The following is a 71,680-nucleotide window of genomic DNA, read 5'->3' as shown; positions in this document are numbered from 1 at the left end:
TGATTTCAGATCTCATGATTTCAAGTGGCTCCGCACCTTTTTTAGGTTATCTTTTCTCAGATTGGAAAACATGTGCCCACGGTCTAAAGCAGAGAAAGGCGGCATATGTGTCGCTGCCGTTTAGTGTCCAGTTGACGGTAAGTTGGCACAGTTGGTGTAACAGAGTGGGCCAAGACCGGTCAGACCCTCTGTCTGCACGGTAGCCATCACCTGGACAACCAAGCATGCCAACCCTGTGGCTGCATCTGAGGGATCAAAATAATGGCATCAACTGGCAACAAGACAGGAGCATCTACTCTCTGTAACTGCTTCACAACTCCATCTTTCACTATATTCTAACCAGTGAAGATGCAACAACGCTGACTTCACCCATTGGTTTGTAAACCTCTCTTAGCCCTAACATTTTGCATTTGGGCCACCAATACTTGTGATTTTGCAAAGAAGGAAGAAGGTGGAGATCTAAGTTATTTATTAATGGTAGCAAGCTGCAGTAATAGACTGTGTTACTGTATCACATTGACACAAACATATGCATAATATTCATCCATCTGTTTTTTCTGCTTATCCTAATCAGAATTACAGGGGAGCTAGAGACTGGTACACCCTGCACTGGTCACCAGTCTGCCGCAGGGCTAACACAGACAGACAACCATTCATACCCTCACTCACACTAACAGCCCATTCAACTGTTAAACTAACCCCACTAACTGCATGGAGAACCCACGCAGACATGAAGAGAACAGGCTAAGATCTTCTTGCTATGAGGCCACAGTGCCAACCACTGCTCAACCTGCTAATTAGCTTACAACTAAAATACTAGAATGTCCCCTAACAAACCAGAGCACAGATTTCCTACTTTTAGTATTAGATTACCTAATACTTATAAAAATGTTTCCTAAGTAATCAAAATCTTAAAACATGGTCAACAGGTCTAGTTCAGGAAATAGCCAAGATAAAGATTAGCCAACAGGTAGCAGATACACCCACCTGTCAGTACAGCCTGCCATGCTAAGCCTTAATAAAATGCAGATAGGTGGGTCATGCTTTACATGCTTTATAGACCAAACTATTTGTGTAGCTGGCTGTAAATATGTTTATTTCTGCTGTAAAGTTGGCTACTGACATGTGCAGCCAGCCTCATGTGGTCAGTTGGGGAACTGCATTTCTTGCTCTTCCTTCTCTGGTTCATTTTTCAGCTCCCAAGGCTCCTGACTGATACCAACAGAAACAGAAAGGCAAAATGATGGTGCTCAACGTGATTTGTTCGGCGTCCATTCGTGTGCCTGTACTGCTCCTCCAAGGACCAGGCTCATACAGCAGGAATAATGAGCCACTATTCTGTTATATTGCAGTGTACCAAACAAGCATACACAAAAAGAGAGACTTCAGGGGTCAAGGCTTGGCACTGGCTTGCTTTCTCCCTGTCTCCCACAAGCTACACACACACACTTTCTTATTTCTTTCATACTGTACTTCCCAAGTGTGTAGGGGTCACCATGGAAACCTTGTCTTTTGCAGGAAACGGCCGAGATGTTGTGATGAGGTCTCGACAAAAGTTTATTGATCTACAAGATTTGGTGCCCGTTTAAAAGAAAAATCTTGCTCTGTGTTGTTGAGACTTGTAATCGATATGAAGAAATCCCTGGAAACAAACTTGACGAATTGATACTCTTGAGCTATTCAGAGTTTATGGGTCTGTGTTTATGGGTTATTTCTGGCCTGTAGTTTGTTCCAGTAGATCATTCTCACTGTATTTGGTTGTGCTTTGTATACCGAGTGGTGCATGTATATATGAGTGTGTGTGTTCCATGGGTACTTCCTGTGGTTAGCTCTCTGCAGCAGAGATGATTCATGACTTTCAGTGTTGTTTGAGAGAGTGAGAGAAAATTCACACTATAAATTTGCCTCTTTCCAACACTATGTCACACTCATAAATATACACACACAAACAACCACACACACACATATACTCCCGAGCTTACACTGTTCCAACTCCCACACAAACTGAAAAAAGTGCGCATCTTCATTTATGCTTTTTTAGGGTAACTGACACAAATGAACCAAAAATATCTTCGCATGCAGTCATTTCACATTTCCTCTGACTAGCTGCTCGTGGTCATGGATATAAATGTCATAATCACATAACAATAGGCAACATTTGCTCAGTGTTTTCTTATAAATTCACTCGTGTAAATAAGCACTTTATAGGAACGGGGTATTTTCAGAAGACTGCCTCCTAATATGAGACTCCACTATCATACATTATCAGGAAAAGCTGCAGCACGCTTGAGTCTATAGTACAAAGTCCCTTTATTGTGGTCCTGCAAAGGCTTTGTGCTGCGTTTGTAGCTCAGGTCACGGCAAAGAATAGCCCACAGGAAGTGAGAAGAGCTACAACGGCTCAAGAGTTCGAAAATATAAAGGAGAAATAAAAGGCCAGTATGCCTGTGTATATATGACTGTATATATGACTCTTCAGTCACGCACATTAGCAACAGCAATAATAGCAGCCCTATACTCAGGTCTATGCTCACCTTATCATTGTGTTATCTGAAAGGGGAAAGTCCGCACACAGGAAATTCACACAAGTTCACTTACAGTATCCATTTACAGTTCAGTCAACAATTTTCCTTTTTCAAATGAAGCCACAACTTCCTGATTACTGATTTTCCTCTCTTCTTTGTTGCTTTCTTTTTTTTTCTTTTGCTCGCTCTGTTTTTTTTTTTTTTGTTTTTTTTTCCGAACGTTGCGTCACTGGGTTGTGGTTTACTCACTACTCACAGTGCACAGGAAGTGTGTTGTGGCAAAACAGGTCCCTGTCACTGTTTCCACTCCTCACTGAGGACCACAGAGCTAAATTTAACGCCAATAACAAGATCACAGGTGCCCAAAATACTCACTTCCACATACATCGAAGTTTTATTTAGCCACCCGTAGCTATTTTTACTTAACCATGTTAATATACTTATGTCTGGGCTGAGGTTACGTTTACTTTGTGACGCAGTCTGCCACAAAGGAAACAGACTAAACCAATTAACAAGCTGTAGGATTAGAGAGGAGCTAGTGAAGTCAGGACAGTTAGCCACTAAGACACAACTGACCATGACGGTCACATGGCTGACGTCTAGCCAGAAAAGAGACTGACCGACCATAGTTTTGATGTAGATGTGATGTCACTGATCATTTTAACGGCTTAGCCATGAAAGTGTGCCAAAGACAGACAAAAACACAAGAAGTGAAGTCTGTTTGTATCAAAGACAACACATTCCATAGAAATGTACCATGACTGGGGTCAGGTCATGTGCCTAAGACCAGTTGATGAATTTAAGGAAGTGAAATGACAGCCACGTCAAAATCGGTCAAATCTGGCATCATAAGTCAGTGTAAAAATAGCATACGATGGGCTATTTTAACCTTGTGGCTCATGATTTGACACCACAGGAAAGGAGAACTAAGAAATGGGCAGTGAATGGAAAATGCAAAGTGAAAGACAAGAGCGACTAAATACAAATACATGACATGGAAAAAAAACAAAAAAAGAAGAAGGGGGAAAAAAACAAACTAAGGGGAAAAAATAACGTTAAAATTGCACCGGCGTGACACTGCTGAAGATATTCAGATCACTTCCTGGACTGTATCAGCAAAGAAAGAGCAGTATCAATATCAGCCCCATTATCTGGAGCAGCTCTCCTCTCCACCCTTTGTGTCAAGGGTATTGTGAGGCCTCGGCTTAACCCACCTCCGTGCGCTGGCATTCAGTTAGAATCAGTGCGGCTGTGATGAGGCGGGTTGAACAAACAGACCGGCGGACTTGGACCGCGGCCAGGGCCAGAGTGGGTTTCAGTCCAGCTAAAGTTACACTCCACTTCTGCTAGCTCAGTGTAGCTGGAAGCAGAAGCCAACTGTGGGGCAATTACCCAAATGCTGCCGAGTCATGTTGGTCAAAGTCTGGTCTGCGTTCATGTGGGTGTGTGTTTCGCTGCATACACACACACATAAATCCTCTCAGAGTACACTGCTGGTCTGTTCACATTGTAGAATCAAGATTGTTTGAAAGACTATATGAACACATAATAGTCTTAATAGTTTCAGTCTGCTAGTTTGCATCTATTGTCTTTCTCCCCCCCCCCCCCCCCTCCCATTATTACTTCCTGCCTTTGCTTCATTTTCTCATTTTCCCACATTCATCCCTAATTCACACCATGTGGATGTACATGGAACTTGGATAGCCTGATGTAAAGTAAACCGGACTTTGGAGAAAGTCTTATTGTCACCAGCACAAAAAAAAGTGAGCCAGCTAAAAATAGACAGATTTACTCCACCCTGTCCTCAGAACCCTGCAGGAGATCAGGCTCGGGAGTGCAACTGTAAGGCCGGGGTCACTGTGTTACTATGGTGACACGGCCACGGCAGCATATGTGTGTATCAAGGAGTAAGGGTTTTATGTGAATTTTGAATGTGTGTGTGTGGCTGCTCACTTTCTTTCTGGGCCTCGTGTTTCTCTACCAGCAGCAGCAGCAGCAGTCTCCCAGCCACTGTTGAGAGAGAATGTTGGGTAACAGAAGTCTGGAGTTCCCCTGGACTCACTCCAGACCTTCTTTCCCTCCTGCCTCTCTTCCCACAGTCCTCCCCTCCTTCTCCTCTCACTTCCACTTGCTTCCCCTTGTTCCTGCTGGCTCGTTCACTCATGAGTGATATCGTGCGTGTGTGTGTCCATGTGGACATTTTTCCCAACAGCCTGTACTGTAGAACTCCTGGTTTATTTTTTCTTCTCACAGTCGGTCATCTCCTTTTCTAATTTTTTTTTTTTAGCACTTTACACACCAATCTTCATCGGAACTCAAATCTTGGACCATTTTTTTCCCCATTTAACCCTGATAGACTCTGTTTCCCTATTAAACCATTTTGTAGAACTGATCCCAGATCAGCGTTTGCTGTCTCAGCAGCTCAACACATCTGCTCTGACTCATTTTTCTCTGGTTCGCCATTCCGAAAATGAGAAATGAAGGCAGCTTTTAAAAACAATTTGTGCCTATTTGTGGCTCTATCCAAGCCCAGTCAGACTACCATCATCATCGTCGCATAATCATCACCACCGTCATCATCATCATCATCAAAGCAACAAATAGATGATGAAACACTTCTGCTCAATCTAGAGAGAGGATTGTTCAGGTTTAAGTGGGCAGACACTTGCAAAAACTTACAGGATTCAGAGATTGAAAGGGAGTCATCCATGCCTTATCTGAAATTATTTAAAAGACCAAGTCTATTTATAATATGATCCGATTTATTACTCTTAGCTGTTTGTTTTTTTCCCCCCTTAGTAGAAGCTTAAATCCTTCAGCACAGAAAGATACGAGAAACTGATAAAGAGAAAAAACAGTAGGTGTGCAAACGTGATACATGTCAGCAAGGCAGGACAAACACTGACTTGGCTTGTCTTAGCATGTTCACCTGCACCCACTTCACTCAGCACTTAGCACTTCGTGCCAGAACAACAAGCCGCTGCACGCTTCTCCCACAACAGCACACAACAGTAACCTACCCTGGTTTGCACCCTGCGCTGACGAAGCACCGCGTCACAGTTTCCGAAACCTCTCCTTCCACCTTTGCATCACCATGCATGACAAAAAGAAAAAAGTAGAAGTATTAGTAAACTAACAGGTTCAGATTAAGAGTTACATTCAGTAGATTCAGAAGAGAATTTGGAAAACACACACTTCCATCCAAATTACTTCCACTTTCTGAAAAAACTTTGGTTTAAAAGTGTCAACTTCATAGTTAATTAAAGCAAATAGAGTTTGAGTTTGTGATAAAACAGAATGGCTGAGTTAGACGAGGGAAACACAGTGAGTTAAGGTCAGTAATTTATAAAACATGCAAGAAAGCAAGTACCAGAAATGAGCGAGTCACAGCTCAAGAAAGTCTTTCTCAGGAGATTTGAATGTTTATAAAAAATGTTATATGTGGCGTTTCAAGACCGCCATCTGAGAGTAAAAGGGAAACTTTATGTGACTGAGTAGATAAGTGACTTAAATTAGATATTTTTATTTGTCTGGCTGCCCTTAAACAAGACCACAGAGTCTGGGACGTCTGAGCCACAGCCACTGAATGAGAACGAAACACAGTCTACTTCCTCTTTCCACCCATCAGCCGCTTGCTCCACTCACGGAGCAACGGATGTGATGTCACTTCCTGTTTGGTTTTCAGCTGCACTGCAAGCAAGTAGAGAAGTAACAGCTTGGTGACAGCTGCGAGTGGAGCTGGAAACATGCAAATAAACAGGGTCAAAGGTTAAAGCTGGCTGATTGTAAGTGTTTGTAAGCTCTCACAGCTGCTTTTAAAGCCACATTAGAATCACTTAACTCTTTTTTTCTTTCTTTTTTTTTGCTTTAAACTTAAGCTTGTTGTTTTTGACTGCGTGGCTTTTACATAAGTGTTTCCAAATCAACTTTTGCAGCAGCAAAAGCTCAGAAATCACTGTGGGTGATATATTTGCATAACACAACAACCAGGAGCATACACATATCACACTTTCTTGCTTACTTCATAATCCGGTGGTTCTGTCTTCTGTTTTGTGGTCTGCAGATTTCTAAGTGAGTTTCTCTCTAAGCAGAACCAGTTTCGAACATATATTTAATGCTCTTTGTAGTTCTCATTGCCATTGCCAAAGCTATTTGCATTCATGGCATGAAATGATGTGACACTGCTGTATAAGATTTTTTGTGGAGCTAAACATAATGGATGCAGTACGCTCAAGTTGTTGCTATAAATTGGTCCACGTGTGTTTATCTGCACTTAATAACATCACAGCCCAATTTTATCATTTACACCAAATCGCTTTGCAGACCTCTGAGGGTCCCTGGCCCCTGCTTTGAGAACCGCTGGTCTAATATATATATCCTGTATTATCTCTTCTGCCAAAAAGAGCGGCAGTAAGAAAACTCCAACTCCTTTGCCTCATCATCTGTCGTTAGTTGAGAGTCTCTTGGTGACAGACAGGCAGGCACTGTGACACCCAGCCCTGGTAATAGAAGGCAATTATAAGCCCTGGCAAGAGCTGTGGCAATGGGGAAAACTTTTATACAGCCCCCCTCCTGGGGCGCTGACATGCAGACACACTGAAATTAATTGCTACAAAACATCAGACGAGCTTGACGCACACATGCGCGTAGTCAAACTCCTGGAAAGGAGAAGGATGAAACAATGCACATCATGCAACGTTACACTGATGCGCGTGAGGAGGAAGAAGAAGAAAGGGAAAGCAGCAAAGAGAAGCAGTGAAAAAACAAGTAGATCCCTTCCAACAAATCATGTTTTCATCTAAATAAAGAAGCCAAAGACAATAGACTCGGGTACCTTGGAGACCAGGAGGACTATTTCTCCATGGCAACCAGTGTAGTGTGTGACAATGCCGCAGTGCGAGGGTTTGAACTGCTAAAGCTGTCTGGGAATGCAGAGATAGATGGGGGAGAGAGAAACTCAGAGAGTGAGACCCACGGAGGGCTGTCGGTGTGCTCGTAATGAGAACACACACTGTCACAATCCCACTGCGAGAAAAATGGAAGTTCATGACTTTCCAGCTCACGTTATTTTCTTTTCTTTGACTCTTTAAGTCAATACAAAGACAACTCCTGTTCCTAACTAAATTATGACACTAAGCCTGTTTATGTTTCCGACAGTGCAAATCCAAATATATTCATAAGTAAACATTTCTCTGGTGTTGCTATGGAGTTGTTCCCTTGTTAGAAAAAAAAAAAGAAAGAAAGGCAGCACCATGTGGCCCTCGTACAAGATTTATTTTAATTGTGTGGTGTATTGTGGCCAGGAGAATGTCAGACTATATGCTGGGTGTGTGCTGTCGACACACTTGTGGATACATGTAGTCGTGTCGGCCCTTGGACACGATCACGCCTGTGTAAACGAGGTTGCGTTCGATGTGCCACGTGCGTTTGTGTGTTCGGATTGCAGGACAAATAACGGAGCGTGTTTGTCTTTGTCGCAGTTCTTGTGGCAATAAAACTATTTCAAACTTTTCACTTCCTGTTTGATCGCTCCTCTTTATGCACGTGCTAAAAGCCCAGGTTCAATGGAGGTCCATTGTTCCATGATGTTGTGGGTAAGTTTTTTTGTTTTGTTTTGTTTTTAAGATCTGGAGTTCAGTGTCAGGCTACTGGATGTTTTCTTTCCAGACTGTGCACCGCTGCAAGTTTCAACAGCGTCCTCACCCATTTCTCCTTGTCAGCATCGCCCGACAACCATCAACATGCAATCTCCTTTGTGTGTCTTTAGTTTTATTTGCAGTGCGCTTTATAGAAATTCATTACACTGTCTGCCGCCAGCGTAGGCAGAAAAATATTCCCTCGGCTCGGCTGAACTCTCACCCTCCTTTAATGTAAACACGGCTCACTAGTCACGTTTCTCCCATTAAGGTAAATGCTTGCATTATGTATGAATCTAGTCTCCTTAATCCAGTTGCGCCATTAACCCGCACTGCCAGTCTTTTTCAAGGCCTTTCGTAAAGAGAAGTGGAGACAACTCTGACCCTCTTAATTTGTAATGGATAATTTAAAGCATTAGTGTAAATTAGATTACCGGTAATTACGTATCACATAAGATGTGTTCTTCTCCGGCTGCAGCGGGGTTTGAGTTTACAAGATGTGCTGTTGAATCTTCAGTCTAAGTGACCCAAAGTGACATTTGGCCCTCGAGCAGAGACTCCTGAAAAAAACCATTGTCCCGTAAGCCAAATGCTTCTGACAGATATTCATTTATTCATTCGCCCCTCTTTCTATTTTCTCATTTGTTTTTCTCTTCAACGGCCGCTGCAGTTATTGTTGTTTGTCTGTCTGCCTCGTCAGCCGTCATGCCTGTTGACACACGGCACTCTGAGTTAAATGATTATTGTGTGATTGCAAAGGGTTGCGGGGCTTTCTGATGGAGACCTGTCTCCCCAGCCCTGTAGGCTATCCCACATCGGCAGTCTCCAGCTGGGGATAGATGGGAGGGGGGAGGGAGGGCTGGGGTTAAGGTGGGAAGGGGGAGGGAGAGGGGCTTTACCTGAATCAGCCCGTCGTGCCTGCCCTCAGGCTCACCTGTCAACAACCCACTAACAGTCGCTTTCACTCTCTGTCGCTTTCTGGCTCTTCTTTTCCATCACTTCCTCTGCTCCTGTATCTCTCTTCACTCATTTATCTCCCTGCCTCTCACCCTCTCCACTCATTCACTTCACTTCTGCTCCAACACAAAAAACAAATAACTCTCACCTGAGCGGATGTGTCTGCGTCTCCCTCACTCTCTCTCTTTCTCTCTCCGACTGTCATTTTCACTTCACAGCAAGTTATTGGAAACAGCTTTGGCCATCGGACTCAAGGAGACTATTTGTCTTGGCAACTTCTGATCTGACTCAAAAACTCAAATAAACTCTGGAGAATAACTTAAAGGTTTGTGTGTGTGCTTTAACTGTTTGCGTGACAATGGGTTTAGAGAGGTCATCCTTTGAGAGACGGGTGTGATTTCAGGTTAAGTTGACCAAATTTTCAGTAGCTCAGGCAATGTGTTTTTAGCTCTTGGTTCCGGAAAGGAGAAGATAAAAACCAAACCGTCTCCCCTTTCTTGCCATTTTCTCAATAAATGTGAAGGTCCAAGAAGTGAGCGGGATGACGGTGTGGCCGTCTGACGCAATATTAAACCCACACTGCATAAAGCGTCTCCTCCACAGAAACAGATGTGGCCGGGAAGAGCCCTGTCAGACTGCGGACTAAAGCAAAGTTTAGACTCCTGACAAAAAGCCGAAGACTTTTAGTGGAATGAAAACGACTCTGTTTTCTGTCTGCTGTGAGTACTTGTGCCACGAGTCACGCCCAAACATCTTCACTAAAGAAAACAAATCAGTTGCTTTTCAGTCTGGACGCTGAGGCCACATCTTTCTGCCTCCCTCACTCCCCGTCTCTTCCTGTCTGTCTCTCTGCCCATGTGAAGACGTCAGCACTGTGAGCAGGACTTCCAGCCAGCTCAGTTAATCAGCCAGAATGAGGAGTTTTAACCCAGTGTGTGATGTAAACTTGAAATAAATTTGGTTTCTGCCTGGTTTCTTTCTCTGCAAACTGCATGGCATAAAGTGACTGAAGAGGATGGGTGCATTTTAAACGTATTAACGAGCAAAAATTAATAAAGGTTTTGCCATTTTTTTTAAAATAGAGTGCATGGTAAAAAGTGCACTGTTTATACTGAAAACTTAACTTTGAAATCATATGTATTTACTTAATTTCCAACACTGGAAAGGAAAAAGAAATGTTGCCAGCAGATATTTGCAGTCTAGATGCTAACCTCAGCAACTACCTTCAGTTGTTATCTCAGGTACAGTTTGTGGTAAGGTTATTTGGATCAGATCTCACAACAGTCAGTAACAGCACAACGGGTGCCTTTTGTCAATTCAATATGACTTTGAATAGATTTTTTTCCTAGCAGTCGTATCAGAAGTCACTAACTATTATTATTTTGATCCGAAAAACTAATGTACACAAGCTTCTCGAGTCTATAACGTTTCATCAAACAGAACCTCTTCGCTGTGGATGATGAATACTGCGCTGACCTGTTTTTTTGTATCCATCGGTCCTGTCAGCATGCTGGGGTCACCCACGGATTATGGCACAAGAAAGCGTTTTGTAGCAACCTTTAAATGTTACCCGTTGCTGTGAATGCTGCACAGTGTGGGGAAGCCCCGACTTTCAGTGTGCTGCCGGTGACTCATCCGGAGCTGAAAGGTCAGGGGTCAGCTCTTTTGTCATAAGCATCAAACAAACAAGCTGGGTCCTCTGTGAGTCACACACAACCTCTGGGACACACGACAGGGTTGGGAGGGGGGGGTGTCTGTGTGATGTTTTTGGTAATTGTCGCTCTGTCACCTTCCACCTTCACGAGGCAGCAGCAGACGGATATGAAGATGGAGCAGCTATTGGATGCCGCAGCTCTCTTTCTCCGTGATACACCACAGCCATTCCTGTTCCACAGCCTGCGGGGTAATATGACAAGGAGGGATGCTTGCACTGACTGCTAGAGTGAGCAGATTGTTTTTCAAACATCACTGGGGCCTAAAGCTTTAGTAGGTCAGCTCCCATAGTAAAAGAAAACTTGTGATCTTAAAGTCTCGCCGCTAAACACAGAGCCTGCCTTCCACACTGGCATTCCTGAAATCCTCTCAAAAAGGGGGGGGCATAACTGTTTCAGAGTAGCAACAGGTGGTGTGCTGTAATCTTTTGCATTGTATTGTCATGGGCTGTGTTAGATTTCAGTAAGCGAGCCAAGGTTTATGATGACTGGAGCACAGAGTGACGGTGTCAAGTATTTAAACAGACACACGTTGCTGGATGTCTTCCCCAAAAAGGCAGTTTCCAGAATCCCATTAGATCCATTTGGCTTGTCACGCGTGTCAATTAGTCCAAATTCTCTCTACATGTTAAAAAAAAAAAAAGGTCAGGGAGGCACACTCTTGTTGATGTCACTTTAAAAAAAAACTTTGAGAGAAAAATGACATTTATCAAATAGCCTCCTATCATGTTCTCAGCTTCTCTCCCCATCACTGTGTGACTGTGGGCTAATATTCAGCCTGTCACTCTGCCCGAGACGATCAGGCCTCCGCTCCTCTCCCATTTAATTATCAACTCTGGCTGTGTATATAACACATCCAGGCCACATCTAATTTTTATCATAATAAAAAATTGCCCCCCTTCACACACACACACACACACACACACACACTTTCCCACATGCTCGAATAAAACTATGAAACTATGATCCTGTGCTCCAAAATAACCAGGACCCGCTTTTTTTTCTTCTCTGTGTCATTACACTACCCCTCCCACCCTCGTGTCTCCTCTGCCAGATTGTGTAACATCCAGGCTTCAGTAGCTGTCATCACCCACCTTCTAATCCTGGTCCGCCCATCAGGGGAGCACACCTGTATGCTAATGGGGAGGGATTGCACCACGGCTCGGTGTGGGCAGCCCAGGAGGTGAGGCGATGTGACGGAGGAGTGGGAGTGCCTGCCTCCCTGGCTGCCCTGTCTACCTGACTGACTGCCTGGCACTGGGTTCTGAAAAATGCCAACACAAAGCTTGATATTTGCTCCCACATAGATACCGTGGGTGAGAGGATTTTCTTTCATTTTCTATTTTTCTATCCTCCTACCCACCTTCTTCATCTCTTTTTCTCCACCTGCCTGGGATTCTTTCAATTTCACATATTTACTTATTGCGCTCACCTCCCTGTCAATCTATTGTTCCAACTCCTCTTCATGGATGCTCTTTCTATTGTTTTTTGTCACATCTACCTACTTCCTTGTGTTTTCCTTTCAAATCAGGGCATGGTTAAATATTAACCATTGCTCGTGCAGATTATGCTTGTGTGTGTGTGAGAGAGAGAGAGAGAAAACAGGGGCATGACTGTTGCGTGTAATGTTAGTTATCTTTTTTTTCCTCATAGGTCACCGGAGTTTGATCAGGTGAGGACTCCTCTGCCTGGTTTGTGTGGGCAGTTATTTTGAACTTACCGATGAGAAGAAACCGCTGACCTACATACACAAATACGCAAAAGTACACACAGATCCTGAGCATCTACACACGTAGACTAATTCTCCTTCTCCTGCCCTTACAGCATCTGGCTTCCACCCCCTCCATGCATCATAGTGAAGAGAGGCCCAAACAACCACTGTGAACTGTTTATCATCTTTATTACTTTATTACTTTTCTGAGAGTTTTCCCTAACCTGATTTTATTACATTGTCATCAGATGATGAGTTCTCTCATCTGCTGCTCTCTGCTCTTTTCTTCTTTGCTTTTCCACAAATTTATCGACCTTGGTAGCTGATGCATGACAGCGGTGGTGGATGCAGACAGGAGTTTAGATTTGGTATCATCACCTTGCCACATTTAAAATAATTTTGTGTAACTCACCATCATTGTAGGCTGTCTCCTGGTCTTTTATCGTCAAAGTAACAGGCCCATGGAGGAGGAGAATTCTTGTAGCTGAAAAGCAGAATGTAAATCCAAATGTTTACTGTGTGTGTGCACGGTGACAGGCTAGCATTTTTTTCTACGCATTGCCACATACCTTCAAAATGTATTAGATTTATACGTCCAGTATCTTGATGAATAAACAGAATTTTACATTCTCCAGCTGCGCCGTCTACTCCAGGCATATTTGGATTTTGTTAAGGAGCCTCTGCTCCAGATCATTCATAATATATGACAGAATTTTGCTATCACTCTAATAGGGGTAAACAGAGACATTTGCCAGAGGCTGAATGGAAAATGCCTGCAAGGGGATGCAATCCAGCAACGACCAAACGCCAGTTGTGCGTACCTGAATGATTGTTTTGCTACCACATCAATCGATCCATCGATCTATGTCAGTTTTTTCAATCAGTCCGATTGTGATAGCATGCTTGTGACAGCGGCATCTGGATGGGGCAGTTTAAACTTGGTTCAAAGGCCTTTTATTCCCTAAATCCTGAATGTAAATCAAATTATATTCACCGGCGGTATCTTTTCTCTCCCTCCCTCTCCTTCTCTTGGACCACCTCAAAGTTTCCTGCCCACGATATTTCCCAATAAGGTTGCTCACATATAGATCCAGTCAGCAGCAAGGGAAACACATCGATTTCCCGTCAGCTTCCACCGAGGAGTGCAGGAGCCCCAGCCGAAGCTGGAGCAGCCGGGGTAACATCGGTATCCCGCTGGCGTCCTGGCAGCTGTGCACAATGTTGTTAACGCGGCCCATTAGGCCGCTGAGTGGCAGAGAGATTCCCTGAATATTGAGCAGGGGACACCCCTCAATTAGATAGATCGCCCCGTACCTCGTCAGCAGCCGCACCCTATCTGTCCTCATTAATCAATGACACCGCCGAAAGAGATGGAAAGTTAATTTAGGAGAAGTTTGCTGCCATCCAGCAGTTTGCAGCCTCCTAATTCTCAGACTGCTGCTTGAGAATTGTCCACACACACACACACACACACACACACACGTATGTATGTATGTATGTATGTATGTATGTATATATATATATATATGTGTGTGTGTGTGTGTGGGTGTGTGTGTGTGTGTGTGTATGTATATATATATATATATACACATACATATGGAAGCCCACCGGAATAGGTCCTTAAGCAGAGGTTTTAGAGAAACGCTCGTCCATGCAACTCGTAAATATCAGTAGTTGTTGAAAAAAGGGCGTTAAAGTTGTGCGTGAGCTGGTGTTGCAGTTGGGTTTTGCGTGTTTTGGACCCAAATTGTTGTTGGGACTGTGTTTAAAAAGCGTTCGTCGTGTTTTTGGCTTGCTCTGTGCGTCTGTTTAAACACTAACTCGGTCCACGCAGCGCAGTTCGTCTGTTTCACAGAGTGGTTACAGGCGAACCGCGAGTTAAGCTGCGCTTTTAAACACAGGACCGTAATTCTGTCGCTGACATTAGTTATTGTGAGCGTTGGACATGATTTGCACTCCATTCTCTCATTCGCTGCTAAACAGCGATCGGCTTTGCCAAAGGAAGCTCCAAATAAGGACAGGGGAAATGGAAACCCACCGGAATAGGTCCTTATGTAGTCACGACCTTATAAGGCACGGCGGAGCAGGGCTTTCCGGCAGCAGCGCTGCCTGCTGCACAGATGGGAAATCCAAATCAAATCTATGGGACGACCGGGAGAGCGCAAGAATAATGCTGCTGTCTATGAAGATACATTGATTCGGGAGAGAGGAAGAGCGGCGTTGTCTTCACAATTTACTGTTAGAGCTTAATATAAAGTCTCTCCTCTCTGTTCCCCCCCCCCAGGCCAGCGTCATGTGTCCTCCACTGCAGTGCCTAAATATGGGCTTCCTATGCTCCAAATATGGACATCTACGTCACAAAGCACGTATAAAAGGAGCGGGGAAACCTCTCGGCTCATAGACAGCCCTGAGAGCCCACAAGAGCAACTGTTAGAGCCGAGATAGAGAGACAAACAAATAGATCTCACTGACAGAAAAATCACATTAAAAAGTAAAACGTCAACTCAAAACAACATCAATCCAAAAAGGTAAAAAGCCTGAATTGGAGAAGTAATTTATTACAAAAAGTCGAAATTAATCAACAGATTAATTTTGATGAATCTTAGGGAATGAGTATAAAGGAGACGTTTGATTTTTTCCGAAAAGACAAGTGGATCTTTACTCACCTCTAAGAGAAACACGGACAACGACAGGACCACGGGAGAGCAAGAGTCACGGACTAAAGACAGAAAAGCTGCATCTTCCTCGGCATCAGAAGAAGTGTGCAGCGCTCCCTGAACTGGGCTAAGTGATTCCTTCCACCTGCGAGGCACCGCTCTGCTAACGTGCGCCCAGCCTCCACGCACTCAACACCAGCCACCAGCGCAGTCTCAGCCCTGCAGCTTCAGCACCAGCAGAGGATGGCTGCAGCCAAGACTGAGATGATTCTCCCAGCCCTGCAGAACTCCGAGCCCCTGAGGTTCTCTCACTCCCCCATGGATAGCTACCCTAAGCTGGAGGAGGTGATGATGCTCAGCTCTGCAGGGACCCCATTCCTCTCTGCGTCTGCACCAGAAGGTGCCGGTTTTGGCTCCGGGGAGCCAGGAGACCAGTATGACCACCTCGCTGGAGGTAAGATCTGGAGATTTTTTTCTCTATTGCTTCTGGTTGTTTATGCTGCATTTAAAACCGAATTAAACGCATCTGTAGAGCTATAATGAACCAAGAAAGAGTTGACAGAAACAGCTATGCAACTTACAAAAATATTATTTATGTTTGCTGTTTATTGCTATTTCACTGGATTAAACAGTCATGCTTGATTTAAGTTGACATTTAAGATTTTTAGTTATAAGTCTGCTGCATGTAGTTTTGCAGTCTTCCCCTTTAGCTCACTGAACACTATTGTTTAATATTATAATTCTGTTAAAACTAAATACAGAGAAATAAAAACACCTTACTTAACACTAATTTATTGATAGCTCTATATCCTTGTCAGGTCTCTAAAGACTCAGACTCTGCTCTGCCACCGCATGCTTCTCAACACTCCTACAGCTCAATTCAAATTGCATTTCCAAAAACAGCTGAACTGCAGTTTCGATGATCAATCGCCTCTGGCTCTGTGATGGGTTTTAGGAATCCGAACGCTGTGCTTGTGTGTGTGCGTGCTCGAGCTTGTGAAAGACAGGAAGTAGGAAAATAAAAGAAAGATTGAGAGAGTTTGAGCCAATGTGTTTAGAAAGCATGCGGCTTCTGTTGCTGTTTAGATAGACAAAGTTCTAGGGTTGAGGGGGAAAGAGTTTAGTTTGAGGGTGTTTCTCTGTGTGGGCACCTGTCTGATCTGTGACAGGAGAGAGGGGTGACACACTGTCCACTGCTCTGGCAGGATTCCCTCTCCCTCCCTCTGGATATTGACAGTTTGATTTATGTCTCTGCTTTCTCTGTGCTCCCTGCAGATACGTTACCTGATATCCCCTTCAACTGTGAGAAGCCAGTGGTGGAGCAGACCTACCCAACCCAAAGGCTGCCCCCCATCTCCTATACAGGCAGCTTCACCCTTGAGCCCGCCACCACCTGCAGCAACAGCCTCTGGGCGGAGCCGATCTTGGGCCTGTTCTCTGGGCTGATAAGCAATGTTGCGCCCAGCTCTAGCTCTTCCCCCGCAGCCTCACAGACCATCTCATCCTCCTCCTCTTCAGTCCCATCTTCCTCTTCTTCCTCGTCTTCTTCTACCTCCTCGTCCTCATCTCAGAGCTCCAGCCTCAGTTCTTCGATTCACCACAGTGAACCCAACCCAATCTACTCAGCTGCCCCAACCTACTCCAGCTCCAACTCTGATATCTTCCCAGACCAGGGCCAGGCTTTTCCCACTTCAGCTGGAACAGTGCAGTACCCACCCCCTGCTTATCCCAATAGCAAGACCTGCAGCACAAGCTTCCCTGTGCCCATGATTCCTGACTACCTCTTCCCTCAGCAGCAGGGAGAGATCAGCCTGGTCCCTCCTGACCAAAAGCCCTTCCAGAATCAGTCAAGCCAGCCCTCGCTGACTCCTCTTTCTACCATCAAGGCTTTTGCAACCCAGACTGGTTCCCAGGACTTAAAAAGTGTCTACCAGTCCCAGCTAATCAAGCCTAGCCGCATGCGCAAGTACCCCACCCGGCCAAGCAAGACACCACCCCACGAAAGGCCGTACGCTTGCCCTGTGGAGACCTGCGATCGGCGCTTTTCACGGTCTGATGAGCTGACGCGTCACATCCGCATCCACACAGGTCAGAAACCTTTCCAGTGCCGCATCTGCATGCGTAACTTCAGCCGCAGCGACCACTTGACAACGCACATCCGTACTCACACCGGCGAGAAGCCTTTTGCCTGCGAGATTTGCGGACGCAAATTTGCCCGCAGCGACGAGAGGAAAAGACACACAAAGATCCACCTACGGCAGAAGGACAAGAAAGCAGAGAAGGTGGGAGCAGTGGTTGCAACAGCAGCCCCGGTCTCAGCAGCCTCACCTCCCTCCAGCTACCCCTCTTCCATCACTTCCTATCCTTCTCCAGTGTCTTCTTACCCCTCTCCAGTCACCTCCTGCTACTCCTCTCCCGTCCACACTTCCTACCCATCTCCATCCGTCGCCACCACCTACCCATCGGTGTCCATGTCAAGCACCTTTCAATCCCAGGTGGCCTCCTCCTTCCCCTCGTCAGTGGCATCCAACATCTACAGCTCCCCCATCCCCACCCCGCTCCCAGACATGCAGACCACCCTTTCCCCAAGGACAATTGAGATTTGCTAAGAACGAGCAAAGACAAGAACTTTTTTTAGTCTCTCCGTACTTCTCTTTCCTTAAGGTTTTTTGAGGGGAAAGAAATCAGCATCAAAAGGACTTTGTTTTTCCCCCTCCAAAAAGCACTTTTCTGCTCCCTGTGCAGTGTTAGGTGAATCTTGAGATTTACCTGAAAGAGAGAAAAAGACACATGTCAAGGACCGGGCAAAGACAATAGAAGATGAAAAGGGATTTTTTTTCTGTCTCTAAAACAAATGCAGCACTTCAAGTGCATATGGGACTCTGAAGACAGAGAAACTGGCAAGTCTCTGTTATAGGTACACAATAACCATGAGACAAACAGATCGCCTGCAGTTGAAGTACAGAGGCATGTTCGTCCTTGCAGGCGGTCATACAGTACTAAAGACAATGAATGATATACATAAGCTATCATATATGTATATTGTACATGTGCCATGTTTCGTTTTTATCATTCTTTGGTACCACTGATGTGAACAGTTGTTTGCATATTTGCATTGTATTATTTGAAGTGAGCAGGGCCATATTTTCTACATACTTTCTCTATTATGTAGTGATGATGCTGTGATACGTTTCGACATTGTTTGAAGAAAAAAAAAAAACGCACTTAAGTATTCAAGCATGAGTAAGAGTGATGTTCGTTTCTGTTTGTAAATATCATCCACTGGTACTATCTCTTTCTCTCTTTCTCACATGTGACATATCGCTCAGTTATATGGAAAAACAGAGAAAAGAAAAAAAAAACATTTTCTTTTTTTTTTTTTTTAGAAAAAAACTTAAACAAGACAAACGCTCCTGTTATTTGGTGCCTTTTGTGAAGCCTTGTTGATTGTGTGACATGGCTGAGCGCGAGAGACGATGCACAGCATCTCGCCTTAAGGGTTGAGGGACTATTTTTGTTACAGAATGTACACAGAGGGAGTGAAGGGACGAGCTCCGAGGGCACCGCTTCATTTTATCAGAATGTAAGCAAAAAAGGATAAAAATTATAAAGTCTATTTTTGTAAAACTGAAATGTAAATATCTACATCTTCAAGAGCTGGAATGTTGAAGTTACCTACTGAGTAGGCATGGGATTCTTTTGTATGTTATATACATGCAGTTCATTATTTTGTGGTTTATCTTTATTTTGTAATTGTGTTTGTTAAAACAAGTGACTGTTTCTGGCTTCTAAACACATTGAATGCGCTTAACTGCCAACGGGATATTTGGTGTACAAGATATCCTTCCAGAAATGAAATATAAATAAAAATCTGAATATATATGTATATTTGTTTTCATGTGCATTTTTGAACATTTTCACTGGTTCTTCAGGCCATCTTCGTTGCATCAAATCTCCACTCTTGATTTTGCCATGCATGATGCTCATGCTTAAATGGTATACATTTCATCAGCTTACATGTTAATTGCCGGCAGATTATCAGTGGATTTACATCATAGCTTTACATCACAGAAAGTTGCCCTTTAATTTAAGGGCAAATCTGCAAAGCATGATCTTGTGGAAAGTCTCCATTTCAAACCCTCTTATTAATGATAACGCTAACCCATGACTCCCATGCCTATAAACACTGAAGATGAGGAATTCTTATCTAGGTCCCACTTGCTCTTGAAGATACCCAGCTTATCTAAATTTCCATTTCTTTTTAGATTTTAGGATATATCGCCGGCCCTCACCGTTGACTAAACAGCCTACAAGCAATTTGATCTTTTAGCAAAAGACCAAAAAATAAGAAAAAATATTCCCGTCTGTACCATGATGGCGAAATGAGTTTTAGGTAGGGATGTCTGAAACCAGCTGTGCTTAGACATGCACGGGGTTATTTTCATGGGGTGCAGGTGAAATCCATCACAATATAATTACCTTCCTTTCCGTGGTTGGCGAGATGCTGTCACCTCGTAGTGAATGAGCTGTAACACACAATTGGGCAATATCCGTGTAGGTTAGTCTGAACTGTTGCATGGCAGCAGCTGAACAGAATGGCCCTGAAGGTTTAAATGCTGTTTCTTTGGGTTTTCAAGCAGAATATAATAACAGCTTACTCGCACCATCATTACTCATCTGCCACTGTTCCCTAGGCAAGGAACTCTTGCTACATGTTTGAGTATGGAAATAAAACAGCCCGGATTTTTTAGCCTATGTAGACACACACACTTACATGCACACACAATCCCTCCTCTCGCAGAGCTTTGGAGTAATTTTGTGTTGTGAAATGCACTAACCAAAATACTCACAAATGCAAACACAGCTAAAATAGAAAGCAGGAAAACAAGTAGAGGAGAATAATGGAGGGAAAGGGAAAATAATTAAGATAATTGGTCTCCTGATACCAAATTTCCAAATTTGGTCTGATGAGCGTGTCTGTATATCGGTGTGTGGGTATTTGTGCGTGAACAGTGCGCAGGCATCTCTGTGCAATATAGACATCTTTTAACGACTCAAACTACTGTAGTTACTTCACGCTGTGCGTCTGCATGCTGCTCATGTACAAGTGTGCAAAATATGCCAAGTTACCAGCTTTTGTTCTATTCTACTGTCTTTTTAAAGCTCGCCGTCCACCACCCTCACTTCTGCTGACACTATGCGTGTGTGTTTGTGTGTGTGTGTAAGCTGAATTATGTGTAAAATTAAAGGAGAGAAAAAAAATGCATTATAAAGTTACAATGGTCCATTTTCTTGGATATTGTCTGCACCGCTGCTACACTTTCATAAATATTTGAAAGTGCAGCAGAAAATCACACAAACACAAATCAGCATTGTGGTTGGTCTCTGTGCTGAGTTAAGACACCTTGATGTTTAAATTATGATGTTCCTCACTCAGAGCCATATCTAGCCTTTTTTTAGGCAGATCTTGAAACTCCTTGTGTGGCTTAAAATCCCAGAATCTGTCATTTCCTGTCATTGTTTACAGACTTATTTTGGTTCTTGGCTGCAAGAAAAAAAAAAGCCATTCAGCAGCTTTTGCATCACAACTTTCTCATATTACCCTGCTTTTAGGAAAGTCCTTCACTCAATGTGAAAACCACACGCGGCGCTTTTCTCTCAGTCCTTTCTCGTGTTAGGAGACAGTATTTCAACCAGTTTTGGTCAGACGGGGGAGGCTGTGCCGCGACTCTGTCACAGTCCAAAACCAAAATGCTAGAAAGAGAAACGGGCCAATATTGCTCAATGTATTAGGGAATTGTGTATCCCATCACATCCTTTGATTCAAGGCTCTTCCTCGCATATCAAAGCTCACGCACTGGGCCTGTTCTCTTTAGGGAGGTGAGAGAGGAGTGTAAGAGGATTTGGGAGTGCAGATGCGTTCACTCTGTTGTAACTCACAATGGAGCCACCTCACACCCCCAGCGGGCTTCCATTTCAAGAGCCCTGCCTTTGTTCAAAAATTTATTTGTTCTCTTATTCTTTTTGGGAACTGTGTAAAACAAAAAAGAATGAATGGCGAAGAGAACCATCCCTTCTCCCTCAGCCCTACAACCCCGTCCCACTGCCACCTTGTTGCCTCTCTCTCCCTCTCTGACTGTACCTCTCTCCCTCTCTCTGCTAGTGCATATTTTGCTGGAGATGCTAATGATCTCCCCCCGCTGTATTCTGATGCAAGGTCTGTCTACACTTTTCCCTTTCATCCACATACAAATGTGCTCTTATTGCCTCTTCGCCCTCGGGCCTTTTAAGATGCCTTTTTGAAATATGCCTTTTGATACGCACATCATTGGCCAAGTCCCTGCAGTGATTAGAGCTCTCTTTAATGTGAGCAAGTTAGAAAGTGAATGAGGGGCTCCAGGGCCGGCAGCTATCCGTTCTCCCCTACCTTCACCCCTTGACATCTGCCGGCCCGCTGGGGGGATCCCAGTGTCGGGTAGGATGACCCAGACCCGTAGACCCTGCTGGCCATCCTCCATCTTTTATCTCCACTTGGAGATTAAGCACATGAGGAATGACACTGGAGGATCGCTTTTATAGATACATGGTACTGTATGCTTCGGGGCCAGAATCCTGTACTTTATCATAGGAATGTGACAGGAGGACTGCTCTCTAATGTCTTTTAAATATGCTCCATTGATCTCATGTTCAGAGCCTCACTCTGCCTCACTGGGATGGCTTTTTTTTTTTTTAATCTTGCCAAAAGGGAATGCAGAGTCGGTCGTCAGGTGCTTTCTCCTGTTCTGCCTCTTGCACTCGACACCTGTTGTGTCTTTTGGGGGGAGAAGTAGGTTATATTGAAACTGCTTGATTTCGAACCACCTCACATGTACATTTCACATAGATTGCAACACTTCTAGAGATATGGTATTCAGGAAATGTGCACAGGCTGAAAAGGAGTTGAGTCAAAAACTCCATAAGTTATGACACACCTGGACAAAAATGCAGTCGTTCTGTATTCAGATGTCTTCTCGGGTTACAAATAAGGGAGGAAAAAAGGCTCCAGTAAACCTGAAACAACAGATCCTCTCTGTGAATCTAAAGACACACAAGCGCATAATAGATTGTCAGAATAACACAAATCTGTTCACTGTTTCTAGGTTAAGATGTGTGGATGTGTGTGTTTGCAGTGTACCTGTTCAAACACAAGAGATGTAAGAGCAGCGTAGCTTACAAGCATCTTTGAAATTATTTGCGGCACACAAAAGAGATTTTTGACGTATCACTTCCACAATAATCTACAGGTGTCCTGGCAACTTTAGCTCTACTTAATAAGCCATGCTTGTTTGAAGTACATGGCTTTGAACAGACAACAAAACAGTGCATGCTTAAGTACCTCCAAATATGACACCTCTTCAACTCGGCATCAAGTACACTACAGCTTTACAAAAGGCACCTGGGTGGCTCTGAAATGCAAACAGGCCCTCATAAGTCTTTATGTGTCAAGGCTAGTAAGTGGGCTTGCGTTATTTTCTTTTCTGTCTGTTAGTCGGAATATCATATGCAATCCCCGAGCAGGGTCTGCGAGGCTGGGTAAATAAATGCAGTCATGCCGCTCAGAGTTTTCTCTTTTTATCAAAAGGGGACGCGTGTTGTGCGGCGGATGTCTTCCAAGTGCACTTTAGAGGCTTCTGACAGCACTGTGCAAGACCTCAGTTCCTAAACAACAATCATTTAAGCAAAAAGACTCATGTAAATGTTTAGATTGGTGAGGAGTGTAAATTATTGCAATGGCTTTGGGACAATAATAGGGTAGTAGAGATTCTGCCCATTTCAAATAAAGCAACAGAGTTATATTTCAGGGCCATTCAGTTTTCACAGCAGCCCGGCTTATAGGTGCGCGCTACAATATTCTGATTATGTGATTGTGTGTCTGCAGGCTTCAGGACTGAATATAACTCAAGACAAATTTGCATTACATAGTTTGGCTTTCTGCTGCAGCTATTATAGACTGGAAATAGAACCATAAAACAGGCACAAAATCAACTACTGTGCTCCGTGGGTCAGATCAGAGCGACCTTCGCTTCACTGTGATGCATCAAAAGCTGAAAGAGACAGAGGCCCAACACAAAATCTGTGTCTCTCGCTTCACCTTCCAGATGTGCCCTGCAGTGACTTCACCACCTGTCACTCAAAAGGCGGAGGCCAGGTGTTTGTTCCAGCACCGCAGCCACCTGCTCTGAGATACAGTGCACACACTCGCTCACTCGCATACACACACACACACACAGACACACACACACACCGGTAAGTGCGCTGCTTTTCCATAGAACATCAGCACCGACTATAACTTAATCTAACCCCACTGCCAAAAATGATCCGTAACCTACTTGTTAGGTAATACCTGTGGATCGAGTCAATAATGACTGAAGTGAAGGCCTACAAAACTACAAAAAAAGCCTCAAAACTGTATTGCTAATACAGGAAAGAAAACGTGCATTACTAGTTCAGGACCAAAGATAAGAGCATCAGGACTACCAGCAGTAGAAAGAGACATAATTTATCCCGGTGTTTTATAGTTTTGACTAACATTAACAATAGTTCGGTGCGCTGTGCCTGCTGTGCTTTCATAATGCAGCGCCAGGTATTACAAAAGCACCCCTTGTCATCTGCCTGCTGCTAAACCTCATTTGAAAGCGGGGGCATTATAACGTACACAAAACAGGATATTCCTGTTTCAAATGAATGTAATTTTAGGCAAACAGGTTTATGTGTGTGTCTGCATGTGGGAGTGCATACCTAAGTGTTTTTGCCATGTGTGCCTATATGCAGGAGCCTTTTAGGTGTTATGAGTCTCAGGGGTGACAGCATGATCGCGGGGGAGAGGGAGAAGTGAGAACTGGGGCGGAGGAGGGATACGGGGAATGTATATCATCATCTGGCCAGGTTTTTCTTTCCCGCCCCCTCACTACAGCTGTCCTCCACGTCTGATGAAAGCCTTGCGCTGCTATATTTGTCCCTCAGTGATGAGGTGGAACTAATGGCTACTTTCACACCAGCTGATGTCATCAGCGTGCTGCGTCTGGGGAGCAGGAGTGTGGGATACCTGCTGGGAGCTTCTGTTGTCCAACAACACATGCACATGAACACAAACACACGCTCATATGTAAATGCTCATATGAAGTCATGAGCTCGCTCGTTTTATACCTGATGCTCTCATCGGAAACTCTGAGGTCCGGAAATTCCAAGGGTCTGTTTAAAAGAATGGATTGCTGCCTTTGCTTAAAGTTTAATTAGAAAACTAATAACACTTTTATGGCTACAGGTAAATATGAAGCCAATAGCCTGTGAACTTAACATGGCAGAAAAGATTGAAAGCAGGGGGAAGTTCTGTTCATATTTACCTGACAGACACCCGGGAAGCGTGGTGTCATAAAGAGCATTTTCCCAAAATGTACTCTTCCTTTAATCTAATCGAATCGAATTATCTGCTGATTTATTTAAATACAAATCTAATAATCTCTTCCTCTGCTTCCTCTCTGTGCCTGTCCTCATCTGCCTCCAGCTAGTTAAAAGTAAGCAGTGTGTGGCACGCCGAGCACAGCCACATCTCTGTCACATCATCACCGTTAGGTCCTCATTTAGGGCCTGTGACTGCATGCAGTGGCATGTCAGCATCTGTCAGCTCTGTCAAGTGTGTATGTAGGCTTTTACGCTTCCTAATGTGAAACAGTTGACAGGTTATTACTGCCTTGACCACAGCTATAACCCAACTTTAACCTGGGAAATTTTTGGCTGGGTGCTCAAATGTTTTGACAAGGTGATAGAAAAGTAAAGTTTTCTATACAGTCGACTCAAAACATTAAGCCTAGGGTAAGCTGTGCATTACTGTTCCCTGGCTATCATGTTTCCATTAGGATACATCTGTGATCAGATCATAAACTCAGTATGCTTTCAACGCTTCAATCGTTTGGCTATAAATACCTCGGATGCCCCCTCGGTGAAATTACCCCTCAGCAGCCCTATCTCCTCTCGCCTTCCATCATTTTCATCCTCTAATGTACGTGAAGCCGCCAATAATGGTGCTAGATTACAAAGAGTGCGCATAGCCCGTGTGTGTATGTTTTTTTACAGCTCGGAAATATCCCTGCAGTTAAGTGTAATTTATACAAAGAGGGCCACACATTTGACCCGTCCACGTGCACATGCGCGCGCATACACATACACACACACACACACAGGGTCCGCTGTGCTGTCTCTGCACCTCGGGGTGCGAGCGTGTGTGCTTGCATGTGTGTGCATTTAGCTCTGTACACTGCTGCTTAATAGAGTCCTCCATTGTGAGTAATGACCCCAGCTCTTTTCTGTTATTCTATCCAGACCAGCGGGCTAAAAGCTGCTGTAAGGATGAAAACGAGGGTCTCTCTGTTATTCCAAGGCAGTAAAAAATGAGGAGAAATTGCAGTTAAATGAAAGGCTATTCTTCCGCTTTGCCGTGCCCAAACACACTACGTCCCATCTTTCATTTCATTTCCTCCAACATTATGGGGATGTTAAAGGTAAAAGCACAACATTAGACTTTTACCTTTAGCATTCATAAATCAACAATAAACAATCGTTTGTTCTCCCTCTGAAGTGTTTTCTCACATAATCGCACAAGCACACATAAATTGTCCTCTGTCGCCACAAACACCAACATCACCATTCCATCCACGCGTTGGTATGAAGCAGCAGAACTACACTATACTGCTTCTCTGCAGCGAGTTATAACGTAATCTCCCAGGGAGACGTGACAGGATGTGTTTATTGTTTATTTGTGAGTTTTCGTGTCTCAGATTATATTTCCACACCCTGCTCGTCTACGGTCCATCCTCTTTCTCCCCTTTAATTCCTTTTCCTCAGTCTGCTGCTTTTCCTCAGCATGTGTGAGCGAGCGAGAGGGCAGGTGCACGACTTAAACTTGTCGCTTTTGCAGATTTATGTCTGATTGGAGCACTAGCTGTTTACCAGGAAACATCTGTCTGTATATTTGTCTGTCTGTCTGGGTGCAGTCGAAGCTTATTGTTGAGACAAATGCACAGATGTTCGATCGATAAGCAGCGAAGCATGAGCCCTCGACGTGGTTTCAGCCACTGACTGAAAGTATCTGGGTTTGAGTATTTGCTCCGATTTCATCTATTCCATTCCCACGTCTTCTGAAACGGGAAAGCAATGAGGAGAGAAAACACCAGAATCATTAAAGTCAGACTGAGAAGAGTTTAAATACAACACGGAGATGTCTTTCTGTGTGTGCAAGTCTGTTTGCCGAAAATTAAACGGAAACAGCACACACTTGAATGCCAGAGTTTAAAGTAAAAGCGCTTGTGTGTGCATTTTCTTTGAACTCGGGAGTCAGAAATAACTTTTAGCATTGCACAGAGGCGCTGATTTTCTGGTACAGTTGTGCTTTGAGCTAACATCAGCATGGAGTCTACTAATGAAGCTAATAGAACGCTACAAAAATTCTAGCAGGGTGATCGCTGTCATATACCCTTTAAGGTTTATTGTAGGCCAGTGTGAATTATTTTACATCCAAGACTGGCAGGAACATTTGAAGTTGTCAGGGTGCCTATTTTTCTTAACCTAAAATGGACAAATTAAGAAATGATTTGATTATTGTGGTAGTAGAAAAGCCAAGAATTTATTTTTCTGGGAAACACAAATATCTGTGTCAAATTTCATGAGTATTCATCCAGTAATTCTGGAAATACAAAACAGATAGACACCCCAGAGCTAAGTGGATCCATGGTTTACATGCTGTAGATGTATATGCAGATGCTATCCACATGTTGATCATGCTGTCATTAACTCCTATGGGTTATTAAGTAGGCGCAGGGCTATGCTAACATAGCACCAAAATGTCATGCAAAATTCCCGGCTGCATTCCTGCAGTCACTTAAACTGTAATTGGTGCAAAGAATGTATGCTGACCTGTGAAGTGTCTGTTAAAGCAATATGCTGCAAGCTGTAGTCTGAACAGGGAGCGAAGCACAGAAAGAGAAAGGGAGGGAGGGAGCACTGGAGTTGAAACCAGAGATCGGGCCCAGCCCTTCCCAACTGGAGGCCCACCACCACCACCCCTGCAGCCTCCTTTATGCCTTCATGTGATCCACTCTGCAGAAGCCAACTAGTAGAGGAAATGTCAGTCTTCTAGCTAGCCAGGAAACCACCGTGCCCAAACATGGAGTTTCCTGCCCTGACACAGCTCTTCCTGTAGGCTATGTAAGGACCTTCCTGCTTCTCCTCTCTCCTCTCTCCCGCCTTCTCTCTCTCTCTCTCTTTGTCTGTCTTCCTCTCTCTCTCTCTCTCTCTCTCTCTCTCTCTCCCACTCTTTTGGCTGGCTGCCCTTCGGCACGCTGCCTGGATGCTAGCCTTTTTTTCCCTCCCCTCTTGCTATGTGTGTTTCTGTGTGTATATGCATGTGTGTGTGTGTGCTCATGTTTACGTTTTATGCTGGTCTGTCCGCTTGCAAAATATTTCACAATATTTCCATATTGTTTCAACACAATTAAAATATGTAACCTAAATGTCACAGTGGGCCCTCGGGTCTAATAGCACATCCAACTTTCCAGTTTTAACTGATTTGCCTCCCACCTGTGGAGGAATGTTTTTGAGATATACCACACCCTATGTGACATTTAAGGCTTCATGAAATTACAATCACATCTTACATGTTCCATATATGAAAAGACACGACAGATTTGATCTGTCCAGGGTGGACCCCACCTCTTGCCCTTTGACAGCTAGAGTAGACAAAAGTTTACCAAAGAGTCTAAAAAAGTCATATTCTAAAAGAAAAACAACCACCTAGAAGCTAATTAGTTGTGTTGTGCTAACTTGCAGAGCTGGTGATCAGGGACATGGTTATCCAGTATGACCAACTAATTGTCACCTGATTGGTAGCATGTTGACTACGTGCATTTGTTTCTTTTGATGTCATTATAAGAGTCTCTACAGCTGTTTTGTTATTTTTCTTTCTACTTTGCTCTCTGTTTTTAAGGTGCTCATGTCTCCTCTACTCCATTCAGTATGCATCCCACTGAAACAGATTATTATTATTGCTATTATTATAATAATATTTATTATTTTATGTGTCCTGTGTATTTTGCTCTCTGCTGAACAGCCTAAGCTGCACACTTACTGTGTTTCAGGGCCTTCAGTGTTAAAAAATCAGACAGTCAGTTTTCAGTTTCAAAACGGACACCTCTCCAGTGCAGACTGCCGCTGTGTCACCCCACAGGCAGCATGAGAACTTGTGAGCGAGTGGGGATTGCAGATGTAGAGGCAGAATGAGAGAAGGCTAAAAGCAAGCAGCTGAGAGTGATATTGAGTGTGTTACATGAAAACATTTAAAGGAGCCGAGTTCAGTTAACAAACTATTACAAATGCTGTTTTAACATGTTTGAAAGTAAGATCTGCAACAAATGTGAACTGGCACAGCTCCAGCATATAGAAAATACTTGCATTTTTTTTTCTAGCTGAGCTTAAAGTAATCTGTCTGTTCGTTGACATCATTAGTAGTATACTGTGTAACTAATTTAGCTTGGTAAGTGGCAACAGACAGGTGCTAATTAATTGCTCTGGAGAAGTGATTCAAAATGCTGCAGTGAGAGTACTGATAAGGACTAGAAATAGACATCATATTAACCCATATTTGCATCCCTTCTCTGCTAAATTCTGAATTGAATTTAAAATCATTCCCTTATCACACAAGACCTTGAATAATCAGGCCCCATTTTATCTTAACCCTCTCAGGCTCAAATTAAGTTTTTGTTGCTAATGCACAAAGGAATACCTGCAGTGGTACTTCTGAGTAAAAAAAACTCATAAAATATGTATGTGGGGTAATCAGGTTGTTAGCTTTTACTTGTTGCAAATCTGCAACGCCTGCCTTGAGAGGGTTAAAGACATCATTATATCATATTATCCCAACTGAGCACATCGCTCTCAGACTGTGGGCTTACTTGTGGTTCCCAGGGTATTTAAAAAGTAGAATAGGAGTCAGAGGTTTAAGGCCTGTCTCCCAGTTTGGATTCAAGAGACAGACACCCTCTCTACTTTTAAGATTAGGCTTAAAACTTTCCTTTTTTCCTATGTCTGGTTTTTGCTATTTTATTACTATATTTGTATTTGTATTTGTCTACCAGGTGTGTTTTTAAAGTGCTATATAAATAAATGATGATGATGATTTTCCTCCCCTGACACCCAACCTGTCAACAGAGAGTAGAGAGAAAAGTACTAAAACAGCTGTACCTCGTACAAATACTTCATTACTGTATTTAAGTGGAATTTATAGGTATCTGTATTTTAATTGAGTATTTATTTTTTCTCATTCAAAAGTGTTTGAGCTATCTTTTTACTCCCTACATTTTTAACAAATATCTGTACTTTCTACTTTCTACTATTTTTGTCATGTCACTGCATGCCTTCAAACATCAAACTGTCACAAACCTGAGGTTCGAGCAAGACGTGGACCCAAAGGGAGACTCAGCATAGACTCAATTCCCAGCAAGACTTTATTTACAAAGATGGTGGGTAGTTGATCAAATGTAGATGTGAGTATTGACGGAAGGGAGTTTGCTTACTTGCAGGCCGAGAATGAGATAGTTCGGACAGGGTACGGCTGGACTATCCTGAGCTGGGGGCAAGCACTGAGAATCTGTCTGTTTCCTGAATTTCCAGAAATGTCCAGGTGGAGCATGAAGGGTAGGAGGGAAGCAAGTGGGATCAGGGATTGTCAGGAACAGCGGCAAAGGGTGGATAGGCTTGATTTGAGAGACATGAAAAATAGAGTGGTTGTGCCAGGATGCTGGAAGTTTGAGTCTTACTGCAGAGGGGCTGGTGATGGTCTCGATTTCTTATGGTCCTATGAAACGGGGCACCAGTTTGGGAGAGAGTGTCCACAGGTAAATGTCTTTAGCAGACAGCCATACCTTTTGCCCACATTGATATGTCAGTCTGAGTCGTCCCGCTGGCGTTCCACGGTCCGGAGGAGGGCCTCTCACGCTCTGATCCAGACGTGCTGACAGTGCTGTAGGTGATGCTGCACTGATCGGACGGATGGGAAATTCCGTCTCATTCTCGGGGAACAAAAGTGGCCGATAACTGAAGGACACCTAGAAGGAGGAGGCATCTGTGGTGGAGGAGGTGAGTGAGTTATGAGCATATTCGATCCATGATAGCTTGTTGGACCAAGTGGCAGGATTCTGGGATGCTATACAACAGAGAGTTGACTCTAGCTCCTGATTTAACCTTTCCGTCTGTCCGTTCAATTGTAGCGAAGTCTAGTGCTATATGGGAGCAGGGCCGGTGTGATGTGGCTAATGGTTGGAGCGAACCTGATGGGTGCTGAGAGGAGGTCTTACCACAGGCACACATGGAACAGGCTGCCTTACATCCAAGGAATCCCACCAGAAATATAACATTTGAATCCCTTTTCTCTTTTGCTCTGAGGCGTGGGGAAAAAATATCGACAAGTCGATGAACATCATTTACAGATATATTGGGTAAATACCCAAGACATCTATAGAAATGTAAATCGCCGCTTGATTCATTCATTTGCTTAACTTGTTTTGGACCGTAAACAGGGCGCGAACAGGACACCGGAAACAAAGCTCCCCACAGGAGTTTCCGCACCGGAAGTAGCATATGCTAACGTGCACATAGTCAATTCCTTTGCTGAATTCCCCCTTCATACTGTTTAGTATAAAGAAAGCATAAACAGTGTACTGACAGTGTAGAGGATGGAACGGGCAGCCTGTAGTTTAAGAAAATCTACTAGAGCCCACAATAGAAACTGTGGTTCTTCTCCCCATCCTGAGCCACTGCAGTCGATTTTAGGGTTCCACCATCTGCTAAATTTCTACTTAAGTGATTCAAGCTGAGTGCTTTTATTAGAAGCTGTTATTATTTTACTACTACATTAATATGGAACAAGTTTCAGTTAGCTTTGAACAAAAATAGGTAATAGAAATATTTTTTTTAACAGTAGTATCTGTAGTGCTGTACTGTACTTTTGCCACCCCTGCAACTGCAGATCAAAAGAAACAAATGCACATAGTCAACGTGCTACCAAAACCAGTAATAGTGTGTTGGTAATATTGGATAATCCTTGTTTTCCATTTTCAATATGACTTTTTGAGACTCATTGGTAAACTGAGCTGAAGCCTATATCTCGGCTGTTAAAGGGCAAGAGGCAAGATCCAACCTGGACAGGTCACACTTCTTTTAATGAATGAAAAATGCCAGACATGATTGTAATTTGATGAAGCCTTAGCTGACAATTAAGGTGATGCATGTCTCAAAAACATTCCTCCACAGATGGGAGGCAAATCAGTTAAAACTGATGCGTTGTTAGACCCGAGGGCCTCCTTTGACATTTAGGTCACATATTTTAATTGTTTTGCAACAAACAGAATCATTTTACAAGTTGACAGACCAGCATGAAAATAACATTCGCACACACATACATTCACACACAAAAACCACATTCGTCCAGATATTGTTCATATGTGTGACGAATACAAAGGTATTGTTGTTTCGGATTGCACCGGATTTTAGGGCTTTCATTACAGTGTTGTGCTGGATGCTAAAAGCTTTAAATGAATTCTGATAAAACTTTGTAGGGGTGTAGAGAGGAGTCATGTTAGCAATCCTTTAAAATTTCACTTATATCCACCAAGTTTGTAAATGTCAATTTGACGATTTCTTGATTGAAAATTTACAAACAGCCTAATAAATTAAAAACTACAATGCTTATAAGTGCAATCTGTGTTGTCAACATATAGAAAGTGGCTTTCTAAAAAAGATTGAAAAAATAATTCTCTCCTTCAAGGTCAATAGACTGATGTGAAGGTCAAATAGAGCTATTTATGTTTCTTCCTGTCCTTGTTTATACTGAAAACATATTGAATATAGGAAATGATATATATGCATTCTAAATATCATGTTACTTTGGATCTCTGACCTCGTTTTGAAGATCAAACAAAGTCAAACTTTCAATAAAAATATATTTTATCTTGATTGAAACGATGATTAAAATTCTACTGCCTACTATTGTCTACTTAAAGAGACAGTGTGCTGCCTTGGCGAAGGTTTGCATTCTCTGAATGCTTCTTGTTAATTATGTATATATATATCTATAATGTACAGACATTTCATTAGTGCTAATTCAAAGTTTAGTTCACCCAGGTTATAATTGAGTAACTAACTTCATAGATCACTCTAAATTGCTTTCAGTTCAAACAGTGGGACAGTGGGGAAAAAAAATCTCCCTTTCAACGGCTTCGGTTTGGAGAGGGGCAGCCATCTGCTGCAAAAGATGGGGGTGAGGGGAGGAGGACAGGAGAAAGACAGGCCTTGAAAGAGAGCTAGAGATTAATAACAATTCATGATTAAATGCAGCTAGAAGTATAAATACATAGTGAGGGGGGGAAAAAAAGCCTGCGCCTCCCCGATCCTGGTTCTGCTGCAGGTTTCTTCCTGTCGCCACTCGGAGAATGCAAACCTCCACCAAGACAGCGTACTCTCTCTGTAATATATACTTTTAAGGGAATAGTATTGTATTTTATATATAAACATTATGCTAGAGTAGGTAATGGACAATATGGATTGATTTGTAAATAACTGGACATAAATAACTTGTGCTTAATTATATTATATTACAATATATTTCTATCTGACTCTGCAGTATTTTATTTAAAGATATAACAACTAGAAATGCCAACTTGAGAGAAAGGCAGATGTCAAGTCAGAGTTTAAATGTGCCATGATATTTGGATAAAATTATAAAGGGATACTTGGGACGCTCTTATACTAACATAATTTATTAAATGTTACCAACCCAAACAAATCATAATCATAATTAATCACAGTTTTAAAGATAAAAGGCATTTCTAGGAAAGATTTTATTTATCCTTGAAGAAGATGCCAGAGGTCTAAAGTAGCATGACATTTAAAATATGTAAGATTTACTGTATGCCTATATGCTGTCAATCCAGACAATGACAATAAGAGACATAAACAGCTCTATATGGGATTATTGTCAGTTTGACCTTCACATCAATCTAATGACCTTAAAGGAGAGGTCAGAGGTCAAATGTATCATGATATAGTAAATCTTTATACAGTCCTTTCTATATGTTGACAATACACACCGCACCAAGAATCATAGTTCCTAAGCTAGAAAACTTTTTTGTCAGTTTTCCACCAAAATATCATGAAGTTGACCTTGAAGCCTTTGGAGGACGTGGGAAAAATCTCCTGGCATGACGAATCCAGGCTTGACATTGCTCAGCAGTTATATCACCACAAGCTTCACACATGGCTTAAAGAAGGGAGACATGCTCATGGGGATGGCGATCATACACCTTCCACCTCCACGTAGAGAAGAATTCCTCAATTGGGTTGAGGAAAGAGGAATATGGTGTGTTTGAAACCATTCCTGAACCAGCTGTGCATGGTGGAAGCTGACATTGTCCATGGATTTTCAACTTGACTGATTGTTGTCTGGTCATTTGTAAGTTCCTTTTGAGAGGAACAATGTCCGGGTGAAACAACTGCGTTCAGAATATATTCAGGTACAACACTAAACTGGCATGCAATTACTGTAACAGAGGGTGATGGAGCTGGACGCTGCTGTGAACAAGTATATTTTTGTTGATGAGGCCGGTTTCAATCTGGCAAAAACTAGACACAGAGGACGTAACCTTATTGGACAAAGGGCTACCATCCAAGTCCCTGGCCAACGTGGGTGGAACTTCTCAATGTGTGCAGCTATATCTGAAGATGCTGTGGTAGGCTGTAGACCAGTTCTAGGGTCATACAACACTGAACACCTGATAGTTTTTTTTAAATGAACTGGAGCAGGCCTGTCAGGGAGAAGACATCGTCTATGTTGTTGTGTGGGACAATGTCAGCTTCCACCATGCACAGCTGGTTCAGGAATGGTTTCAAACACACCATATTCCCCTTTCCTCAACCCAATTGAGGAATTCTTCTCTACATGGAGGTGGAAGGTGTATGATCGCCATCCCCATGAGCATGTCTCCCTTCTTCAAGCCATGTGTGAAGCTTGTGGTGATATAACTGCTGAGCAATGTCAAGCCTGGATTCGTCATGCCAGGAGATTTTTCCCACGGTGCCTGAACAATGAAGACATCCACTGTGATGTTGATGAAAACTTATGGCCCAATGTTAATGACCGGCTTGATTAATTGTGTAAAAGTGCTAAAAATAAAAATATATTTTGCTTAGTTAAATGACTTGTTTTTTTCTCACTTTTTCGTGTGTGTGTGTGTGTGTGTATATATATATATATATATACATGTCTGAACATAAGTGTAATATTTGCTGTGTAAAGTTTTACAGTTCAGTTACACTCATTCATCACCAAGGACAATTTGAAACGCTTACCTTGTATTATTTGCTCCTGAATGAAATGATTGGTAAAAGTACTAAGTTGAAAAAAGATCTTACTGTTTTGTTTGGGTGATTAAAGCAAATGTTCTCAAAATATATCACAATGATCATGTGTTCTGAAACAATGATTAAGTGGAATGAAAATATGTGCAAATACAATGAAATCATGACATCAGATTTGAAAGAATGACTAGTGGTGTTACAAATGTGATCAAATGTGAGTTTTGTACTGAGAGATTTGAAAATGCACACTTTAGTTGTGAAAATAGTACCAAACCAATTAAAAAAACTGTAACATGTCCAGACCCTACACCCCTACACGGTTTGATCAGAATTCACTCAAAACTGTTCGAGCTACTGTGTTTATAGTCAAAATGACAAACACGCAAATGCTACTGAAAATATAACCTCCTTGTCTGGAGGTGGTCTGGACTGAAATATTTTAGCCAAATGAATTTGAATGTGTTAAAACTTTTGTTCCCAGTCAATGAAGCAACCTGACTTAGCAACTTTTCTTAAAGCTCTACCATGAAGTTGAAATTTGTGGTGCTGAGTGAAATGCCTGACAGTACTGCTGACTCTAAATCTGTCACTCCATCATGTAGGATTATAGACAGGTGGAGCACTGACCCACAGAACTGCCCTGTTTTTCCTACTTTTACAACAAAAGACAACAAATTTCTGCATACTCTACCTGTTTTCTGTATTAGAGTTCAAACAAACACAGGGATGCCATTAAGTGTGTCAGACAAGTCTGACAATGTGCACTGTTTCCTCATCTGTATGTGGCACAGTGTTTATCCTACACCTGTAGTTAGCCCAGAGTGGTACATTTAATCTGTACCGATTTCAACTGTATTCAGACGTGGGAGTGGGAGCACAGGGTTGCCTCGCTGTATCTGTGTCTTTCACAAAGCACAGCAGCATGTTACTGTAAAATTATCAGATTTATGGCAAAGGAGGACAAGAGAGAGGATTTGCAGCTCAGAGCAGGTTGGCAGTGTGTCAGATGGTTCGTACAGAAAAGTATTTTATTACTGCGAAGATAGATAGATAGATAGGTAGATAGATAGATAGATAGATAGATAGATAGATAGATAGATAGATAGTCAGTCTGTAGTGATAGAAAAGCATTATATCCGGCCTTGATTTAATTGTGAAAGAAGGAAAGCTAATCCATCCACTTTAGTTCCACCAGTTCTCTGTGTTGTATGTACAGGGCTGTCTAGTATCATCTCAATAATCAGACTGCTTACAGTTAAGTGCTGATATAGTTGTAATAGTCTGCTTTTAGGGCTGAGATCTCGATCACTGCTATTATGCGAGTCCTTGAACTTCTTCCTTGCTAAGCAAAACCTCGAAGAAACATCAGCACCCAAAGCAGTGGAAACACGGCTGACACGACAAAAAAAAAGCGACCGCAAACTTAGTACGCTTCAGCCCACAAAGACAAGGAATGAAACCCATAAAAAGGGGACTTTACGTGGCCTTTGAAGAGACACAACGAGACTTTTGCTACCAAGGATCACAAAGCTCTACTGACCTCAAAACATTTATAAGTAGGAGTGGAGGATGTAAACAGACCATGAAAGTCTCCTTTTAAAAACCACAGAGATGACACTTTATGAGAATAAACAGATTAATTGAATTCTAAAGGGGAAGAATTTCTTTTGATCCGTGCAAATTGATTTTTAACAAAGTAGTAAGTAGTCATTTTGGAAAATGCAGCTGTCTGTTGCATCAAAGCTGTTAAGATTTTGTTCTGAAGGTGTTGCGGTTTGACAGGACGTTAGCTATGCTGTTACAACACCTTGGAAGGCATCATCTCCCTCTCTCTTCCTCTCTCTCTGTCACACACACACACGCACGCACGCACACACACACACGCATGCACTCTGACACACACATAACATGAATTCTCTCATATGGCTGCCTGTCTTGCAGCAATTACATGATGTGCGGTAATTGCCAGTCTCTGAAGCGGGCTCTTCAGACACACTTCAAAGGGAGCGGAGCGCGTCCACGGACGCAATTAACAAGATCAACGGAGCCCAGATGAGCTGGCGGGCCCCGCGCTCCTCTCCCCATTGTTCTCATTTTCACTCTCATTAGCGAGTACGCGGTGGGTGGGGTGTGGGGGGACGGGTTGGACACCTGCGGAAAGGCAGGGTGCGCGGTGTGCAGCGTGGGGAGAAAGAGTGACACGGCGGAGCTCACACTAGAAGCGCAGGGACACCGGTGTTAATGATGGTTGTCTAAGCTACTGGAGGGAAGGGCACAAACAGCCAGCTGTGGGTGTTGAGGCATGTGAGCAAGTGGAGCCAAGAAAAAGAGGTGTGCGTCCCTTTGTGTTTGTGTTTGTGCACGCGCGTGTGTGTGTGCTCTCGCATGTTTGTGTGTGGATGTGACTGATGCACCTGGGAGAGGATATCACCACGGCAACTGGATTGAGGCTGTCAGTGCACCGGAGAGGCTGCTGCTTCTTCTTTTTTTCTTTTTTTTTTCTTTTCCACGCACGCACAGGCGCACATTTGGACACACACTCTTAACACACACTTTAGAAGTCATCCTTGTCTGGTCTGGGCCCCTGAACATCTCTAGTGACACCTAGAGGACACTGGGCAAAAAGAGACAGACAGGCATGCACACAGACAGATGGAGAGACACCTCTGGATACTGCAGATTTACTCTCCAACACTAATGCCATTTCTGAACCAAAACCAGTGAGGAATTTCATCGTATCCCCACATTTCCCTGGTGAAATTTGCCATTGCTTTTGTTTCGGATAACTGGAGTTGATGCTGAGTGCTGGAGACAGGTACTGCATGTGATGATACATCACTGTTCATCAAAAGCTCCACAAACACTGCGTCCTCTGCTCATTTGTCTTTATGGTCAGCCAGCAACTCTCCTTCAGTCCCCATAAGATCTGAATATTGCATCTCTGTGGCACCAATTCAATTTCTTCAAGCAATAAGCCAAATGAGTATATATATGGTACACTGCAATGCATTTGCCACCACCAAAGGGAAAGCATTTAACTTTAGTTGTATTCTTTCAAAGCTGGATTTCCTGCTGTCTAGACCACTTTAGTCTTTGTTTTAATTCGAATGCAGCCTGGTAGGCTTGTAAAAGCCTATTGGTTAAAGCTTTTAAGAGTTCTTTTCATTTGTTTCTCCTGAATGTTTAATGCTACAAGGCACAGTGGTGCATGAGGCTCAGAAATGTGGGGGGATGAATACTCAAGCCTGACACATGCAGCAGCAGGTCAACTTTTTTTTTTTCATGTGGAGGTGCATTAAAATACATTATTGCAATTCTGCACCGGAGTACCTCTGAGATAAATGGACTATAGAGCAATGTGGAGAAAGTAATCACACTAACCCGACACTCTTCTGCTCTCTCCATCCTCGTTCTCTCTCTTTCTCAGTTGTTCAGCGTGAGAGAATCTCAAAGGAAAGGCAAGTGTGACAAATAATAGACTTTTTTTTTCAAAGAGCTGTAAACTGGACTTACTTACTGGGCTCATATTCAAACAGTGCAGATAAATGACTATAAAACATGTAACCCTGACCATGTTATCCAGTCTTACCCCGCCCAGAGTGCACACTTCCCGTGCCAAACCACAAGAGGACAGAGAAGGTGGGGAGAATGGGACCACTGGCCGTCTGCAACACCAGTTTCAAGAAGACTTTACACAACCCAGGCTGGTTTTCTTATACATGCTACTGTTATTGTCATTTGGCTTTTATAAGCTGGAGTGAAAAACTGCTTTTGTGAAAACAAGGTATTAAAACTGTTGGATGTGTTTCTTGTTGGCAGTTGGCCTGCTGACAGTAATAGACTGAGCTAGCTATAGTTGGCTGCCTGTTTGTGCTTTGTACAGCAAGGCAAGTGCTTTGGAACAAATTGTACCATGCGACAGAGAGTATAGAATTTTGCAGCGTTATTCTGGCTGCTTAAATCAGTGTAAGAAAGAAAATCTTGGCTGATCTGCGTACACGTTTCTCCCCGTGTGCACTTAGGCGCTTTCACACACACAAACACACACACGCAGGTGCACATTCGCACATACACACCATTAAACCACTTTTGGCTGGTACAGATACGCGACATACAGCACAGTTTGGTAAATGTCTGTCTCTGCAGCTTAGCAAGAAAGAGAACACTGTGTGAATGTGTGTTTACATCTCAACTCCAATGCTGTGAACTTCATTTCACAGCGGCCAGATGGAGATTTAGCATGTGAACATGCACAGAGATGAAAATACACATAGTGAAAAGGGACTAAAAACAGTCTCGCCACTCCAATCGGGACTCAGCGCAGCTTTTGCAGTGGGGCGAAAATGTTGTTCAATGGCAAGGTTTTGGAAAATTAACATTCAGTGAGCTTCACATAGTTTTGCCAACCAATGTTTTAAAAGCAAAATCAATAAGCTAACTTTCTGTAATCGATCCGCGATGTAGAGATTAGACAAAACAAATAAAAGCACACGCACAGAAAAGGGGGAAAAAAACAAAACCAGAAAAATTTTGTTTGTTTAAATATTCCAATTATGTAATATACTGCCAACATTGTTTTAAAAGTCCAGACAGATGTAGAAAAACAAAACTTTTGGCCCACATCCCATCTGAAAGTGTTTCTGCATTTGTGTGAGTGTGTGTTTGTGCATAGATGGGAGTGGCTATGGCTGGTTACGGGATCAGGAGGCAGACAGACAGAGAGTGCGCCCCAGCTTTAACAGGGCCTGTGTAATTATGGTCAACCGCACTCCCCACTGCCACCTTTATTTATAGGGTTACAAACACACTGAGGCTTCAGAGTGCTTTTCCTTGTGCATTCCAGCACATTGGGACTTTCTGGAGGGGATGTAAACAAATGATATTTTAAGTTAAGTGAAAAAGGGCTGGAATTGCCTCCATGATTCTATCTCTGTAGCCTTGGAATTTAAAGTCCGATCAAATATGTGCAATAGGAATTTCATTGGGATTCCTAAGATTTCACAATATGGCAACAAAAGAATCTGGATGTTACCAGAGGTTAACACCAAGAGTGCCTCTCCTTGTACCCGGCTTTGGAGGTAACTTTGATCACGGTGGAGGGTAACTCATGCTAACTAATTCAGACAGAACTCATCAAAGAAACATGCCGTTGAGACATGGGCAGAATCAATGGGGACAGATGGCCTCTGGTCACAAACCTCTAAGGACAGCAGGCCCATTCGCCCTGTTGCCTTTAGGCATGAGCCATGGTAGCAGAAGCCAGCCGTCACCTTGGGGATGCAGCGGAGTGGAAGTGAACAGACGTGGGTTAACATGAAGAGAAAAGAAGAAACACATGAATGTGAACTGGTAGCTGGCCGCGCTCTTATTGGCCGACCGACAGCGGCGCGAGCCCTGCCTCTCTTTCTCTTTCGCTTTGTGCCAGTCGAGCACATCTGCAGCACAACTGAAGGAAATGTAAAGTGTTCAGGATATCCTGTTGCAATGAAACTCCAGGTTGAATGAAAGAGAGCAGTGTGGGGCTGTGGGAGGGGAGCTCATGTGTAATGCCTGTCAGTGGACACATGACACAGAGTGATGGCGAGGCTGTGGGCCACTTAAGAGCACACGAGCAGGTCCTGCATGTGTGGTGTGCGATATGGTGGGGAGTCCGGGGGATTCATATTGAGTGCAGGTGTGCTGTGAGAAACTGAAGCGGGGGGCAGGTTTATAAGATGTGAATTGTGAAAATTAGGGGCTTTGATGAAAACCAAAAACGTCTGTGATTAAGGTGTAAGGCATGCATGAACACACACACACACACACCTTAATCACAGATGCTTTTTACACCTGGGGTTGCTGCTGTAGCCAAGCATAGATCTATCTATCTATCTATCTATCTATCTATCTATCTATCTATCTATCTATCTATCTATAGGAATATCAGTGTAAAGATTTAAAACAGTAAGGGTCCCCTTTTCTATAAAACATAGCACTGTGTTTTTATACTTCGGGTTCAGTCTCCTTAATAAATAGTAATCAGCCAACAAAGACGAAAAGCACAACAAGTATTTCCAACTATTTACTTCCTGAAAGTTTATAAAGAGTGAAAGAACTTACTCCTTTCAGGCCCTTGAATCCTACTGTTCAGATGTCTGCTGTGGCAACAAGTGTCATCCAGTCCCACAGGTGGAAGAAGGTAGGGCTGTTTTAGTGACTAGTTTCCTAACTATTTAGGAAACTAGTCACTACTATTTAGGAAACTAGTCACTCAGCTATTTAATTTAGACTAATCAGCTACTCTAAAACATGCAGTGTGTTTTCTCAAGACACATATTAGAAGTGATTGCACCCTAGCACCCCTGCTAGCATCCCTCATCCACACTCATTTGTACTGAGCAGTTATGCACTGCACCGTGCTATTCTAACACATCTTACATACTACTGTGCATTTTTTAGATCAAATGTAACTCATTGCTGGACTATGCTCATCTTAAACATTCCATTGCTCATTTTCAACATTGATTAGCATTAGCATTTACAGGCACATTTTACTTGGTGAAGTGTTTGGGATCTATGAATCCACTTATCTAGGTATCATATGACCGACTAGTCTCAGATATATTATAATCAGGCAAGTCAGAAATTCTTCATCACAGAGAGGTAGCTCATATTCAGAGGGGAGTGAAGGAGTTGGTGATAGGGTTTCATGAATAAATCAATTGTGTCAGTTTGCTTGAGGCCTACACAGTGCAGCTGAACCTTGATGCTCAAGCTGGTGGCATCTCACCTCAGCCGGTGACCTGGATAATTGCTGGAACTTACATTTTATGTAATATCTAACTCCCACACTCACAGGTGTAGTCTTCCCTTCACAACCTTCAGAGGAACGTTATAATTTTCTCTGTAATTCACTGACGGAGCAGCTGACCCAGCTGCGACAAAACCTTCCCTGAATGTAGACCTCGTTCATTCAGCGACGTAACGCCTGCCGCTGCTGCTCACTTGGCTTTGTGTGCGGCGTAAAAAAAAAGCATGCATGCAGTCTCTATAGAACCCAGATGGCTGACAAATAGGGAATCATACGAGCTGCAGATAAACAAAAGAGAAAACAGACAGAGAGGGAGGCTTCTCACAGTAACAAGCGGTGTGTCGTGAGCCTTTTCTCAGTGGTTGTGTTTACCCTCGCTCGGTCCTCCAGGGGTAATTTGGGGGAAAGGAAGAGAGACAGAAAGTTAGACGGAGCACAGAGAGACCAAAACTAGCAAATAACTGTCAGGAGGCAGCCTGTCTCCTTCAATGTTAGGTGTTTGTGATGACAGACACACAAAGGCAAGTACAGAGCGGCACACTGATACATCAGAGCATGCACATGCAACACTTTTCTACTTTCTCTCTGGCTCTTTCCAGACACGCAAACTCTCAGAAGTGAAGGCGGGTTTTAATACGGTACACAGGCGTGAGGGTTTGTTGTAGCTGTTTGGCAAAGAGCAGTTAACGATGCACCTTCAAACTTAAGCATCAGTGACAATATCTCGCTCCCATACATCACTCAGTGCTGTCTCGCAGACCCGGGAAGAGATTCACACCCTCCCTTAGGCTGTTCTTAACCAGCAGGACGATGAGAAAATACCCAGACCAGGGTCAGCAGCTGTGTCAAGCCTCTGCCGGCAACTTGGTCCTATCTGTGTGTGAGCAAGTCAAGGTGACATGGAGGGGTGGGGAGCGTGCACAGAGAGACACTGAGCCCAGGGTCAATATTGACTGTCAACCATCCGTGAGCTTGGCTGGACACCGCTTGACTTTTTCAGACTTCAGTTTATTCTAGTTTATCACGGGGAGAGAAAGTCAGGGGGTTGGGTACAGTGTGGAATAAGACCAGGCTCCCACACACACACACACACTCATACTCTCTCCATGCCTGCCATCTGGAGAAGACAGGCAGGTATGAAGAGGATTTATGGTGAACTGAGTAGGAGTTGCAGCAGTTCGGGCCGAATCACAGAAAAGGTGACAGAGAGAAGGAGAGAAAGTGAGAAGGAAAAAAGAAAGAGTGTTATGGAGGGCTGGAACAAGGGGATGCAGTGAAATGTAAAATGGGATTAATAATGGCACCACTGGGGCCTCTCATATTTGTTTTAACTGGACACCGTTGCACCATCTCAGCAGCCCATTTGTCTTTTGAAGTGCCATTCAAGCCTGACCTGGCAAAACCCTCATCCACCTTTCCTACACACTAACGCACACAGACACAGACAAAGTGTTGTGATCCAAATCCCCCCTGAGCTGAATATTCACACTACATTGTTGACACTTTTGAGATATGGCCTCATACTGCTGTAGTCTCACTGACACAAAGACAGAAGAAGCAGCTCTGAGCCAACAACAGTACTGCATGAAAACACTTCAGACAGCGCCACAAACCAGGGTCACTCGAGGGGAACTATGCTATGGCTATACTAGTATCTAACCGTCCGGATTAAGGCATTACATTCAACGAAAACATTGTATGAACAAACCCGGGGATTCAAAATAAAAAGGGACACGCTCGCTGGACGTCCACCACTCAGATCTGTAGTTTTTTCACAAACGCGTTCAAGTTTCGGCCAGCCAGGGCAGCTCAGACTAAACAAGTGGTCTGCTCGCAGCCTCACGGGAAGCTGCTCGCACTGCACAGCCGAACACAGATGAAGCGCATAAAGATGAATCAGATGCTCCACATTTTGCCACTCAAGGGGATTTTGGAGATGCCACAAGGCCCAGAAATATCCAGTGTCAAGCACTCTCTTATGATGTGATAAACTTCTGCGGATGCTCTCAGGTTTTGTTTGTGTCTTCACAGCATTTATAAAAGTTGTGAGGGAAGGAAACACAGAAAATATAGAAAGTATAGAAAGATGAGAACAAGCAGAGAAGAAGTGCAGGATAGAGAAAGAGTTGTGATCGTCTTGGAGAGACTGCTCCTTTGTTCTGTCGCATTAATCTGCTTTTTTCCCGTTCCCCTGCTTGTTCTTTTGATCCACTGTTGGATCATCCCCTTGATGATTCACTAACAGAAAAAGAAATTAAATACATCGGATTGACGACCCGCTCCCCGCCATCCCCTCCTCTTCCCGTTTCTCCCCTCTCTTTACCACCACTGCCTCCCTCCCCATCTCCTCCCTCCCCTCTTCTCCCCGAGGCCTCCATTTCTTCAATAGATAAGCAGCGGATCCGTTTTTTTATCGCTTCACCCTCCATCTCCATCCTTCTCTCCCTTCTTCCTTCTTTTCTGTTTTCTTTTTTCTCCTCTTCTGCACTGTGCTTAATCCCAGCCTCGCGGTGGATGCATGTCAGAGATGTAATTCTATTGTTTAACATGCTCCTCTGAGCCCCCACCCCACCCCAAACTCAGTCACTCCCGGGGCCACATGCATATTCATCAGCTATCAAAAACAAAAGGCAGATCACTCTGTTCGTGTACCGCAACTAGTGCTATTCACATCTCTCCCTTCTTTGCCGCTTCGAGCGGATTAGTGCATGTTAAACATATCTCAGACACACAAATCCTGAGTACTAATATATAGACATTCAATCAGAGCAAAATAGTCTGCAGTTTTCTGCTTCTTGTGTTACTTTCTCAAAGATACTGGGAAGTCTGGGGAGAGTGTGGAGCAGGTCGATGGTTGCAGGCACTAAACAACAAAAAGCAGAAGATGATATAGGTGCAAAGCAGGAAAAGGGGTCAGTTATGCAAAGAGACATGGGTGGCTCTTTGAGACTGTGGGCCATTCATCGGGCGGTGGTGCACCGTCTCAACCTGACTGAGACTCAGTGCTCAGGTCCTGCTAAAGTCTTCTGGGTGATGTCCAGGATGCACCGGCGCACAGCTCCAGGTTCCAGTCTCCAGGCTCCAGGGCCAGACAGATGTAAACACAGCCTGACCGCACACAGAGGCACTGTGCCAGGCTGTCCTCACCTCGCACATAAACAGCCAAGGAGGCCAAACTGTGGGCCAGGGGACAGACAGCACTGATCTTGGCTGGAGGCAAAGAGGGGAAGGGAAGGGGGGCAATGGGGGGGGGGGGGGGGAGCAGGGGAGCATGAGGAAATGATTTTATGCTTGTTAGAGCAGTACACATTCATGAAAAAAAAAATGCTGGCATCAAGACTTACGCGCCTTAACATTGTATATATACATTCTATTGTTCTCATTATTTGCAGTTCCGAATTGTGGTTCATGCCACCGGTGGTGTGTGCATTCGGGTGGATCAGCTTAGATATTTTCTCCAACGCCCTGTCGTGACAGATGCGCCGGGCTCCTCAGCGCCTGTTTGATTTATGCGTCAGGACAAATATGGGTCAAAATGAAACATCCAACACGGTGGCTTCTTCTCGCTTGTTCTTCTTTCTTCTTTTTCATTCCCTTTGCACTTTCTTCTTTTCAAAGCTCGGCTCAGCGGGGCTGCGTGTCTCCGCTGCACCGCAGCCAGGTTGTGTGTGCCTGCATATGTGTGCGTGCGTTTGTGCGATGAGACGTGACAAGCGCCTTCATCCTCCCCTCAGACACCGCATTCCACAACGCTCCGCCACTCGCTCCGTGTGGCGCGCTTTTCATCTTTCCTCCACCCGTTCGTTCCTTCTTCTTCTCCTTCTTCTTCCCCTTCTTCTTCCTCTTCTTCTCCTCTTCCTCCCTCTCCTTGCTCTCCGTCTGCTCGCTCTCACAGGTGGAAGAAAGGCAAACGGAGGAATGAAAGGGACAAGATTCTAATTGGAGGAGGAGGCTGAGACAAAAGCAGGGGGATAACGAAGGGAAGCAACGATAACACATGTAAAACACAAAGCCTTAATCTTAGAGAGCATTTGGAGGGATCCTTCATTTCTTTCCCTCCACATTGAAGCGAGGCGGGGGGTTGTGTGTATGGGAACACGAGGGGATAGGATGTGATTATGAGCACAGAGCTGACAGACAGATAGATTGGTGTGTGTATATGTCTGGGGATATGTGTGTGTATCCCCACAGGGCCTTCAGATCCCCTTGTTCGTAGGGACCAACTTAAGAAAGCCGTGTACTTTTACAGTTGTTTACTTATTTGGAGACAAGTGCAACAAAGTACTAATTTATTTAAGTACCTACATCTGTACTGAACACCTGTGAATATGTTTTGCGCACAACTTGCTCTCTTTTTAGTTGGACTGTCAAAGAAGAAGCAAAGACAAAAGCATTTAAAAGATCAAGTCCAATAATCTTGAATATATGTGTTATTGCTGTTTCTATCTGCTTGGCCAAATGGCTGGCTGCCTCTCAAACTCTCTCCATCCCTCCCTGTAGTGTTTCTCCTTTGCATGTGGATTCTGCCTATTTACTTATTTGTGTCGCCTATGAGCTTCTCTGACATGCTGCTGAGCCTCCGGGGTCCTCGGGTGATATGATAGAGCTCGGGGACTTTGGTTTCCTCGTGACTGCTGTGAAACTCCATTCAGATGATGAAACTGCGGTGCAGCTGTGTCTGCAGCTCACGGTGGGATGCTGGTGTCTTTGTGGCACTCTGCAAGGCTGAGGCAAATTCTCACTGATGAAAGAGTCTGCAAATGTGCGTCTTTTGCCCGGGCCCATATCTTCTCACAGGAAAGCCATTCCACTGTCTGGCTATCTGCTTGCATGTATGTTTGTGTGGATTTAGCGTCCGAGGCCAATAAATCCACACCATTTTCTTATGATCCTCTTTAACAGCCCCGCATGCCCACTAATGTCAGAAAGTGTTGTTTTTATAGACGTACTTTGTTAATTAGCGTGTGTAGGCACTGGAGCGAAGAAAAACCTAATTATGGCATGAAGCACAAATGACATGTGTCAAATTTTTTTTTTCCCCACAAATCACGCCACGGAGTTTGGATCTTGTGAATCACAGAGAGGCTGAAAATAACAGTAAAAGATAACCTGGCAAAGCACATTTCCACAGAGTCTTCCCTGAGGTGATGCAAGACTTTAGACAAATGTCTTGTTTGTTCACCACTGAATGGCCATCTTTCAAGGGGTGGCATGCCAGCACAAGCACGCACAAACACTCCTTCACACACACACAAACATATGCACATAGGAGCAGATCATTTTTCTCCCTCGTGAAGTAGGTAGCGAGAATATTATAAACCAAAATCATAACGCATTGCCTTCGGCCAGAGGTTGGACGAGGAGAGGAGAGGCAACTGCGTGATTGAATTACTGTCTGACAGACAAGGAGATAGATAGATAGACAGATAGATAGATAGACAGATAGATAGATAGACAGATAGAGAGAGAGAGAGAGAAAGGCATAAATGTGTGTGTGCCTGTGTGTGTATGTAAGTGAGAGAGTGACAGCAAAGAGCCTTATCCAACATTAATAACAGCCACTAATCCCCTGATGTGATTACCTCTCCCTCCCTCCTCCTCTACTTTACCACCTCTCCTTCCATCCTTCCACAATCTTTCTCCCATTCAACAGCGCCAGCCACTTGTCTTCCATTGCAGAGCTCAGCTGGTCCAATCCCCTGAACAGATCCAAGACTTCCACTGTGTTCAGCTGCCAGGACGATGGAGGTCTTCCAATTTGACGCCTCTCTTTACTAGAACTCGCCTCTGGGCAGGTGTATGAAAAAGCAAAAGTCAGTGGTGTTAGCGTGGAGATGGAAGCAAATTTAAACAGATTAAGAGCCATGCCTCTGTTCAAAGCTCTGACACTTAATGCTGTCTGAATGAGAGGTGACGTGTGATATGAATCGTGCAGGCTATGGTTTTGGATGTTCAAACGTTTATGGAAATATCTGCAAGCATTAAGGATTATGGGTGTGCAAAGGGAAGCAACAAGCATGTCAGTATAGCTATTTCTGTCCTCAATGACTGGCTGCCAAATGCAATTTTTTTTTTTTCTCCAGCATTTTATAAACTCGCTACATCAATATAAAGTCTAGTGTGTTTCTATGGAAACTTAGACCTCCGAGAAGGTTGAAATTCACCACTTAGCTCAAGATCTGCTCAGTAATAGCATGCTATAATGAATATTTACAGTGTGCTTAGTTTACATACATGTATCACCGAGTTCAGGGATTTTACAAAGTTGCATTGTGCACATTTTGGAAGTTTGAATAGTCTGAGGGTAAATCAACGCTAATCAAATCTTTAACAGATGAATATTGTAACGCTGTACACACACTGAGAGCCTCGCAAGGAAAAGTACGCAGAAACCAACACACACAAACCCAGATGAACTGATGGGTCCTTCCTGGAAATGACTGTGGAGAACAACATTGCACATGGTTTACTTTGTGATATCTCCATGGCAACTGCTATGTCTGACCTTCAAACATGTGCGCTGACTTCCGTGTGGTTCAGGTCGGCTAATCAGATCACATCATCTTGAACACAAATGTGCCCTCGGATCGCTCTCGCTTCATAAATGAGGTGATTTTTTTTTTTTTTTTTACACCCTAACAACCAACACAAGTTTGCCATCAGTCCAGTTCACGCAGAACTTTTGGTTCTGATTTTAGCATCGCTGCGTTGGACTGTTTTCATTTCCACAATGACAGCCATGCTGCAGCTCTAAGAAGATGAAAAGTTCCCTGTGCTGTAGTTTGCAGGGGGTTTGAATAAAGACTTGAATCAATTAGTGCTTCTTTCATCAGCAAATAGGCCATACCCCTGCATGCTTTCACAGGCTGCCTCTGTGACTTGCCTTCTCTTTTTTTGTTCCGACTTAACTCTCTGGCCCTTTCATTTGTGCTCTGTTCAATACTCTCATCTGCTCTGTTATTCTCAAGTTCATAAGCCTCTCCAGAAGGGCCAACATCTGGCAGCTCCTTGGCCCCAGGGCCGTGCATCCGTTCCGGGGCAACGGGGCCTGGAGATCAGCCCCTCCTGTGGAGCTGAGCCTTTGGTGTATGTGGTACCGTTCAGCGTCCCCACTTCCTGAATGTTGAGGCCTTGATGTGGCCAGAACCATAGTGCATGATTTATTACAGTGCTAACTCTGTCCCCACTGCTAGTGCCATTATTATAACCATACATGCTCAGTCTTCAAGCTCCCACCTGCAAATTTCACAGTGAAGCCTTTAGCAGGCACAGCTGACATAGCTCTGCACGGCCTTCATAAGGAGTTTTCTGGTGTTACCTTAATGCATGTTTGATCCCAGATGTTTAAAGAGGACCAGAAGTAAAAACTGTTGGGATGATGACGCATATACTGTACACTAAATTGATCATCGAGATCAGCTGTCCCTTTGGTGTCTCAACCCCTCGTTCTTTGTATATTGACTACTGCTTTCTCGCTTTGTGTGGGTTTCCGGCGGCAGGCATGGTCCAGCAAGAACCAATGAAGCTGTGGGTGGAGGTGGCTGGGAGGTAAATTGGTTTTTGGCTGTGTGGCCAATCAAAGGGACCTCATCAAAGTCATCGAACCAGCTTTTCCTACAACCTTCCTTGCCTGTTTTCGTCTGTTTGCGTAAGTGCCACACAGTTTAATCAGAGGGACTTGAGAACAGAGAGGAAGATGGATGAAAGAAGAAAAGGATGCGGAAGTTTGGAGGAAAGCACCAGGACAGGAACGGGCGCCGATATTAATGTAAGCAAAGCCAGATTGAAGAGGCAGAGGAAAGTGGAAAAACGGGAGCGAGGCAGCAGAAGTGAGGGGTCCCGAGACGAGAGGAAGTCCAGAAAGGAGGGATGTGGTGGAGCTTTGTTTACAGGCCAGGTTCACAAAGTGTACTGTGACTTTGTGCGTCAGCAGCTCTGAGTTTGTGATGGGTTACCACAGAAAAGCAATAATCAAGCAATATTTACACCACTGTGGAGAATTAGTCCATTTCTCAGGAAGTCAGTTTGTGAAGTTAAAAACAACAATTCTTCCATCTGTGGTTTAGTCGTAGGACATTTTAAAGAGATATAAACAAGCAGAAACAGGAAGTGGAAGTCGTTTTTTAAAAAAAAGAAAAAAAAAACATCCATGCGTGCACACACAAACATTGATCCCTACTGTGCCATGTGGTCCCCGCTGAGACACATGGCTTAGGTATCCCCCCTTGTGATCCCCCATTAGTCTGAGACTCCCTCTCAGGCAGCTGCCTCAAAGCTCCACGGAGGTATCAGATCTCCTCCTCTTCCTCTTCTCCTTAATTAGGACTATTAAGAGATTTACAGGACAGATGGATGGAAATCCAGCTGGCTGCAGCGCCAGCCGCTGAGGACGGGTCTGCTGATGGCGACGTGAGAGCTCAGTGAGAGCGGTACATCAGCTTACCAGTGAAACTCTGGTGCCCTCTGGTGGTTGGAGACTGTTGTTGAGTTTTGAATGATTTCAATAAAGAAGCAGCTCTAACTTTTCATTTATAATTATATAAAGTGGTAAAATGTAACTTTTAAGTAATTTGTCGGGAGTTTTTTTTTCCCACTGAAGAGATTTAAGCAAAAGCAGCCATTACAATTCACTTTTAAGTCCAGCAGGGTTTTTTATTTAAAAAAAAAAAAAGTTGTGATTGCAGCATTTGTGGTTTTAACTGATGATTTATGGAGCACACCTTAAACAAATGCATTCAGCACAGCTTGTGGCTAAGTGTTAATTTATTCTGTGATTGTTAAATAAACACACTGTGGTTTACACCGTGAAATAAAATACATGCAGATGGACAAACACTGTAAAAGTTTCACAAAAACAAAAACAATAGCAGAGCTGTCGTGCGTTCCTATTACATGCAAAACTAGAACTAACAAACAAAAACAAAAAAACTGATGATTCGATGATGACTGTAGAAAGGCAAACACACACAAACAGAAGCTGCTTTATAAAACCCAGAGTCCCCCTTTTTGTAAGCTTATTTAATGAGTGTTTTCTTTTGGTTAGTTGTAATCAGCCCGACATGTCGGTGACGTTTTAGCAGATTAGTCATCTTTCCTCGGTGACAGACAAAAATATACATCCTTTTTTTTTTTTTGCAAATGTGAAATTTACTTTTTGTCTTGGTTAGTTCTACGATCCTTCCGCAGCCCAAATTAACTCTGTGTTTTACAGCTCGTGTAGTGACTCGCAGTCTGTGTAGCGTACTTCTCCATTACCCAGCCAGCTGCAGACGAGAAAAAGTAACAGTTTTAAGCAGATCATTTCTCAAGGTGAACGTGGCGTGCGCCGCAAACACTTACATGCTCAGGGTGCCTTTTTTCTGTTTTAGTCCTGTGAAGAGAGAGCATACAGTTCAGGGGAGGAAGCTGGGTTTCTATAAGGAGCAACGCTGCTAAGCACACTTACGGCGAAGCTGCCACGTGGTTAATATGGCGCCTGTTACCACCAAGAGGCCCACCGCTACAAAGATGCCTATCAGGTGATGACTAGGACTGTTCAAAGGGCTTGCCTAGAAGAAAGGAGTACCATAAAGCTGATCTGCTCAATCAAGTGAACTATTTAGCATTATGTGTAGTTGTTTGATTTTTCTATGGTAGCATCCAAATACTTACAGTATAAGGCATCATGCTGGTAATGAGAATGTCCTTCTGATGACCTACAATGTACAACCACAACGGAAATGAGCTAGGAGGAAGTCCAGCAAATGTTGTGTTCGGCAAAACAGCTTAACACGCAGAAACAACGAGTGCGACTAAACAGGCCCACTGTGAAGCAGCTTCCTGACGTTGGAGGAACTACAATAAACTGCAATAATAAAATTGTCGCTCGTTTAAATTTTGGGGCAAGATAATAGAATATGAACAAAAAACCCTTCTTCTGCCTTGACACGAGGAAACAATTTCCCGTTCATTAATGAACCACAGCATATGGGAAAAGCAGCCCTGTTCTGCCCGATGAACTGCACAAACACACAACTACAGGAGCAATAATACATTTTTTTAATGAAAACAACACCTGCTTCCCCAGTGGTGATCGTGACGACATTGCTGGCTGCACTGGTGGCCTGGCTGTTCTTGGCAAACATGCGGACGTTGTATGTCGAGGGATTCATCTCTATTATTGTGGCCTCCGTCTCATGGGCTCCAAAGTCCACAGCGTTCTTTGTGTAATCCCAGGAAGCTGAAAGGAAAATATTTAACTTAATATCACAGAGTGATATGAGGATTAACAGTGTAAATTTAGCTTTAGAGCTTGTATTAAAGTGAAGTTTTTACCATTCACTGCTTTGTACTCGAGGAAATACCCGGTGATGGGGCTGTCACCTTCGGAACTAATATTCCAAAAAAGGGAAAACGAATTGCCGTCCACCTTCTTTAACTCGATCACTGGGGGATCTGGGGGCACTAGAAGATATTTAACAAGTAAAAGAAGTTTTTATCTTTTAAAGCGTTTGATTTCTGGTTTTAGTATGAGAGTTATGTCTGGGAACCTTTATTTTCAGAAACTAAATCAGGGGTGGAAACAAATGTTCCCTTTAAATGTTTTACCTCCTGAGATACTGGCAGTGCTTTGCTCCCAAACTGTGGCGGCATAAAAAGTTATTGAGATTGCTGAAGGTGATGGGGTTGTTGAAGTTATTGAGATTGCTGAAGTTGATGGGGTTGTTGAAGTTGTTGAGGTTGCTGAAGTTGATGGGGTTGCTGAAGTTGTTGAGGTTGCAGAAGTTGCGTAAACTTGAAGAAGAGTAAAAGAAAAAGCAATTCCAGTAAGTCATTTCTCAAAAAATAATTGAGGAAAAAGTTACACTTGCTCGATAACACGTACCCGAGGAAAAATGTAGCCGCATTGTGGCAGCAGTGGAAGAAGGCAAAGTAGTTACTGTTGTTGTTGTTGTTGTTTTAGGAACTTTAGATAAAATATATGAAATCAAACTGATATTAAAAAAAATATGACAAAAAATCGTTTTTAGTCATATTTTGTCATTTTTAAAAACTTACTCTCATCCAGAGTTGAGCAGAGAGGTGCATTTGAAGCTGGTCCGACCCCGGCGATTGTTTTGGCCTGTATGAGCACGCCATACATGGTAGAAGGCTTCAGGTTTACAAGAGTGACGGTCTCTTGTTCACGCGTGGCCGCCACAGTTAAATACTGCCACCGTTTAAACTGTTTGGCCACGGGGTCAAACTCTCTGTAGTTAATGTTGTAACCCCGCAGAACGCCGTTTCTCAGCTCAGCCCTCGGAGGCTAGTCGAGAGAAAAGAGTTAGTCTACTATATCCAGTCACAAGCCAGGAAACAGTGCTGAACTGTGACTTTACCTTCCAGGTTACTTTGATGCTGCTGGAACTGAGGGCCACAAGCTGCATATCCAGGGGCGGGCCCTCTGGTGCTGCAGGGAAAACAAATTTTAAAGGGAGCAACCACCAAAAATGTGAATTTGTTTTTACATTCTAGATCATTATATTTATCCTAAAAATACTAACACATAAATTATGCTGAAACAAACCTGCTTCTTTTGCAGTGATAGTGAGAACGTTGCTGGTTTCACTCATCCCAACGCTATTGATGGCGAACACGCGAAGGTTGTAGGTCTTGGATGGACTCAAATCCACCAAAGTCACGTGAGTCAGTGAAGGATCGTGCAGCTCGGTGGTTTTTTTTGTTTCCCAGGGTGCTGTGCAGCACAAATCCATAGATTCTGACTTTAAAATAACTTTTGAAATATCTCAAAATCTGTCATGGATACTGGGTCAGTTTTCTTGTGCTTACTCTGTTTGTTTTTTATATCGACCCTGTAAGCTGTAATGGGACGGCCGCCGTCGAACACGGGACTCCAGCGAATAGTGACGGTCCTTTCCTTCACCTCTCTTGCCTCGATTCTCAGTGGATTCGGTGGAACTAAAAGGAAAGGGAAAAAACTAAATATGAGCTTATACAACGCTGAAATAATGAGATGACTAATTAGTTACCAGACAAAAACTGAAACTACCCAAAAAAAAAGATTTTTGACTAAACACGCTGCTTATTTTATTAAATTGGTCTTTGTCTCACCTGCATTCACTTTCAGAGTCACGTGATGTTTCTGGTCATTGAACCAGCCTGGTATTTCCACACGACAGCCGTACACGCCGGAGTCCTGCTCCTCGGCATGCCTGATGGTCAGAGACACATCACCCTGGCCAAGATTGCCCATGAGCAGGTAACGTTCTGACAACCTGCTGATCACTGACGTCCCATCTGTCTTTAGCACCTCGTTGGCACAGCCGCTGTTAGGTATGGTTCCCTTGCCCCAGCATGCAGAAAGCCTGCCGTAATAGTTTGCATCATAGCTGCATTTTAAAATAGCATCTGTTCCCATCGTGACTGTTACAGTTTCTGCAGACACGAAACCTGAAAAGGCATTGAGATTTTTTTTACATTTTTTAAATGGAAAAAATACATTAATTACTCACTGCACTGCTAAATCAAATGCAAATCATATGCATGGCTGTCTTACCTGCAAGAAAACAAAAGAGAAGGTTGCAATACACAGCAAGGTGTTTGCTGGCCAAAATAATCATTTTACCTTCTTCTCTCTAAATCAAAGGACAGATTGGTTGACCTGCTAAACACCACTAAACGAAACCCAGGGTGGTTTCAGCTCTGAAATATTTCCAGATCACATGATGCTTCCTTGATAAGCACACACACACAACTTCTGCTGGCAGAAGAGGAATGTAGAAAGGAGCTGTTTCCTTTTTTGTGGTTTTGGTTCCTTTTACTAGAAGGAGCAAACTGTTTCCTTTTTGATGATTAGACAGACACAGAATCAAGGTTATCAAAATGACAAATTCATTCCCAGTGTTGGTTCTCAGCTTCTGTAGCAGTGGTAGGGATAGAGCATTAACTATTCAAAATATCCTCCCTGCATCTCGGAGACTAATGCTTTAAATTATTACTAATAATTTATTCCAGCAGGAAATATTCAAAGTAACTTCAAAACATGCTATTTACTCATCAGCGCAAGGCATTTAAAGAGATACAATGCACTTTGATGCACTGAAATCAAATATTTATTGTGTTCTCAAATTTAACGCATTAAATACATTTTTTTATGTAAAAAGAAGGAGAGTCTGGTTTAACCAAAGGCCATTGAACTGATTTCTTTGGGTGCTGAGTAAACATTTGGGCATGGTGGCTGTTTGGTAACCCAGCAAAGAACTTCCTCTCTGATAAGAACCCAAGACACATGTGGTACAAACTGTTTTCTGACATGTTTTTAAAAAGCTAGTATTTTTTTTTTATCATTTTTTTTTTTTACAGGATTGAAAGGCAAACTTTTTTTTGTACATGCAGTACCTTAAGTGAGTGAGCAAACAAAATTAATTAAAATAATCATTAATAATACAGTACAATACAGTAATGTGCGAACATCTTGAACACGTTACTGTATTAGCATATCTTATTTCTTAATAATTTATTTGGAACATTGGTAATTTGTGCATCCGTTGTTGTTTTTTTTAATATAATGAAATGCAGTATATAAGGCAAAACAGTATATTTCAACAAACTTGAAGGTCAATATTTGGTGTGACCTCCTTTATTCTTCAACACAGTCAGCTTTCTGCTAATTTCTTTAAGTGGTCTTCAGGAATGCTTCTGCTCCTGACTTTTTAAAGGACAATCAAAGCACATCTTTGGATTTTTGCTGCCTTATTCTGTCAAAATGATCCCACGCTGCTTCAATAATGCTGAGGTGCGGACTCTGTGGAGGCCAATCCATGACTGACAGTTCCACTATGAGTGTTTTTGTCTAAGCTTCGGTATTGGCGGTGTGTTTGAGATCATTTTCATGTTGAAAAATCAAACTGTTGTCAGTCAGACACTTACATGATGGTTTTGCATGGCGGATGAGGAAGACAGTCTGGCCTTTGAAACAAAATATAAAAGAATAAGGGGTGGCTCAAGATCTTTGCACAGTATTGTTTGTACCATCACATTTTGCGTTTATCTCTGCGTGAAATTCCAATCTAGAAGGATTTGTGATAAACTATACTTAACAAATTGATTTCGCTTGTTTTTCTTTAAAAGATAAAATGGAAAGAGACATAACATGGAGTTCATGGAAAGAGCAGAGAAACAATGTGGTTAGCTGGAAACCAGACGCTCACTGCTACAAGGGCTTCTACCCACGTAGTACAGAACCCAGCTGCTCACCTATCAGGCTGCCCTCATACAGTTAACATTCATGAGAAACAGGGTGAAACAAAGTGTGACAGTGTAGCCTTGGTGCCTCTTGTGTTGTCTTCTTGTGACCTCACTGAAAACTTTTTTTTGTTTTCCAGGGGATCGGAAACAGTTACTTTCATTCTTAATTTCTTCCATTTAGGTTATATTATTACCACTGGGGGGTTTTATAGAGAGAGGAACTAAACGCAAAAGAGAAGCAACTTTCTTTTAATGAATTGAAGTGAAAATCTGTGTAATGGTTTTTACAGTCAATATCTCAGAGCAAGCAAAAATGTTGCTCTGAGATATTGTTATTAAAGAGAGATTTGATTACAGACTAGTATGTTGTAAAACAGTGAAGCCCTTGTGTTAAAAAACACAGCAACAAAGTACACATTGGTAAGATTACAGTGACCTCGGTTATTTTTTGTTCATTAATATTTTGGCATTAGATCCAGTAGGTGGCATTGTGTTACTAATACGACAGCAGCCTCTTTTCAAGCCATATAAGTGCATAATCTGCCATCAAATAACAGTAAAACAATGGATTTATCATTCATTTATGTGAACAGCATTAGTGCTGAGACACAAACAACACGTTTTCACATTTTATTTTAGTCTGAGAATGGCGGCCCTTGTTCTGAACGTATATTTTCTTTCATACTGATTAAAAATGGTAAATGGCCTGTATTTGTATAGCGCTTTTCTAGTCCCTAAGGACCCCAAAGCGATTTACACAACCAGTCATCCACCCATTCACACACTGGTGATGGCAAGCTACATTGTAGCCACAGCCACCCTGGGGCACACTGACAGAGGCGAGGCTGCCGGGCCCTCTGACACCACCAGTAGGCAACGGGTATCTTGCCCAAGGACACAACAACCGAGACTGTCCAAGCCGGGGCTCGAACCGGCAACCTTCCGATCACAAGGTGAACTCCCAACTCTTGAGCCATGATCGCCCCATGTGGGGGTCAAAAGGTTTCTCTTCAAATAAATAAAGTCAACAAATATCTGCACATCTTTGTTCTTCAAAGAAAAATGTTTGCTGAAATGAATTCTTTGAGACAAGTATTACTTCTGTTTAGAATCGAGAGATCAGGAAAAACACATTTTATATGAACTATTTCAGAATTCATTTAGAACAAACAGATAATAAAATCCCCCAATATTAACTCTGTAACTAGGAGACAAAAAAGGATGACCCAGTCTCAGTGGCTTTAACGTTATAACCTGTTATCAATTTAACTGTTAAACCTATATCATTTTTCTCGGTAAACCCTACAGACAGTTGTGTGGGGAAAATCCCAGCAGATCGTCACTTTCTGAATTGCTCAGACCACCAGCAACTATGCCAGGTTGAAATTCACGTATTCACCTTCCTTCCCCATTCTGATGCTCGCTCTCAGTTTCAACTTCAAAAGGTCGTCTCAACAGTATCTTCATGCGTAAATGCACTGAGCTGCTGCCATGTGATTAAACTGATATTTGTGTTACCTAATAAAGTGGTCAGCGTGTGTAAATACCACATACTATGTTTCATTCATAAATATGAAAATAATACCTAGTTCAGCCACATCTGAAAAATCTTGCTTCATCTATATTTTGAGCTGCCTTGCTCCTTTACTACAGTGAAAAACACAACCACTGTTTCTCCTGCAGTAATAGAGGACAGGTGTTGACTTTACTGATGCCCACAAAGTGCTGGGAAAACATTTTGTCTCAGCTAGACCATCTTCCATCTAAAAAAGGCGTGTTAAATATTTATTATGCCCAAAGGTAGGTTTAATCAATATTTAGAGTGCTCACATTTTGTTATTTGTGGATAATGAAAGTTGGGCAGCATCACTTGGATGTTGCATCATGGCTCTACAATCAACTGGAGTTAACTAACGAGTTTATTTTGGTACAAAAGGGAACCTTCACACCTTTTAAGTCTAAATGAAACTTGTAGAAGTACATTCGTAGTTTCCAACACATGCTTACAGTAAGCGTGTGCTGCCTAAAACAGTTGTTTTAGGCAGCACACGCTCCATCTATTAAACACTCTCATTACGTTAACTCCCCTGTTAAACAAGACAGAACTGAGCACAGTGTGATTTCAGTGTTAAAATATTTCCAAACTGCATGGTGCTGTTTTTAGTGTAAGCGCCTCACAACTCATTTTTCTTCTCGCTAAAGCGGAACAGAGCTGCTTCTGTTTTTGTTGCGTTGGTTCCCCATCCAAAATCCAGCATTATTTCAATGAAATGTGCAGAAATCTGAACTGAACCGATCGATCATTTCTTGTGTGGTTCAATTAACACAGGAGGTGCCACAGGTGCAGAATCCCCTTCTCATATTTTCTTTGTTTATCTGTTCATGACATGCTGATCTGGATAGGAAGACAAATCTAAACAATTTCACATTTTTTGCTCATTGGCAAAGATATATGCAAAATAAAACTTCAAAAAAACACTCATCATTTTTGGTTTAGCAGAAATGATGACTGATGATTTCCGAGCACTACAGAAAACAAAAACACTAGTTCACTCAAGGGATCTGGACTCTCTGCTTATTTCTCAGACTGCTGAGCAAACATTTGGTTCTGCTGGATATTAAGTAACTCAGCACAGTGCTTCCTCTTTGATCACTTCCAAAAAATGTGTCATTAGAACAACAAACTGTAGTAATATTGAGTGTTTTTATACAGTCAACCTTCAGTTAATGAGAAATTAGATCTGATAGTCAGGATAATACAGAACACAGTAGAGGGAGTTGATTTTTCATGTGCTGCAGCCTGCAGTTGCTTCAAGCTGGTGGTATGGAGTGATAAGAAAATAATGATATCCCACAGTGTCACTTGCAACATAACCACATCGCCTTTTCCCATCTCAGCTCTGTTGTGCGTTCATGGTGCAGATGTGAGGATCTAACTAGTGCTGCAGAACAGGAGCGAGCACAAATGAAACATTTTCGAGGGGTGGCTCATTTCAAATGTAACTTTTCATACATGCAGTTTGCATCACTGTGTGTCTTTTTAGCCAATGTACAGTTGCTGTACTTCCCAGGCAGAGATGAACATAGAAAGTTCAAGATGTACGAAAATATGAGATTTTTTTTAAAAAATGGTAAGGACTGTTCATGTTTGATAAACTGGTGAATTCAGGCTATTTCGTTTTAGATTTTCATTTGAGATATTGGACCTGAACATGATTGTGTTTTGTAAGTTGTCATTTTACTTATCGTGATGCAGCGTGCAAAACAAATTACATAATAATAATGTTATGGTATTCAAAGTTCAGCACTGGACAGGCAACAAACTGTGACAGACATCATTGTATGTGATAAAAAACATAAACAATGCTGTTCAGCCACCCAGAAGCGTATGGTCGACGTTGCCAAATCCCACTTTACCCCCTGTGTGTGAGGTCAGCTGTATTAAATTTATATGTTTTATTATTTGTTCTACTTTAAAGACATTTTAAAGCATTTTTGTATTTGTTTTGATTGATGTCATGTGTACGGGATTGTCGAGTAAACACTGGGCTTTTTAAGTTAAAGCCTCCTGGCTCTGTGTGGTGCATTTGAGTCCTGTACTGGTTTTTACTGGTTGCCACAATGTATACATATTTTTCAGTCCCACGTGTGTTGCTAAGAACTAAACAAGGAAAAACATTATTCGGGTTTTTGTTTAATTTGTTTTGGCTTCCAGAGAAAAGCAGTTATCTTTCAACATAAAGGAGATTTATAATGAGGTAGAGGTAATTACATTTATTCAGTTTGCTAATACAGTGTAACAGAACGTACACAAAACTTTTTAAATGACTCAGACACAAGACTTAGAGAGAAATAAATAAACCATAAGCAATTAGTCTTGGCATGTAAAGGTTCTTTCTCAAATCATTTTCCATTTTTACATTATTCAGTGGTTAAAAAAAGCTTATATAACATATAGTACAGTACATATTTTTCACATCACTAAATAGCTGTTTCACAGTTCATTTAAGCCATGTCATAAGAAGGTTTTTTCAATTATAGCTGAGAGGTTTATACTGAGATAATAGTGCAGTTATACCTAACAAACTTGTTTTTCACATTTGCTTATTATTGCTCAGTAGGGCCAGTAGGTGGCATTGTGTCCGCAAGTATTGACAAGCCAACGACTCTTCTAGGTAGTAAGAAAGACAAAATGCAAAAAATAATTCATCTTTAGGTTATTTTTGCAATTTGTGAAACAATTGCACCCTTTTCTGTGAGATCTTTGTAGTGGACTCCTGTAAGCTGCTTTTCTGGGAACTAGTTAAGCAGAGGCTCTGGAAATGAAAAGGTTAGACATGCGTCAGGCATCCACTTCTGCAGCCAGAAGTTCCTTATACTGTAGAAATCTGGTGTCTTATTTTTGATCAACAGCATTAAGTCATCGCAATGCTCTCATAAATATTCTCAGCAGTTACGGAGTTGTGATGTTTCAGTGCCTCCTTCATCAGGAACATCCTTCCTAGATTGAAGAAATGCAAATATGAAGATACTCAGTAAGAAGGAAAGCCCGCTCTGTGACTTCAGCTGTTTGATAGACGCCCACTTTTAATGTTGAATTAATCAGAAATGGGAGATGACTCACAAACGATAACCCATTCCATACTTACGGAAAATAAAGCAGAGGATTATGATTATGGTGAGCAATAAAAGACCTGCCATCCTGCCAATATTCCCAATGCTCGAGAAGAAATTCACCTGCGATGAAAAATAAACCTTATCGTGAGGTCAATTATAATGGCCATATAATTTTAAATCTGTTACATAAATAATGTTAAATAATCAGAATCTTCCTGCACTTTTTTTTTTTTACACTCATTTTTTTGAATAACGTTTCTAAGTGTCACATCAATCTTGAGACAAAATGTTAATTTGAGGAAATCCAAATCTTCTAAATATTGTAATAAATAAGTTAATAAAAAGACAAAACTACAAGTTAGTGTCATTTCTTCTCTAGCTGCTAGACGAAAAATCTAAAGGAAAATAAAGGCCACAGGTTTCCTGTTTTCATCCATGAGTCATACCGTGCTGTAAAACATTTCGTTATCTGAGTTAACTTTGTTCTTGCTTCTCTTTACTGTCTTCCCCTGAAAACCAGACTCTATTTTAAACCTTCATTAATAATACATAAAGCTCCACATGGACAGGCTCCTGCGTCTATAGCAGAGCTGCTGTGACCTTATAACGTCAGTCGGCCTCTCCGATCATCTGATCGCTAAACTCTTTCACGCTTTTATTTTAACTCCACAGGTGATCACAATTTAGAGGTTGTGGTGCCAAAAACATTAGGACAGCCTTCGTCAGCTCATGTGGTCAATCTGTGCTTTGCTTCAAACAGCTTTTTTTTCTTTACACTTTCTCCTATTGTATTTGGCTATTGTTTACATCTGATGTGTTTATGTAAGTGTGGATGTAGGAATGACTGTAAGACCATATGTCGAGTCTGTCTATGCACACTGGAACATATATGCTGGTTTTTAATGTGTGATTTTAGTAAAACTGAGAAGCACTTTGTAAGTGTGCTATAAAAATAGGAATTGATGTATTATAACACACAGCTTTCTCCTGATTTAAATAAAAAGTCAAATACCTGCTCTGTTTTACTTTGAACTGCGTCCATTCGTTGGTGACCAACTTCCACGCTTTCAGATGCCAACGCTGTCAGTATTTCTGTAGCATCTGAAATAGTTAGTTGGTATAATCCATAAGATACAATTTGTGTTAAAAAGTTAATGTATTTATTTGTAGGTGTTTGCTCACCTGTTGTTCCAGCAGTAGATATTATGTAGTTCTGTGTAACAGGTTGTTCTACAGCAGCTATGAATAACAAAACAGACCAATTTTTTTCTACTAAAAAACATCAATGATTTTGTGATCAACACTAAAGTTTTTCACGAGCGTTACCTTCTTCTATGATCAGTTCAATGTTAACCTTATGGTCATTAAACCACCCAGGAATCTCAACCCTGCAGCCATACACCCCAGCATCTTCCCTCCGAGCATTGAGGATGGTCAGCGACAGATCTCCATTTGTCACTCGGCCCAACAGCTGGTACCTGGAGGACCTTCTGTTAGACACAGCCTCACCGGTGGAGGAGAGGATGGTGTTGGAACATTTGGACGTGGGCACCCTGTCTTTGCCCCAACAAAAACTCAGGACTCCATGGGTTTTGGCGTCATACCTACATGTCAACGTGACATTGTGCCCAACGAGGCCAGTGACTCTGGTGCTGAAGGACGCTGTGAAGGAACAGCAATAGAGGATACAGATTACATTTGTAACCCCGATTTGAAGCCCACTACTGCACCCACACACACTCCTACACCAACAAGCACACTACATATAGTCTGAAACAATAAAAGCACCAAATATCGACTTACCTCGGATCAGGATCCAGAGGCAAAAGCAAAACAGACCACGCATGTGTAGGCTATTGTTAACAATGTCCTCAAGTGAGGATGTAATGAGCTTCTCCCTCACCACACATACTGTTTTATCGAATACTGGAGGTTTCACTTCTCTTTTTAAAAATGAAGAAGGAAATTACGGCTGCCTTGTCTACATTTGGACTTGAATTCTTGTGATGCGCAATGAGCCCACTGGGAAAAATGTATGTCTCATCTGTTGTTATGAAGTACTCCAGAGTTTATCATTGTACATATAAACCTCAACTCTCACGTGTAAAAGAAAAGGGGGACAAAAGGCTGGAAATGTTATATTCTGTAATATAAACAGATTGTCCATTTATTTATTATGGGACACTTTAAATGTTAAAGATCGATGACACACACAGATAAACAGGAAACATGACTAAGTGTCACATCTGTCACTAGCAGCTATGAGCCTGTTTTCCTGATTTATCTATAGGTTGTCACATGAAATGGTGAGACTCTGGCCATCTGAATTCCTTCACGCTGCTTGCGTACAGATTTTTCAGGAGATTTATTAAAGTTTATGTTCAGCGGTAAAATTGGCGAAGAAGGAAAACAGTGAAAGGACACTCAAAATTGTTTTTGTAATTTGTCTGGGATGAGTTGTTCTCTTCTGGCCCTGCGGCTGACAATTTAAAAGGGCTCAGCTCGTTCCTGAGATGACTTTCAAAAACATCCTTTTTGTGAGATTTTTCCAGTTACTCAGTGCACCCACATCACTTTGGCCCTGTCAGGTTCCTGGTGCTTTTACTTTAATTGCATCAACCACAGTTGCCACTCATTACAATAAGGATCAGAATTACATTATTGTATGCAAACAAGGTGTTATGATGCAAAAAACAACAACAATGGTGCAGGACTATGCAAGATTTAGAGCATAAATAATAGCTGCACCTATATAAACATTTATATAAATACATACTGTAAGAATACTAACTACCTACAGATATCACAATAAATCAAGCACTCTACACATCAGCTGGTTACCCTTAATATCTAAAAACACTTCGCTGTTTATAAAGGTCCAAAAGGTTCAGGATGATCCTCAAAGTGGCTAACAGACCTGAAATAATACACACTGTTCCTTTTTGTTTTGTTGTTTTGCACATCTCAAAAGAATGAGCGTTATTTTGAAGAAGCTCTTTACTCCCAGTTGCTTTCTGTTCCTATTTCTTATTCCACTGCTTTCCAAACAATACACGCGCTGCTTTTACAAGCTGTCCAGTTATAGTCTTATTTAACATACTTCACACTTTACAGAACAGAGACACATTTGTCTCATCCATCCATCATAGTACGGTATTGGGCTGTTGTGTTTGACTCCGTTCTCTGTGTCTGGTCTCGGATTGATTTTACAGGCAGCTTCTCAGCGAGCGCACCTGTGGTTCATTGATCTCATCAGCAGCTGATATTTCTCAACATCAGGACTCCGACAGACTGTCTGTCATCTCCACATCGTAAACAGGCTCACCCTTGTTTATTCCTACTGATATATGTATGTGTACTGAACCTGATGATCCTGTGTTTGTTCCAGTGTATCTCTGCAGATGAAAGGGACCTCAAGACTTACCTGAGCAACCTACCTGCCTTCTTTGAGTTTAGCACTCTCCTTAGGATCTCTCTTCTAGGACACTCTCCATCTCGCCATGCCACCCTCCTATGACCCACAGACCCCTTTTGTGTGGACAGGCCAGTGCTCCTCCCTCCAAGCTTATCCATTCCAATTAAGATAATTCATGCATACCTTTGAGACTGTCCTGGAAACTGGATCATTAGGAAATCTCCTCTCCTTAGGACACATTATTCCCCGAGCCCTGTGGCTTTCACTCAGTCCTGTTCCTCTTTAAATAAACTGTTTTAACTGTGTGCCTGTCTGAGTGGGGTCTTGTTTAAGAGTCATGTTGCCTAGTTGCCTCGCCTGGCCTTCAAACACTTTGTCTGCTAACATTTGTCCAATTTAGAGTTGAAGGTGGATTTTGTTTTACGACTATTTTTTCTTTTGAATTTAAGGTGAAAATGACATGAGAAGCAAGGAAAGCACAATGGTATTTATACACAATCCCACAGCAACACATTTTAGTGCATGCAGGTGCATATGCACTTTACAATATGTGTGTTTGGTAAAAAGCCGCCATTATAAAAGCATAACTAATGGAAAGGAAGTGTTGTGTGCACATAATGACAAGAGTCTAAGAAAAATATTTTGTTTTTGCCAGTCTTGCGATGCCCTCCACTCACCTCTGACAGGCCTGTCTCCACCTCCACTTGTCAACACTGTCAGCTACCACCGAGCTGCTCGAGCGCTCCATAGATCACTGTCCTCCCTCTGTGATGTCCTGTGTTTTGTCATTTCATGAAGCCACTAATCACTTCTCATATTTTCATATTAACAGCAGACCTAATGAGACTGGAATCTTTTCACTGACAAAGAGTGTGATGGGAGAGTTTAAAGCAAGCATGTCTCTGAGAAATTTAATTTCTCTAAATTGCATTAGCAAAAAATGTCTGAGGGAAACATAATTGCATCCAGGGTTTCTATCAGTTTAATGAAAGTCTATTGTTAATATGTGCATCTGGCCAATTTAATTTCAGGGTTTGCTTAGTTTTGTTTTTTTTATTATTCTTTTTTTAATCTATTTTCATGTGGTGACAGCAGAATTATGAGATTTTGTCATGGTAGTGTTTGCCCTTTGTCTAACAGTTTCACAGAAAAGAGGAACCAGACAGAGGACCTCTGTGGCACAGGTAGTCCAAAACAATCTTTAACCAAACAGCCCGTGGTCATGCACAAGTAGGCAGTCAGCGAGGACAAACAAATCAAGCAGGGAACATTGACAGGCAAATTTCCGATGGCAGACAAAGGTCATACACGGGGAGAAATCACCAGAGACACAAACATTGAACACTGCAAAACATCTGAAAAGCTGCCTGGTGAAGAAAATTGACAAGTGATAGGTGAAGACAGGGGTAATGGGTGTAGTACATTAAAAACAGGTGATGTGAAGTGAAGTGCCAAAAACTACATTACAGAATTAAAAGCATGTCTAACAGCCAGTTTGGTCTCTGTGGATAACTTTTCCCCTCATGACAAGCATCTGTAAATATCAACACTTCACAACTGGAATCCTTTAGGCCACACTTCTAGTACTTCAAGTCCATCACTTAAACCAGACCTTTCACTATGTGTGTGTGTTTGTGTTCAAGAGTCAAATTTTACAATTTTATTTTTCTGTCCCTTAGCACCAAAAAGTAGATATGTGCATATGTGTGTACGCACTCATACAGTTTATTTAATGCAACTTGCCGAGTAACCTCAAAAGCATTAGCTGACAACTTAACTCTCCACCCTTTCATCCATATATGGTAACTTCTGTCTCCACAAAAAAAACAACAAAAATGCAGATTCCAAAACAGGTGTGATAGGGTGATATCACAGAGTCTACATCCCTCTTTGATACTGTTTGTTTCATTTCATTTCCACTTTTTGTCCAGGACCATGTACAAAAAATAAAAATAAAAAATTAATCTCCTAAGAGAAAAGATGCATTGTACCAGATTTAGCTACTAGCTAATTTCCATCTGGAGTCCCTGGGCATAGAAGCAGATAAAGTAGATAGAAGTACATAAAAATATAACTTCAGAAAGCATGTTATAATATCATAAGCTTATGAGTGAAGTGCGATTAAACAAGAACTAAGGATTAACAACTGAAAAACATCTTGCCAAAACCACAAAGACCTTTTGTTTCAGTTACTGTTTCTACCTAAACAGTAATACAATTTTGTTAAGTTGAACATATCTATATCAGTGCATATAGTAAGCGGTTATCCACCCTATTATTCCAAGACTGTCACATTCTGCACCACTGCACATATGCATATGTGTTATAAATGTTATTGTGTGTTATGCTGTTGTTGTCTGATTGTCAAGTCTGTTAAGCACATTGTGTGCAATAAACAAAATAGAGCCCACTTCCCTGTGTGTGCATATTTGTGGCCAGTAGAGCTGACTCTGATTTTAATCAGCGTAAGATTTTTGCTCTTGTTTGACACCAACAAAGGTTCACAGTGTTTTCAGTTACACTGTGTATATTTTGTGTAGCACATGTCTAAAATAGCAAACCCACTTTTATGACTTGAATCTCTTCACAAACTGAGTCGGGATGCAGAGCCACACTTCAGCCATCGTTCACCCCAAAAACCTCATGCTGACTCTGATGCACTTCATAAATAAAATAATATAAAATTTTATCCTCAAATTCAAAATAACTAACAATTAAATAGTATCTAAAACTTTAAAAATGACAGTACATTTAGTAAGAATATTAGACATGCTTTTTGAATTATGCTTTAGAGAGTACAGCCTACTGAGATGCCTGTTGTAAGTTTAATACTATTATGAGTTAAAGTCTCGTTGCTTAAGCTTAAGCTTCCCCTTACAGAAGAGTCTTGTTTTCTGTGATTTAACTCTGGAATTCAAACCAAAGCCTCCGTCAGTCAGCTGTACAGACAATGATTTAAAAATGTCATTCGGAGCAGAAAAACTGCTCAAAGGCCGGAGTGCCAGTACTGAGAAATCTATAGCTATAGGTGACTTTTGATGATGTCCGATAAAAGCATGAGCAAACAGAAAAGAAGAAGTTGGACTGCGTAGGTCAAAGTTTTGTGTCATTTTTAGAAGTTGTTAAGGATGTTGGTAGCTGCTGCAGTCAGCTCCATTTCTTGAAACTTGAAACAAAAGCAGAGAAAGACACTGAACTCGGGTTTGAAGTTTAATGAGTATACTAATACAGCACATACATCAGCTTCCTTCTCAGTCAATTTGAGGTTCCCCAAAGTGATCCATCATAGCAGGCAGATGGGAAAATGCATTGATTTGCAATATTGCTGACATCGGAGTATCCACTCTCTCCTCTCGAGCAAGTGCTGATCAGGCGAATACCTCTTTGGTCTATAAAATGACCCCTCCATGGTGTATAAGGGGGACAACAATCCTAGAGAAAGAGATCATTAAAATTAACATCACTAAGAGAAAATTAAAATACTTTAGGGTAGAAATTTAGTCGAATATCTGATTTTTAAGCTAAATGCATGTAATCTCCCAGTATTACATTTCTATATTCAGTTATTTAGCATTGTGACGCCTTGATGAAGACCTCGTGGTCACATCGGTCCTGACAGTTTGTGTGCTGCTGCTGTCCTCTAATGACAGCTTGTTTTTGCCTTCACTTGTCAACACAATCTGTTAGATAAGGAGAAAAGAAAGCACCGCTGATATTGAGCCTTTTGAACCCTCAAAGCTACATTTACTGAATAGAAGTGATGAACTCCGCCAGTAGGTGCTATACATCTGTCCAGAAAAAATGAAAAAGGAAATCCATATTCACTCACTCACCCAAATCATTGAATTCAGGCATTTTAGTCACTTCCACGAGTGTATAAAATTAAGCACCTAGTTATGCAGACTGCTCCTACAAACATTTATGAAAGACTGGGTCGCTAACAGGAGCTCAGTGAATTCCAGCATGGTGTTGTGATAGGATGCCATCTGTGCAACAAGTCCAGTCGCAAAATTTTCTTGCTGCTAAATATTCCACAGTCAACTGTTAGTGGTATTATAACAAAGTGGAAGTTTTGCAAACAACAGCAACTTAGCCATGAAGTGGTAGACCACCTAAAATCGCAGAGAGGTGCATTGTGTGCAGAGATCATCAACTTTCTGCAGAGTCAGCAGCTACAGACCTCCAAACTTCATGTGGCCTTCAGATTAGCTCAAGAACAGTGCGTAGAGATTAGTTTAAGAACAATGCATAGAGAGCTTTATGCGATGGGTTTCAGTAACAGCACAACTGCATCCAAGCCTCCATCACCAAGGACAATACAAAGCATTGGATGCAGTGGTGTAAAGCAACGCCGCTACTCAACTCTAGAGCAGTGGAGGCGTGTTGACGATTTATTCTTTTCCATCTGGCAATCCAACAGAAGTGAAAGAATTCTAAATGTTTTAGCATAACAAGACATTTTGGACTCTTTTATGCTCCAGTTTGGGGATGTCCCCTTCCAATTCCAACATGACTGCACACCAGTGCACGAAGCAAGGTGAATAAACCCACGGATGACTGAGTTTGGTGTGGAAGAACTCAACTGGCCAGCAAAGAGTCCTGATTTCAACCTGATAGAACAACTTTTTGGATGAATAAGAGCAGAGACTGTGAGCCAGGCCTTCTCATCAAACAACACTGTCTGACCTCACAAATGTGCTTCTGAAAGAATGGTCAATAATTGCCAGAAATGTTCCTAAACCTCATGGAAAGACTTCCCAAAAGAGTTGAAGCTGTTATACCTGCAAAGGCCAACATCATACTAAACCCTATGGATTAGAAATGGGCCATCACTAAAGTTCATATGTGTGTGAAGGCAGATGACTGAATACTTTTGGCAATATAATGTGTACGTTTCTCGAGGCAGCTTCCCACTGGGCAAAAGTCCTTAGAACAGATCAGTCCAAAAACAACTAATCCTTTAGCCAAACACAATAAAGCAGCCAATATCAAAAGTAAACCTTGAAAGACCTTCAGAAAACTGGGAGAACTATTGTTCAAGATCACTTTAATATTTACAACAAGGTCTGGATCACTGGAGAGAAATGAAGGGTGACTCGAGACTTTTGTCCAGTGCTGAAGACTAACTGCTGCTGTGACCCTTAAGTCCCTCATGGTGCATAAATCAAGTGTTATTTGTTACTCCCACGTTTCAAATTGAATCCAAGTAGTACAGTAGCACTGTCGTCAGTCTTGTGTAATGAGGTCACGTGGCGCTGGCAGCAGTGCCTGTCATATTCCGCCTATGTCGCCAACCTAAGTTCCCGCAGTGGTTTGCATGGTCACTGCGAAGTAGCTGCACGCTGCAAAATTTGATGTCGACTCCACAATCCACAGACCAGTCGTGACGCAAGGTGACAGTGTTTTTGCTGAGAGAACAATGACAGAGAGAGCAATGGTGTGTGATGGCCACTTAAATGGTTTCCTCTGCGTCACAGTGAGAAGCACATTCGAGAGAGAAAAGAAACTTAATGTGCTTCGACTTTACTGCTAAAAGTGCAAATTAGACTCACATAAAACAAATATTTTTTACACCTTAGTTGTTGTTTTTTTCAGTCAATATTTGTGAAGTTTAGATGACTTGCCAAGGTTAAGCTTATGCACAAAAACCACTTGATTAGGAAAAGATTATGATTTAGGGTTAAAATACTATGTTTATATACATAAAAAGATGTGCCAATTATTATATATTGTATTATATATTACTAAATATGCATATGAGGGTAAATTTTCAGTGTTTTTTCAGTGTCCAAACTACTGTTAGGAATAAATCTTTTAAACTTTCCTTGTAGCTCTGTGTTTTGTTACACCGTGCTAGGTTGTATGTTTGTTCGATGTGATTCAGAACTACTATAAAAACAACAGGTAATATTACTGAAGTGCATATATACACTCATCTCTAGTCGCAAGTTCTGCAATTTGCTGGAATTGCCAGACTGTAAATTGCTCTTTGAATATTATGGCACTTTTCTCGGTCATGAATGAGAATCAGCTCAGAGTTGTTTCTCGGAGTAAATTTAACTGTTATGAATTTTATATAGGAGCACCCACTGAGCAGAAACAGTGTTTTGGTGGGTTATAGAGTTGGTTTCTTTGTGTTTTGCATATTATTGTAAATGCCTTTCTCTCTGTCAAGGTTTTTTTTTTTGTTTCCTCTACAAGAACATAACATAATCTGTGTGCATGCAACTAACACATGATGGATTTATGGTTGCTGGTGACTATGGAGATCGGCCCTTTCCCCACTTATTACTTCCCACCCTCATCTCTCTTGGGAGTGGGTCTCAATGTTCCACTCCTCTTCTCTCTATTAATATCCCACTGGGGAGACCAGAGCTCATGATGAGTTTGGGAGCGGAAATGCCTCCAAACGCTCCTGGAAGACAGAAGGCTGGGTGAGGGAAAAGAAAGAGGGACAGAGGAGATTAAGGCAAATGAGGAGAGAATTTCAAGACAAGACAAGTATGAGTAAGTAGTTAAAAGTGGCTGGAAATGAAAGAAAGTGGAGCCAAAATAGGAATGAGAAGCAGGGCTGGAGAGGACAGGATGAGGAGATCAAACATTATACACTCCAACACAGTAGCAAGTGAGATTTTTTTTTGTTTGTTTGTTTTGAACTTAAGAAAATAAATAGTATTCACATTACTGCCTTTTAAAAGACACGTAGCACAGTAACTCTGAACATTCCCAGTATTGATGCTCATCTCTTTTTCCTCCCACATGCAGTGTGCTGGGACGCTGCCATGAATCCCGTCACTGTACTCACTGCAGCATCATTAAGGGAGATTTGCAAACTTTGTTTTATGGGTCAGTGACTTATCACTTGATGATGTTCATATTCATCTGTTCTTTATGCTTTGTAGCCATGAACAAAAGGTAGGAGTTTAAGCCTCCGTGCCTACACGGTATGAGGAAGACACTCAACCGAGAGCATTCTCATGAGTTCACTCTCCTTCGGCACAATCGGAGAGGGGAAAAATGTGAAAACATAAACATACCCTTAAAGGAAAGATGATTAGGGATGTACAGAAGAAAAGAAGCTCTCCTGACCCAAAGCTGATCCAGATCCAACTCTTTTTCTCTGCTGGGAAAAAAAGTCCTTTTTTCATTACTCACATGGCCTGGCCACCCCTGCTACTAACACAGGACAGAGAGATGCTGAGAAAACCATACCAGGACATGAACAGGGGACCAGTATGGGAAAGAGTTTCTTGAGCATCAGTCCACTAAAAGTGGAGATGTGAAATCAGCTTTTACTGCTTGACTGTTTGGTGTGGGATAGCAGTGCCTACAAAACCAAGATTTATAGAACATCGTCCTTCAGAACATTTTGTCAAAGCAAAGCTCAAAATGAGACAAACTCACATAATCATGGGCAAATTATAAAAAAGAAAGGTCTGTCAGTCCTCCTGCTGGCTTAACTCCTGCAGCTTCTATGATTTTTTTCCCCTGTCATGTGATTAAGCCTGACTCAACATAATGGTAATCACCCAAAGGTGTCAAGTCCTAAGTACAGCAGCCCAATCCATAATAAAATCAGACTTAAAACTGTTTCTTGAACAGTCCTTTGAGAGCGTTCCATATTTTCTTTCTTTAATATACATAATGTAGAAATTTAAGCATACTCAAACACACTGTTTCAGTTCTAAGGTTAATAAAAAAAAAAGAAAGAAAGAAATCTGGACCTTAAAATCCTAATCTTATTAACAATAACACATGACACATCAGAGTATTAAATAAAAACCAAGCCAAGTTAAACACTGTTAGAAAAGTAAGTACACCCTTATTCCTTTCATAGGTATTAAGAGGGTAAGTAGCAGCCTATCTAGTGAAGCTAATTAAATGCACTTAATTAACAGATCAGCAGCATGTATGAGCACCTCTATGAAAACAGGAGTTTTGGAGGTTTCACACATGGGATTTTTTTAGTGTCACAGTTGCTCCTCACACTATGA

At 42.3% G+C, this 71,680-nt stretch overlaps 3 protein-coding genes across 6 annotated transcripts; 1 reads left to right on the top strand and 2 right to left on the bottom strand.

Moving 5' to 3' along the window:
* Positions 1 to 14,953: 14,953 nt before the first annotated feature.
* On the top strand, positions 14,954 to 18,569 carry egr1 (early growth response 1). Its single transcript, XM_006781510.3, has 2 exons — positions 14,954 to 15,652; positions 16,474 to 18,569. Exons 1-2 carry the CDS (start codon positions 15,442 to 15,444, stop codon positions 17,805 to 17,807), a joined length of 1,545 nt encoding a protein of 514 aa, XP_006781573.1. The 5' UTR covers positions 14,954 to 15,441; the 3' UTR covers positions 17,808 to 18,569.
* Positions 18,570 to 50,173: 31,604 nt separating this feature from the next.
* On the bottom strand, positions 50,174 to 54,109 carry LOC102783634 (uncharacterized). Of its 3 annotated transcripts, XM_006781511.2 has the most exons (14): positions 53,964 to 54,108; positions 53,519 to 53,857; positions 53,237 to 53,365; positions 52,974 to 53,141; positions 52,786 to 52,856; positions 52,466 to 52,712; positions 52,293 to 52,373; positions 52,016 to 52,201; positions 51,743 to 51,871; positions 51,483 to 51,647; positions 51,080 to 51,123; positions 50,874 to 50,976; positions 50,768 to 50,798; positions 50,174 to 50,691 (listed from the first exon to the last, which is right to left on the bottom strand). In XM_006781511.2, exons 1-14 carry the CDS (start codon positions 54,025 to 54,027, stop codon positions 50,634 to 50,636), a joined length of 1,815 nt encoding a protein of 604 aa, XP_006781574.2. In that variant the 5' UTR covers positions 54,028 to 54,108; the 3' UTR covers positions 50,174 to 50,633. The 3 variants fall into 3 exon arrangements, with proteins under 3 accessions (XP_006781574.2, XP_006781577.2, XP_006781575.2); XM_006781514.3 differs by lacking the exon at positions 52,293 to 52,373 and having other exon boundaries at positions 52,016 to 52,168; positions 53,964 to 54,109; XM_006781512.3 differs by lacking the exon at positions 52,293 to 52,373.
* A 5,427-nt stretch (positions 54,110 to 59,536) lies between these two features.
* LOC102784479 (T-cell immunoglobulin and mucin domain-containing protein 4-like) lies at positions 59,537 to 62,139 on the bottom strand. 2 transcript variants are annotated; one of them, XM_006781515.2, is made up of 6 exons: positions 62,075 to 62,139; positions 61,598 to 61,933; positions 61,454 to 61,510; positions 61,284 to 61,372; positions 60,304 to 60,391; positions 59,537 to 60,155 (listed from the first exon to the last, which is right to left on the bottom strand). In XM_006781515.2, exons 1-6 carry the CDS (start codon positions 62,115 to 62,117, stop codon positions 60,070 to 60,072), a joined length of 699 nt encoding a protein of 232 aa, XP_006781578.1. In that variant the 5' UTR covers positions 62,118 to 62,139; the 3' UTR covers positions 59,537 to 60,069. The 2 variants fall into 2 exon arrangements, with proteins under 2 accessions (XP_006781578.1, XP_087705270.1); XM_087849144.1 differs by having other exon boundaries at positions 61,284 to 61,510.
* Positions 62,140 to 71,680: the final 9,541 nt, after the last annotated feature.

This window comes from Neolamprologus brichardi, chromosome 2 (genome assembly GCF_056152115.1).
Source record: "Neolamprologus brichardi isolate AB-2024 chromosome 2, ASM5615211v1, whole genome shotgun sequence".
Classification (NCBI taxonomy): domain Eukaryota; kingdom Metazoa; phylum Chordata; class Actinopteri; order Cichliformes; family Cichlidae; genus Neolamprologus; species Neolamprologus brichardi.
Note: the sequence above shows the minus strand (reverse complement) of the source record. Positions and strands in the feature narration are given on the sequence as shown.

Coding starts and splice junctions, on each gene's coding strand:
- egr1 (XM_006781510.3), top strand. CDS start 15,442: ATGGCTGCAGCCAAGACTGAGATGATTCTCCCAGCCCTGCAGAACTCC. Junction 15,653..16,473: donor GTATGACCACCTCGCTGGAG/GTAAGATCTGGA, acceptor TGCTCCCTGCAG/ATACGTTACCTGATATCCCC.
- LOC102783634 (XM_006781511.2), bottom strand. CDS start 54,027: ATGATTATTTTGGCCAGCAAACACCTTGCTGTGTATTGCAACCTTCTC. Junction 53,142..53,236: donor CGATATAAAAAACAAACAGA/GTAAGCACAAGA, acceptor TGTGCTGCACAG/CACCCTGGGAAACAAAAAAA. Junction 52,857..52,973: donor TATCACTGCAAAAGAAGCAG/GTTTGTTTCAGC, acceptor TTTTCCCTGCAG/CACCAGAGGGCCCGCCCCTG.
- LOC102784479 (XM_087849144.1), bottom strand. CDS start 62,117: ATGCGTGGTCTGTTTTGCTTTTGCCTCTGGATCCTGATCCGAG. Junction 61,511..61,597: donor TGAACTGATCATAGAAGAAG/GTAACGCTCGTG, acceptor TGTTATTCATAG/CTGCTGTAGAACAACCTGTT. Junction 60,392..61,283: donor TTCAAAGTAAAACAGAGCAG/GTATTTGACTTT, acceptor TTTTCATCGCAG/GTGAATTTCTTCTCGAGCAT.